The 69298-nt window shown below is 34.0% G+C and overlaps 1 protein-coding gene, 4 long non-coding RNA genes and 2 pseudogenes across 5 annotated transcripts in view; 3 read left to right on the plus strand and 4 right to left on the minus strand.

Moving 5' to 3' along the window:
- Positions 1–4451: 4451 nt before the first annotated feature.
- LOC124449362 lies at positions 4452–5987 on the plus strand (annotated as a pseudogene).
- A 754-nt stretch (positions 5988–6741) lies between these two features.
- LOC124449363 lies at positions 6742–12239 on the plus strand. Its single transcript, XR_006949364.1, has 3 exons — positions 6742–6830; positions 6912–6995; positions 11970–12239. It is a non-coding gene; the product is annotated as an uncharacterized LOC124449363 (long non-coding RNA).
- A 6247-nt stretch (positions 12240–18486) lies between these two features.
- LOC124449604 lies at positions 18487–19246 on the plus strand. Its single transcript, XR_006949456.1, has 2 exons — positions 18487–18613; positions 19060–19246. It is a non-coding gene; the product is annotated as an uncharacterized LOC124449604 (long non-coding RNA).
- An 8863-nt stretch (positions 19247–28109) lies between these two features.
- On the minus strand, positions 28110–31275 carry LOC124449133 (annotated as a pseudogene).
- A 1880-nt stretch (positions 31276–33155) lies between these two features.
- Positions 33156–34901, minus strand: LOC124449359. The gene is made up of 3 exons (XR_006949362.1): positions 34814–34901; positions 33974–34452; positions 33156–33650 (listed from the first exon to the last, which is right to left on the minus strand). It is a non-coding gene; the product is annotated as an uncharacterized LOC124449359 (long non-coding RNA).
- Positions 34902–37329: 2428 nt separating this feature from the next.
- LOC124448750 lies at positions 37330–41584 on the minus strand. Its single transcript, XR_006949236.1, has 2 exons — positions 41485–41584; positions 37330–37901 (listed from the first exon to the last, which is right to left on the minus strand). It is a non-coding gene; the product is annotated as an uncharacterized LOC124448750 (long non-coding RNA).
- A 25835-nt stretch (positions 41585–67419) lies between these two features.
- The window catches only part of LOC124449567, a 3519-nt gene continuing 1640 nt past the window's right edge, over positions 67420–69298 (minus strand). The window contains exon 2 of the mRNA XM_047000508.1: positions 67420–67808. Within this exon, the coding sequence (XP_046856464.1) occupies positions 67570–67808 (239 nt within the window). The 3' untranslated portion in view covers positions 67420–67569. The remainder of the gene's footprint in view (positions 67809–69298) is intronic.

Here is a 69298-nt window from a genome sequence, read left to right on the forward strand (position 1 = left end):
CTGGAGCATATTTTAGTTTCCTCATTTCCTTTGAAGTTATTTGTCGTTTCCTGGATCTGACCTCCTCTTCCTTGTGCATTGATATTATGAACTGATTTTTTTTACAGTTCTTTGGTCTCATTTTAATCTTTTTGCAATGTCCACAGTTTCAACTTTTGCAGCTAACATTTTCACAATTTCTGCATTCTCCTTTTCACTTACAGAAAGACTTTGACCCATTTTGTTCAGTTTTTCTTCTCAAATTGATTTTAAACTTCTAGTTTACCTCTATATGCAAATTTAAATTTGCAATATGTAAATTTTCAATTACACAACAGGGAAAAACTTTACTTTTTAAAACGTTGCATCTATTTCACGATTGACTCATAGTCCTTTGTTACATGCGTCGCATTGCCACAAGTTTTTTTTCTTAAACAACGTTATGCAAACCACCTTGCATAATATCGTTACACGCACTGTACGACGAGAGGACACTCAGGACAAGGTCAAAGTATTTCACACTCAGGACATTGCTTTTTGTTAAGATAATGTTTAGTCAGTGTATGATGTGTTTGCGTTTCAATATTGCATCTCCCTCTCTCTCTCTTGGAATTCCACTTTCTCTTTAATGTCTTTAGTTACTTTGCAATTTATTACGAAAAGAAAAACAATTTAAAGCATGAATTTACTGTTCTTTGTAAAAACTTAGTGTTTTTGACATGATAAAAAAAATTCTCCCATTTTTTGTGTAATTAATACCCCAAAACACCAAAACCGGGCAAATATTTTAGTCTTTTCATTACTCTATTAAATGGGGTGAATAATTATTCCTCAATTTAGAATTTCTCTATAAATTGCGGTAATTATCACCCCACATACATTTACCCCATTGGAATTTACTGTGTAACGTTTTTCTCCTATTTGCATTAATATTTGACAATACAAATGTTTTAACAGCAGCAGGAAAAGATACGTAGATATAACAAAGAAATGTCTACGATGTTATTATGGTACTAAAGGCAGCAACTTGCAGCATGCTCTATATAAGCTGTTACCATCACCTCCAGTTCTTCACAAGCAATAAAAATTAGAAAGTTTATTGAATAAAATCACTATTGACCTATTACTCAATTTTGATAAAGAAAGTCCTTTTAGGGGAACATTCATAAAGAAAGTGTATTATTTTGGAGTGCCTTTAACGATACTTTAACGATCCATAGTTTCTATTATGCTAAATCATCATAGAAACAACAATCAGAGACACCTCTGGAATTTAGGGATATTTTTTTCCAAAATTCATATATTGACATGAATGCTGCTGTCCAGACTGCGATTTTTTAAAATGAGCAAAAAATTCATGGATAAATTATAAATGCTTGGGCAAAGACAATCTCGCGAGAGACAATTCAGTCAATAATGTTGAAAAGCAAGCCATCATTGTTTAGAGTTTTCTCAGCAGAAATTTACGTCCAAAACCGTAAGTAAAGCACAACTGAAGTGTATGCATGACTGTAAAATATCAAAGTCAATTTATGGGAGTTTGTGATGCGATTTATGTCAATGTGGCGTATGGTAAGCAGATTGATGCTTCTAGATGCTTCAAAATGACTTTCCGCTATGACTTTTTTGGTGATTGGGGGAATCTTTACCGTAATATTGTAGCAAAATCTTAAATTCCTTTAAATGCATTTCAATGGCAAAAAATCAGTAGCCATAAGGTGGCACACTATTATTTACGTTATTATTCTTGAATTTCAATGCCGCCATGTTGGAGGCAAAAAATATTGAATTCTTGGGTTTCAATCAACTGCAGGGCCATGAAAAACAATAAGGTCCGCCCATGTCGTCTGGAGCTCACAATAGCAGTCTTTGCCCTCCAACATGGCAGCATCGAAATGGAAATTCTTGGATTGCAACCAACCTCCATGGAATTATCGAACAATGTGGCTAGCCCACTACGGCTGGTGCTGACAATAGCATTAATAAAGTTTTCTTTTGTATTTGACTACCAAAATGGCGATCATGACGTAAAGTGCAGTCAATTATAAACAAATATTTGGGGAATTTCAATTTATGATCATTGATCACTCAATCATTCGACAGTTATACCATACATTGCTTAACAATTTGAGAAAACTAATATTGATTTTATAAGAAGCTGTTCATTATGTGAAATAAATGAAAATTTTAAGATCTACCGATATTTATAATGCTAAGAGAGAGTGTACATCATCTCCAAAAGGGCTTCAAAACAATGATTTTTTGAAAACATAATCTTTTTATCAGCAAAGGATGGGATTGGTTAACTTAATTAAACAGCCTTCGTGAGCGTTACTGAAAGAATGAATGGCACTTCTTAATGATTCTAAAATTGTCGTCTGAATAAGAATCAGCACATGGGTTACGCAAGAGATGTTAGAATATTGCGGAGTCACATGAAACTAAATTATTTTTCTTACGTTTTGGTTGTTGTCGTGAGGGACCGTTCTATTTCTGATTGATGTTGGTACATTCAGCTTGATCCTATCACTTAACCTTTGAGACGTTCTACCTACATAGCAAGCATCACACTCATAAACTACATTTATATTCATAAACCACATTTATATTCATAAACTACATTGCTTAAAAGTTCCGCCGTTAGGGGCTCTTGTCACATGAAACTAAATTATTTTTCTTACGTTTTGGTTGTTGTCGTGAGGGACCGTTCTATTTCTGATTGAAGTTGGTATATGCCGTTTCATCCTATCACCCAACCTTTGAGACGTTCTACCTACATAGCAAGCATCACACTCACATTTATATTCATAAACTACATTCCTTAAAAGTTCCGCCGTTAGGGGTTCTTTGGGGATGGGTGGTCATTTCTTTTCAAAAATATAAAAATAAATTTACTAGCAAAAATCAAATTGTTCGTAATATTCTCAGTTTCCCTCTCAATATTATTGGAAGCCTTACCCATCCATGCATGAAGTTCAATAAACACAGGGCACTTAGCTGATCCAAAAGGCCTATCCCACGTATTTTTTGTGGATGAGAAAATTTATCAAGCATTTGTCCAGATATTTATTTGAGAGAAATGTCTTTTTCAATGAGTTGTGACCACTCTGAATGAACTCCGGCCAAATCGTTACAGTAACATAACATTTTTATGATTGTTTTCTTAATAGTAAAAATTGACCGATAGCGTTTGATCAGTATTGTCCGGAAGTACTACATTTTTCATTTAGTTGTACTTACTGCTAACTGTCAAACCAAAATAATCAATGTTGAATGTTTGGCAAACAACCGAAAGGCCGCAAACATCACAATTCAAAATCAACTGTCAACAGTCCTGGTTGATAAAATTTCAATAAAAAAGGCGTACTTTAGAAGTTTTTTGCCCATTGTTAATCTGATAGTTTCCTTTTTAATACTTTTGTAAAAATTTGTGGATTGTAACCCATTTTCGGCTTGGAATTTAATAAAAAGATCACCGGTCCTACAATTTGCATATAATTATAAAATCATATTACACAAGAGAGACGTGTACAATGTACAACATTACAGATTACGACTTCAAGGCTAATTACTAAAATTTCGCATCTGGTGCAGATTTAGCGTAGGATTTAGATAGGCTATACTTCAAAGAAATTGCCCAAAGAAACACTAAAAAGTTCCTTTTAATGTGTATTTTGTACTTGGCAAAAAAGATGAGGTCAAATTTCGCCGGAGTTGCACTTCCTAACACGTACAAATCACACGTACAAACAACGTACATGATCAACACTGAAAAAAAAACTAACGTTTTTAAAATGCTCAAACCTAGATCTAATGCATTGATGACAATTATTAAATACATCGAAAAATTAATGATTATATAAATTATAGATCAATTTGCCAACTAAAGGCTAATTTCCGTGCAGCTGCATTTTGCGTTATATCGCAAATTGCTCGCACTCTTTTCGAATAACGCGTGTACCACAAGTTCAAAAGGTCAGTAGCACTTGTGTGCTCTCGAGCAGCTCTAGATCAATGCGACAAAGTTAAATTCATTCTACTTCTAAGTGCGTTGTTTAGCTCTTAAATTCGAGATATAAAGACCACTGAAATAAAGCGGTGATTTCCTAGCTTATTCAAAATCACCGTTTTATAGGAATCCTATCCCTTCTTCTTCGACAAAGTAAATAGATAGAATTTACGGTGTTTTTTAAGCATTGCAGAAGTAAATATCTTATGTCGACAGCAGCCATGTTTCTTTTCTCAACAAACAGCGCACCAGTGACCAGTCCAATGTCCGCCAAGTGGTAAATCCTTCACAATTGAGAGCAACATGCGCCCGAGCATTTTCCTCTATGCATAAAATGCAACTGTATAGAAATTAGCATTAAAACAACAATAAACAATGCAAATCGTAAGTGTGCGTGCTTCACATAACAAAGACTCTTGAAATAATTTATTCACAACCTCCTATAGAGTCCTTAAGTGTGACGTCACGTTACCATGGCGCTAAAAAATGCAGTTCTAAACAAAATATCTTATGCGAGCGCTTTGGACACGCTTCCTTTGTTTTGAATGTCTAAAGCTTTAATTATCCAGTTTAATCCCACAAAAGACAGTAAAAAAAAAGGAAAGGTTAAAGGGTCATCCAAGGGATCAACTTTTGTTGAAGAAGTGTAAAGGACGCGGGTCAAACGGGCAAAATGGTTTACTGTTTTGCTCCTACATGTGGCCATTCGTCGGAGGGCAACACTTGCAAAGTTCTTCGCTTTTCCAAGCGCTACAAAGCAGAACGACGAGTACAAGAGAAGGATTCGACTCATAAGGATAAACTGATATTCAAAAAGAATTCCTTAATCGATGAAAATTTGATGAATTACGTGATTTTAAGTGAGATTTACGGACTCTATTCAGGTGAAGAGTTGACATCAGGACATGTGGGAGAATCATCGAATACTGAATTATAGAAGGTTCAGCTAGTTGTCTTTTTAACGGTCGCTTTGTATTTTCCGTAGCCAAAACCTTAAATCTGAGTGCTTCATCGTGTTTTGGAAGGTAGAATCCATCAATTTTGAGGATCAAATTTTTATCACTTTAATTTTCATTAAGTACGACATTAAGTACGACAGAACTACGCACAGCTTCACCTAGCCCAATTTTTTCATTGTAGTGTGGCCACAATTTCTAACATTGTTATAACATTCACTCATGTTTTGCATGAAATTTTGTTTGACGATATAATGACGTCGATTCCATCCCGAAAAAAAAACAAGATCTCTGCACCCTCCTCTTTCAGGTAATTTGAATCCTGTCGGATTGTTATAGATTGCATATATATTGAGGTAGCTGCACCGGCATTGATCAGTCAGCAAAATGCGACCTATTCATCATACAGAGGAATGAATTCCTTTAAGGTAATAGTTGGTGTTGCACCAAATGGAGTCATTACTAATGTCAGTCGGCTGTATCCAGGTTCTATTTCAGACAAGGCCATTGTGCAACAGTCTGGACTCCTTAATCACTTGACAGCTGGAGATATGATTCTGGCGGACAAGGGTTTCCTTATCCAGGATGTTGTACCACATGCTGTCTGTATCAATATCCCACCTTTTCTAAATAATGAAACTTTCACAGAGAGTGAGGTCATAAAAACAAAAGCCATAGCTAAAGCACGGATTCATGTTGAAAGAGCCAATGCTAGTCTGAAAGACTTCAAAATTATAGGCTTCATTCCTTTGTATTTGCGCTGCTATGCTGACATTTTGTTTCAGTTATGTGCAGCACTTGTAAATTTGCAATTTCCTTTCATCAAAGAGGGATGGGAAGATATGGTTTTTGAGTAGTTTAATGCTTGAAGACTACATTGGACAGTTTTTTAATAATTATTGTTGTTCAAATAGAAATAAAATAATTTGTAGACTGAGGCTTACTTAGAAGAAAATACAGCCAGAGGGGTGGGGGGAGCATTCTAATATAACAGTAAAGGGATGATTTTACCTCCTAGGGATTACAATATTTATCATCTGGTACAGCCTGGGTGTACATAGGGTGTCAAATTAGATCACTGCAAGAATTCTTTTATCATGTTTAAGAGAACAGAAGTTAAAAGAAGTTTTGACATATGTTTTACAATGGATGTCTTTTGGGGGATAAAAATAAAAGCACGTACTGCCCACAGTTACCCTTGAGGGGTCTTTCTGAACATTTCCCATGAGCATCCCATCACTTTTATATGGGAATTTCCCTTCCCCTCAGGAAAACAACATTAAATGATGTACCATTTTTCCATGTCTTTTAAATAATACCAGTTATCCTTGTGTTTATTAATAAAGATGCAAATATATGTATAGCCTGTTACCACAACTCCCTCACACCAAACTAGTAGTGGTAGGACAATTTGAGGACTGTAAACCGACGAGTATCATTATTTTTTAAAACAAATCTTTCATTAACAAGCCTCTTTTTATTTCACTACCAGAAAAAATCACGCCCTCGTGTTCATTTGAGCAACAAAAACAGTGTCAAACTTAATCTTGACATTTGGCATTCACCGTCACTTTATAAACCTTTTGTTTCATTCTTGCGTGTACTTCTCCTCGTAAAACACTCTGCTGGTAAGTAAATGCTTCAATGTGATCTGACTTAAAGTGGTTTTCGCCCTTTTTTATAGATTTCTTTTCTTCTGAGAAGAAAGAAAAAAGCGTAGCTATGGATGATGTCGCCATTTTGAATCGAATGGACGCTTGTTTAGAACTGAGATTTTTAGCACCATGGAAACGTGACGTCACCACTTAAGGACTCTATACACAAGCTAATTTGTAACATATCGACTTGACGAAGACAAATATTATCAGGTTTACTTTACAAGTTCGGTAAGTGGGTAACACCCTGGTATTTTAACAAAGCGAGCTAACACTATGCTGAAATAACACTCTTATTGCATTTTCCTAAAGCAATTAACGGTTCAAATCTTCAAAAGAGTCTTAAGAGTTGAAGTGTGCTTGGTGACGACAAGCAATTCTAAATCATCATAAAAGGTAAGCTGTCTATAAATCTGGCCATATTCACTGGAAATCGTTACATGTTAAACGTTTATTAATGTATAGATCGTAATTAACCGACATTTATACATAGTTACTAAACGGTATAAACAGATTTTTGAGCGTTTAGAGGTAGCTGAAGTCTAACGCACACTAAAGCTTTCTTGTCAGAAAAATGTCATTTTTGACCGCGTGCTATAAGCTGGAAGCTCTAATGAGTGGTCGATTTTTGCAAGTTTTTTGTTATTTGTGACTTATAGAACAATTGAAATATTCAAAATGTTTACTCGAACTGCACATTGGTTGCCTAAGGCCATATTACCTAGGGGTTAGAATGTGATGAGAAACACAAAACGCACAAGGAAATTTAATTCAAGACCTTTTACTTTTGTTTAAAAAACAACTGTACTCGGGTCATATGTTCGCAGCCTTCCTGAGCACCAAAACTAAATTTATACCATTCACTTTGACTCATCATTTTGTTTTCGTTTTTTGAGTTAATTGGACAGTTATACTACGCATTGTTTAAGATTTGAGATTACTAACATTGATTACATGAGAAGCTGTTTACTATAACCTGTGATTTTGAGTCTTTTCTGATCAATGAAGCTTTTTATTTTGACAATTTGACTGGAATGTATTTCACATACACGAAATGCTGTCCCATGTCACATATTGTCCCCTTTTCTAACTGAACACCTCATGTAGAGATGTCAAGGTGTGTTGATCTACGGCTCATATAATATTGCCTGCCAGAATTTCCAAAGGGCTGTTGATGTATGAAAAGCATTTTCTATAAAGTAAAAATGTCTTCCTATGTATGCAGATAATCCTTGAAATTTGGCAAAACAGCAAAGTATTTTTCATGATCACTAGGTAATTTTTCTGATGATCATTATAATTTCTAAACTAAATTATTTCAGATTTTCATTTAAACTAGTTTTGATCATATGAAAAGATATTTATCATGACCAGTAAGCATGACAGGTGAACCAATTTTAACATTCATGTAATTATATGATTAAAGGCATGTTGGTTACATTCTGCTTGTATTGGCAAATACAATGCTACTGGTAATTGCTATATAGCACACCTTGCATATACTTACTGAAGTTAATAGGCTAGTGTAATGCCTAATAAACATAAATGATATTAAGCTGTCCTTAATTGCAAATTTTCACGCTGATAATTTTTGCTTATTATTTGGTAGAAAAAAATTTTGAGTTTTTTCTCAAAAGATGAATTTGCTGGCACTGTATGTGGAGATGGGTTAGGGTTACAATAAACTTTATGGTTTGAAGTCTGAGCTTTTCTACACCTATGAACTTTCCTAAGTAGTACCTCATTTCTAACTTAACTCATTACATAGAGGTGTGAATACAGGTCTCTAGGGGGTCTATGCCTGACAACTTGGTAGAAATTTTTAAAGACAATATCTTTTTTGGAATAGGATTATTGTAAATTAAATTTTATGTTCCTAGACATGATAATGAGCCATACATTTGGCATGATAATGAGCCTAAATATTTGGCAAAATGTCCATTATTGTTCACTTCAGTTTTGTTTTGAAAAAAAACGTAAGCAAAATGTGTTGTTTTTACGCCAAAACGACGCCCACAAAATACATGCATTTCTCTAAAACGCTAAAAATGGCATTTCAATGCCTCTGAAATTCAAAATTTACCAGGGAAGAATGCCCTTCCAGGATCGGAGCGCCTCCGACCTTTTATGACTGATGTTTGAAAAATCCTAGATCCGCCCCTGCTTTATCTGTACTTAAAAATGATTGACATCAGACGAAATGTAACCAATAAAGAAAGAAATCAAGTGTCATACAGAATAAAATATTGATAATTTAAACTCGGGAATGTCGATAAATATATTTTGTGGCATAATGGAAAATGCTGAGTGCGGAAGTGTTAGAATATAATGTATATGCGGATTGCGGATAAGCCTCTGGATACGGATGATGGATGAGGGGATAAAACGCAATTTGTACGGTGTGTTGAGTGTGGTTTGAGTCTCAAACACAGCTGTTGAGCCTCGAGTAAAAAACTTTTTTGACTCCATTTTCAAACATAATTTTTGGTATGTGCTAAAACCTGGACTGGACTAGACTATGGACTTACCATAAACCGAGGGAGTAGATCCTTGTTTATTACGCAAAGCTTGGACTTTTAGTACCTTCCATGTATGAAGAACGTATCAGAAGACGTTTTTGATCAAAAATCGGACAAATTTTACCATTACTCAGGCACCGCAGAGGGTCGATAATTGGGTGTTATATTCATGTATTCATGTTATAATCTTTAGAAAATAATGGATTTTAAAAGAGCTTAAGTCTGCATATCATGAACATATTAATACTACCCCTCCCTCAATTGCTAAGCGATGATCAAATGTCAAGTAAAAGCAATACTAAGATATGCTCTCTCATTTTCCAGTCATTAGTAAATAAATAACTCGAGTGTAAATAATTAGTGATTATTTTTGAAAGATGCTTAAGTGTAATCATGACAATGTTTTTTATAGTTCCTACTTCCCAGCAGTTTTCTGTTATTGTAAATCGACCGTATTTTGTAAAGAAACATATGTAACATTTTAACATTACGTATAAAACCTTGTAAAATTGGTAAAAATGTAAAAATGGTGTATGTCAAATTAAACTAAGGGACATAGATGGCTAGATAACATCGACCAAGGTCTGAATAACTTTTGATATCATGCGAAAAAGAATTCAATAATTGTTTTATTATTCATCTTAACAGTTGAAATGATATTACAAACTGATGAATGTAAACCATTTTCAAACCTTCGCTAATTTGTCGCTAAAACAGAACGTTTATTTTCAAGTCTTTCGCGTTGAGATATGCTGTAAATATGCTCAAAACCAGCTTCTTCGCTTTTTAGTGTTTTCCCTATCTTTCTAAAAAAGATTTCGCTTATCGTGTTTAGAAACTGTGTTAAACATCGCTATTGTTTGATTTTTTCAAAACCGGTTTTAATGGCGTCAATAACTGTAGAAACTATTATCTGTAGATATGTCGTAACAATTGTAGATATTGAGAATTATATGCAAGTATTTGACCAATCACGCCCGAGATTGCTCACATAGGGAATAATAGTCAATAGTCTACAGTCAACATAGTCCACAGTCTAGTCCAGGTTTTAGCACATGCCAAAATTTTTGAATGATTCGTTGCTAAGATTATGGGAATAACTTACTTGTATGTTTGTATTTTCGTGTGAACTGGAAGCCATGACAACAGATTACAACATGCATGTTTTCTTTTGTCACTACTATAAAATACAGTATCTCTCTTAAGTTGTCAAACTTTATGATTTTGTAGTAATGTGTGCATGCTATGTATTCAAAAATATGCATTAGGAAGTACTCGGATACAACACGTAGGAGTTTCTGCATTGTAGATTTAACCCTTCATCAGTGTTTTATCTCCTCATCTGCATTTTATCCCCTCATCCGCATTTTATCCCTTATCCACATTTTATCCCCTCATCTGCGTTTTGTCCCTTCATCCGCTTTTTGCCCCTCGTCTGCGTTTTATCCCCTCATCCGTCATCCGTATGCGCATTTTATTCGAATCAGAGGGTGGAATACGGAGTACGTAGGAAAATTGCGGTCTCTCCTGATCCAAAGATCGATACTTCTCACACAGACTCTGCGTTTTCAATTTTATGCCCCCAAAGAGTGAAAATAGCTGAGCTCCGCTATAAAGAATCGGCTCCGCTAATCACACGCATACAACACATACTTTGCATTTTTCACTTTATGACCCATAGACCATAGAGTGAAAAATGTTGAGTTCCAGTAAAAAAGTTCTCCTCGAATCACACGCTTACAACATGAACTCTGAATCTTCAACTTCATGTCCTAATAGAGTCTGTGTTAAAAGTATCTATCTTTGGATTAGGAAAGATTCCACACTCCGAGTCCACATACCGTACTCGCTATTTTCCAACACACAAATGTTTGTTGATTAGTGGATGTAGATCGTCTAGGTTATTGCTGCTATGAAAAAAAATAAACTACGTTAGACAAACATCTCTACTTTGTATTCAAATGCCCTCTTAGGTTGTTGCGCGTGTAGTAAGAACAGAGCTTTATTTATTTTGTTTTTATTTAATGCATACAGCGCTTTATGAGAGCAATATGTAGTTTTTTGTCGCTGAAATACTTCGACGTGAATTACAAACGATGGTAGAAAATAAAATTCGAAGCTCAAAAAATGTATCAGTATGAGGTTCGCTTGCTGGAAGCTTGATGCTTATGAGGGAGTTAATTAGGAATTACCCCAATAATACACTCATTGTAACTCAATAAAACTCCCTCAAGTTTTTATCGAGACCATCAGAAATTTCCTCTTCTGCCTCAAAATGTTCCTCAATTTATTCAGAAAGTATTGTAACCGTTACTTAACTTTAGCCAATCAAATTCCCATTCCACTTCGTGTACTTTAGTAGCCGCTGACTTGTAACTGTAAAAATCGATATGTGACAAAATCCGTGAAAACATAGAGTTTAATAAATAAAATACTGAATGCTGACCGCAAAATTTAGAATAACTGGACTGCAAATTAAAACCTTAATTATTACGCAATGATTGAATCAAGATTAAAGTGTGGAAAATATTAAATAGCTTACACTATCATCTGCATTCATATATATTCTGGTATGATTTTTCAATAAATTAGAAAAATAGGGGAATCAGTATTAAAAATTTCAATGTAAAACATTTCTAAAACCTAAGCTAATATGCCCTTGGCAATTGTTTTTTTAAATTATATATTCCCTTTAACATGTCTCTGTGACCTTTTTTGTGTAAATGTTCCGGCACATCGTTTTTAAAAACCGAGGCAAAATTTTTCAATTATATTCTTTTTAAATTATCATAAAGCTTTTTTAATCATTAGTAACATTCAATAAAACAATGGGGAATTTTCATTTCTTTAGATCTTGTAATATTCAGCATTCATAATGGTCAATCCAGCCAAAAGTAACTGGCTGTTAGTATATGCTGCTGTTTTAGTTGCTGTTCCAATTGTTGCTGTGGTTGTTGCTGGAATTGTTGCTCTTAAAGTTGTTTTGTGGAGTTATTCGTACTTGACCGACTAAGTAAATAAGGAGTTGAAAATATTTAGCTCTATTTAGTTTAAGCATACTTAAATCTTTCAAATTTGTAAGTTTTGTCGATTCTCCAAAAATATGGATTGTACTCCTTTATTTTGTGTGTGTTTGGCTAAAATATCGGCAGGAATCAAGGGGGACGTTTTATTGACTATTTATTGACTTAACGAAAGAACATATGGTTGCGCTTTCTAATTTAAAGAAGAATAAGGATATAGTAATTTGCCAACCAGACAAAGGCTCTGGTGTAGTGATTTTAGATAGGGAGACTATAATAGCAAAATGCCAAACGTTTTAAACGACGAGAAAAAACTTTGCAAGCTTGGTAAATTGCCTGTTTGCGACAAAACCTCTTCAATAGAAAGGAGACTACAAACCCTTCTCTTAGAATTAAGAAAGTCAAATCAAATCAGTGAGAATTTTTACAATTTACTTCGCCTAACCGGTGCAGAAAGACCACGTATGTATGGATTGCTCAAAATCCACAAAGAGGGCGCTCCACTTCGGCCAATTCTTGCCATGATTAACTCTGCTCATCATGAGTTAGCTAAACAACTGCCAGTTGAATTTTCACCTGTTTTAAAGAAGTTCTCAATACAGTTCTCAAAGACTCGTTTACTTTTACTAATCAACTGAAACAACTAGTTCTTTCTGCTCATCATAATCTGACAATGTGCTCTTTTGATGTAGCCAGTCTTTTTACAAATGTGGCCTTTGAAGAAACTGTCGAAATCTGTGTTGATAATCTTTTTCACTCTGACATGGCTGTACCACACATGTCCGAGGGGGGTTTTAAAGAATTAATGTTAGCGGCCACTAGAGGAGTTGAGTTTATTTTTAATTATATCATATAGAAGCAAATTGATGGGGTGGCTTTGGGTTCTACTTATGGACCAGTACTTGCTAATATTTTCGTAGGCTATTATGAGTGTAAGATGTTTGCCTCTTCTGGGCCTCCAAAAAATGTTGTGGTACAAACGTTGCGTTGAAAACACCTTTTCCCTTTTTCGTAACAACAAAAATTGCCAATTATTTTTGCATAGACTCTGTTTTCTTCACTCTTCTTTAAGTCATACGTTTGAGCATGAATCAATTGTCAGTTAGCGATTTTGGATGTTCTTGTCCATAAACGCAATGGTTAATTCCTTACTAGCATTCATCGCAAGGAAACTTTTACGGGTTCGTACACACGCTTTGACTCTTTTTCTTCACACACAGAAAAGATTTCTTTAGTAAAGTGTTTAATAAAGTGAACGCTTAGACTTCCATCAGAGGAGTTCATTGAGGGTGATCTCAACTCATTGAGAAAGATATTTCTCTCAAATGGATATCCTTAAAAAATGCTTGATAAACTTTTCTCATCCACAAAAAATGAGCGGAACAGGCCTTTTGTACCAGCTAAGCTCCTTGTATTTATCAAACTTCCATGGATGGGTGAGAATATTACGGTGAATTTGTTTTTTTGCAGCAATGTATCTTATATTTTTGAAAAGAACCATTCTACCATCCACCCCAAAAGAATCTCTACCGGCACAACTTTTAAGCAATGTAATTTATAAATATAAATGTGAGTGTGATGTTTTATTCTAATCCCATATATATAATTAGTTTTGTGATAGCTTTATTTCTCTAGCAATGGCTTTTGGGATGAAAAGGTGACGTTTCTGTTGAGTCATGCTCATAAACCGCAGAGTTACGTAAAGGGAAGCAGTAAATACGTAGTTTGGTCAACCATTGTATCCGTTCCCATGCGGTTAACACCCAAGGAACAGTTATTGACGTTAGTAGAATTTCCTTATATACCTTATATAGTTAGATTAGATGAATTATTTTGACCAATAATATTATTTGCTAATTGTAGAGAATATTATAAATACTGCCTTGTAAAATAATAAAGATCAGTTCATTCACTAAGTTTACTCGTTGTTGTTACTGAAGAGAAAAGTATAATACGAAATTGAGATATGGCGAGTAACACGAACTCAACAGGTTATGGGCCCAGAGAGGTTTGCTTTTCGATGGAAGCGAAAGCAAATACGAGTTATGGGAAGTTAAATTCTTGGGCTATATGCGTCTCCAAAAGTTGTACGACGTATTTATTGAATCTGGAGATGAGAGAGAAGAACCAGCAGCTTCAAAACTGGCTGACGCTTTTGCAGAATTGGTCCAATGCCTGGACGATAGAAGTTTGTCCCTTGTGATTCGGGAGGCGAAAGATAACGGACGGCGAGCGTTAGAAATCCTCCGACGTCATTATCAAGGCAAAGGAAAACCGCGCATCATCTCTCTTTACACAGAACTCACCTCGCTGAAGAAAAGTGACGACGAAACTGTCACAGATTATATATTGCGAGTGGAACGAGCGGCAACAGCCCTAAGAGAAGCTGAGGAGACAATTAGTGATGCGCTACTCATCACGATGGTTTTGAAAGGTTTACCAAGCGTGTACGACGTTTTCACAACCGTAACAGTTCAAAGAGAGGGAGAAATGACATTTGCAGAATTTAAGAACTCATTACGAAGTCAAGAGGAAAATTTAAAATCATTGTCGCCGAAAACTGAGGGAGGAGACAATGTTATGTTTTTGAAACCAAAATTTGAAGGAAATTGCTTCAAATGTGGGCGAAAGGACATAAAAGTGCACAATGTCGAGTGAAGGGAAACAAGTGGTGCTCTATATGCAAGACCAAGACCCACGACACGAAAGACTGCCGAAAGACTAAAGAAACGTCAAAATCAGCGAAAGACGAACAGCGTAGTGACGGTGCACAGCAACACTCCTTTGTATTCGTGTCAAAGGACGAAGAAGAGACCGCTGAAGCAGACACAAAGGATACGGAGCAGGCCAACTTTACTCTACTGGTGGACACAGGAGCTACGAGCCACATCATCAACGATAAGTCAAAATTTATAGACTTTGATAGTAACTTTAATAGTAAGGCGCATGTAATTGAATTAGCAGATGGCAGTAAAGCCAACGTAGTAGTCGGTAAGGGTACTGCGGAAGTCAAATTAGTTGACTTGCATGGGAATACGCAGGATGTATTATTAAGTAATGCGTTATATGTCCCATCTTACGACCAAAATATCTTCTCAGTAAATGCTGCTGTAGAAAAGGGGGCTAAAGTCAAACTAAATAAGCACGATAAGCATGTACAGTGCCCTGATCGCACAACATTTAGAATAAGACAAAAAGGCAAACTGTACTATTTAAATAGCATATCCTCATCAAATAAAACTGCATGTTCTCTTTATGAGTGGCACAAGGTTCTAGGTCACTGCAACTACAAGGATGTTAGGAAGCTAGAGAAGGTGGTTAAGGGGATGAAAATCACAGACTTGAGGGAAGTTGAGTGTGAAGTTTGTACGCAAGGTAAAATGTGTCAGACAAAAAGTAAGCAGGAAGATAAGAAGGCGGGAGGTCCTCTTGAGTTTGTTCACACAGATCTTGCAGGTCCTATAGACCCGGAAGGAAGAGAAGGGTTTAGGTATGCGTTGTCGTTTGTTGATGATTATTCAGGATTGAATATGGTTTATTTCCTTAAACATAAAAGTGACACACCACAAGCATTAAAACAATTTTTAGCAGACGTTGCGCCATACGGAAATGTGAAGCGCATAAGAAGCGATAACGGTACTGAATTTACAAGCGAGAAATTCGAGTCGATTCTTAGAGAAAACAAAATTAGGCACGAAACCAGTGCACCTTATTCGCCACACCAGAACGGCACGGTTGAGAGATCGTGGCTAACTTTATTTAACATGGCTAGGTGTCTTTTACTAGAAGCGGAGCTACCAAAATCCATGTGGACATATGCTGTCATGGCCTCTGCTTATATTAGGAATCGCTGTTTTAATTCGAGATTAAACAAAACTCCGTTTGAAGCGTTTACTGGCTCAAAACCAGACTTAAGTAAAATGCACGTTTTTGGTTGTGTTTGCTATGGATATTCACAGAACTCTAGAAAGCTAGACCCTAGAAGTAAACAAGGTATCTTTGTAGGGTATGATAAAAATAGTCCAGCGTATCTAGTATATTATCCTGAGATTAATAAGGTAGAACGTGTAAGATGTGTTAAGTTCTTCAGGGAGGGTAGCAGGGAAATGCCAGAATTAGATGACGAAGAACTTACACCCCAAATAACAAAACTGCATGAAAGAAATCCCCAAACAGCCCAAGAAGACATTGGTACTCCAGAGACAGCTGGAGAATCTAGATACCCCACTAGGACAAGAAGTAAACCCAAATACCTTAATGAGTATGTTACCGGGGAGATTTTAGGGGAGGATACAGTCTCATATACCGTTGATTATTGTTATAGAGTATCCAATATCCCAACGACATATTCCCAAGCAATAAGCTCTGACAAAAAGGTAAAATGGCAAAAAGCCATGAGTGACGAAATGGAAGCGTTAGTCGAGAACGATACATTTGAACTTGTCCCACCCCCAACAGACAGGGACATAGTTGGGGGGAAATGGGTATACACAGTAAAAATAGGGCAAAATGAGGAAGAAACCCATAAAGCCCGTTATGTAGCGAAGGGTTACTCGCAGACACCCGGTATTGATTATAACGAAACTTTTTCACCAACTGCCCGCATGAGTTCAATTCGCGTATTGCTTCAACACGCTGTTCAAAATAACATGTTGTTGCATCAAATGGATGTAAAAACAGCTTATCTAAACGCCCCAATAGATTGCGAGATTTATATGCATCAACCCGAAGGGTATGAGCAAGTAGACAAAAACGGTAGAAAGTTAGTGTACAGATTGAAGAAGTCTTTGTATGGACTGAAACAAAGTGGTAGAAATTGGAATAACGTATTGCATGAACACTTAATCGGGAAAAATTTTAAACAATCATTAGTCGACCCATGTGTCTACACGAGATTCGACAGAAAGGATGTTACCATTATAATTGTATGGGTAGACGACCTTATCATTGCTGCGAACAATGAAACATTAATGCAGAGTGTTAAGAGAATTTTATGTGAACGCTTCAGAATGAAAGATTTAGGAGTATTGTCATGGTTCTTAGGAACTGAATTCAAATGTTCTGAAAATGAAATTACAATGAGCCAGCGGCAATATATTATTAAGTTACTAACAAAATTTGGCATCTCGGAATGTAAACCCAAACCTACCCCATCATCTTCCGATACAAATAAAATGTTGCAAGATCAATCGCCTGAGTTAGAAGATCCGAGTCTTTACAGACAAATTGTCGGTAGCCTTATTTATGTTATGACAGGTACTAGACCTGATTTGTGTTTTATCGTAACAAAGCTATCCCAAAAGATGTCAAAACCGACGGAAGCGAACTTAGTGGAAGCAAAGCATGTCCTTAGATACTTACAGAATACAAGCGATCAAACAATTACTTTTAGAAAATGTGAAAATGCTTTAAAATTGGTTGGTTTTCTGATTCTGATTGGGCTGGCGATGTAGATGACAGGCGTAGTATTTCAGGTTACGGTTTCAGATTGAGTGAGAACAGTGGTTTGGTTTCTTGGAGGTAAAAGCAGTCCACAGTTGCTTTGTCAACTTGTGAGGCTGAGTATATGGCATTGACGGAGGCTATTCAGGAAGCAAAATTTCTGAAACAATTGTGTGTTGATTTGCGTATTTGTAAGAGTGGTGAACGTGTAGTGTTGAATGTTGACAATCAGGGTGCAATTAACTTAGCTAAGAACCCAATGTACCACAAAAGATCAAAACACATAGATATTAAATATCACTTCATAAGGAGTGAAATAAGGGCTGGTAATGTAGAGATTGTATATGTAGCGACACATGAAAATGTGGCTGATATATTTACGAAAGCTGTAAGTAAGATTAAATTAAGTAGATTCAAAACATTTATAACTGGTAAATAGATATTAATTTGTAATTTAGTTAATGAGCAAGTGGGGGTGTTGAGTCATGCTCATAAACCGCAGAGTTACGTAAAGGGAAGCAGTAAATACGTAGTTTGGTCAACCATTGTATCCGTTCCCATGCGGTTAACACCCAAGGAACAGTTATTGACGTTAGTAGAATTTCCTTATATACCTTATATAGTTAGATTAGATGAATTATTTTGACCAATAATATTATTTGCTAATTCTAGAGAATATTATAAATACTGCCTTGTAAAATAATAAAGATCAGTTCATTCACTAAGTTTACTCGTTGTTGTTACTGAAAGAGAAAAGTATAATACGAAATTGAGATATGGCGAGTAACACGAACTCAACAGTTTCCATTTTCTATTTATTGTTGTTCTTTTTTTCGGATTAAACATGCTTTCAAATTGTATCGTGAAATTTTGCTTTTTTAAAAATTTTGGTTGTTTATGTGAGACACCTTCCCTCCACAAGACATGAGATTCAACTTGCGATTGTCCCATTTACCTCCTATATTCTCCACCCTGGTTTCATGAATATCATTGATAATAATGACTGAAAAAGAACGTTCTGCAGCCTTTGGTAGGTTTATTTTATTAGACATTGAACTATATATAGCCAGTTCGGAACAAATATACTTTATTCTAGTTTCATGTATAGAACTTGGATTGTGGTTTCAGGATTTCTCTGACAAAGGCTGTTAGATTATCAAGGTGAAGTTCCACTTTCCATTATATTGATGTTTCAAAGCACTAAGACCTTTTTTATGCTAAAGCATAGGCCTTTATTCTTTGTGATTTTTTATACTTATATACTCGTAAAAATTATATGATCATTACACAGTGATATATTAAAGTTAGCCTTTAATGATCTTCAAGTTTTGACATTTGCAATTGTTTTCAAATAATAGAATATATGACAGCCAGGGTTTTAGGCCAAATTTTAGATACTTCTTGAATGTCAAGCAACCAATTTTACAACAATTGAATGACTTCATGTTATATTTCTAGTATTTTCCATATTTGTAGAAACACAACTGCTTACAGTCAAATGGACAAGTCTAAAGATAAAAGAAAGAGCAAGCATGGTTAGCGTTTTATTTTATCGAAAATTGTTAATCTGGCTTAGGATTTAACATTTTTGACCAAATGAGTTTAAACTTAATGTGGACTATAATAACTTCTGCATGCTTTATAAATTACAAATATCAGTCTTGGAATCATGATTGAAGCGTATTTCATTTTTTAGTCTTAAGACATACACCTAAAAACAATTGAAGGCAACGGAAAAAAGCCTTTTCAATTTTGAATACCTATTTCATCAACTTTATGTTCTTCTTTCTTGACATTACCACTATCCTTTTCTCAAAAAAATCCAGACTTGACTGGATCTGCTGCTTTCTCAACGCCTGAGTCAATGAATTGTCTAGAAGATACGCACCAGATCACATTGATGAAGATCAACAGATTGATGGTGTCAGAAACCATTATCATTTATTTGTCTTCAATAAAACAAAACCTCTCACAGAATCGACATCAGTTTCGTAGAAACCAGAGCGTAATAGTTGGAAATAAAACTATTCTAATATCTATGCTTGAATCAGGTTATGGAAGCGTCAGCAGTTACAGAACTTTAAACATTGAAGCATGTTCTAAAACAACCACTTAAGATGTTGGCTACTGGTACAATTTTGACAATGCAAAACATGAATGCACATTAACACTGCGTTGGGTTATCGTACCGTGGACACTCTATTTTAAGTTCACTTCTCTTTAGTGTATCTTCTTTCCTGTAATAAAGCAAAATGTGTATTAAGAAGAGAATGTCAATAAAATTTCTATCCTCATCTTTGCATATTTCAGAAAGTTTTAAACCCTGAAGAAAGGATTATTAGTTGTGTAGCTGGGCAGGAAGTGTTGAAAAAAGTTATTAATCTCAATCTCTATGGCTAATAATAAAATAAATCCACTAATTGTTATCAACATTGCCGACAACCATTTGCGTCATTCTTGCAAGTATTAAAATATACATTAATGCCTATTGAAATGAAAAGACATAGATCATATGAAATAAAAGTTTTGAACATTTTCTTTGGTGGAAAAAATTATTTGTCAAATGGGTGCAATTAACAAGAATTATCTGTATACTTGTTGTATATAATTTTACACATCGTCAACGTTGTTTCAACTGAATTAATTTACTTATAATCATTTCATGAGCTAAATTATTTCTGTGATTATCAGACTTTTTTTGCATTTTTTGGATGTTAAATTTTCTTGTTTTTAAACATCAACTTAAATGCGTATGTAGAATGCTGTAGCGTCTGCAGATTCTGGTGAAATTGTAGCCAAATAAGTAGTACAAAATGCATCTTTGTTCAGTTTTTATGTTTGACTGAAAAAATAGTATGGACTCCAATAAACTGAAGTTATGTGATAATATTTACATGCTATTGAGACAAAAAGTCTGCTTTATGTTTTACACGAATAACACAACATCGAATGAATATATTGAGATTTTTGTTCTTGTTAATAGAGAATATGTTTAATTTATTAAGTTTTTGTTAAGGATGATATAAGTTAAGAGGTCTCAGCAAATACATACAACTTTGACTCAATGGAACGCCTTATCAAGGGAAAGGAATGTCTGTGTTATAAAGAAATAGACGAATGTTTTGCTTGTCTAGAAGATGAACGTGTTCTTCAATACACTTGAACTGCTCAAGCATGCATTACCAAACATCTAGTATTTGATACCATTTGCCTAGATAAAGGATTCTTAAGATTAACATCTTCTAACTATAGAAAATTGGAGAAAACATGATACAAGCAAACAGGATCAGAAGACATGTGAGTATTAAGTGTGCATGTTACAGTTCAGGAATGCAAGAAATCTGCAAAAAGATGCATACTGTATACCAATGTATAATTATATGTATAATGCCATAATTCTAGAATCACGCAGTAAGTGTGGCTTAAAGAGAATTTATTCATCTTGTCTATGGTCTTGTTGCGCAAAAAAGAATTTCACTACGGGCATGTGCATACAGTGTCATCAGGAAAACATTCAACAAGCTGATCCTAATGAATATTTTGTTAGCTCTGCATTATGATTCACATAAACTAGCTTGCAATATGCATAAATTTGTTAAAACAAGTAGTATTATAAATTTATAAATTAATTCATCAGATTTAGCTTTACATTTCAAAACATATCCTCAGCTGTTCTTGCAAACTCTTCTACAACCATTGCCTGAAGAATGCAACAAAACAGGGAATTCTTTGCACTAGTTAGCATGCATGGTATTCAGAGGGCAGGGTTCATTTGATGTAACTTATAAGATGCTTTCTTAAAGGTTTCCTTGTCAGCCTCCAACAATGTGCTGAATATTTCATTCATATAATCTTTAATAGTGTTCATCCATTCATTATAATGGCATTTATTTTTCATATTAAAATTATGGAAGCAATTGACTAGACTATAAAAAATTGTCGTACAATACTTTGGATGAACTTTGACATTTCGGACGGTTGCTTCCCATTATAAATTTAGGATAAAAAACTTTCATTTGGTCACTCTATCCTCATTTTTTTATTTTCCTGACATAGATTAAGATTAAAATGGAGAGCAGCAATAATATGTCAATGAAAAAGTAAGGTGCAACTTGATTTCATCCTGACTGTTTAGAAATGGCAGAACATCCAATTCTTTGCATGCAGTACATTCCCTAATAAAAGTAGGCAGTCATCTTTGGAAAAAAATGGCTAAGTACTAACTAGAAGCCCTCAAGGCAACTTGTTTGGGCAGTTGGTGTAGCCTGCTTTAGGATAAAATAGCTATAACGTTAAATAAAGAGACTCACACCAATATTAACTGTACACGTGTAATGAATGTAATCGTATATCGGAAGTAAATAAGTCAGGTCATAATTACGTAATCGTAATGTTATTCTAACACTCCCATGTAGGGATTTTGTAATACAGTAACAATTTTTCAACATATTTTAACGTTGAAAAGGTTTGTAAGCTTTTCAAATAGATCTTTGCACAGTCCTTTGGTCATGATATCTGCTATCATGTCCTTTGATGCCCAATATTTGATATGAATTTCTTTCGCATTTCTTCGTTCAAGAATAAAATGGTATGTTATATGAATATGTTTGGTTCTATTATGTAATCTAGGGTTCCGTGCGATTTCAATTGATTATTCTCGTGGATTTTTGTTGGTGATTATGGTTTGCATCCCAAGTCAATCGTATCCAGATTACTTCCTAAGAAGCTTGACTTAGCAAATATATTCAGCTTTAGTACTTGATCTTGCGACAGTAGAATGTTTCCTGCTGGTACAACTGATGTTTGAGTTGTTTATTTAAAAAACATATCCAGACGTTGAACGTGGAGTATCTAGGTCTCCAACGTGATAAACATCTGAATAACCATGTAAATTGCAACCTCCATCGTTGCTGAACTTCAGACAATATTTCAACGTTCCTTTTACACACCTAAAGATTCGCTTTACTCCTTGACGATGAGTCTTACTTGGGACTGACATAAACTTTGACAATATTCTGATTGACACTGAAATATCAGACCTTGTGTCTTTTGTGTTCCAGTGTTTAGTTCCTCAAAGTTCCCACTGAAGGGACATTCTCTACAGGACCTTCTGGAGCAGGAAAAATTTCGTGATCAATTACATTCTCTGGAGGCTTTTTATTATCTTTCATGTTGCAGAAAACGGAATAAGAATCATTGCAATATTTATTATCTTCAAATGAATGAAACCTGTCTTCATGAAATAGGACATCTCTACTTTTAATGAAGAGTTTTGTTTCATAAAACTAGTATCCTTTGATGTCCTTAGGGTAACCTTCAAATATTGCTTTTTAGCTTAGGCTTCTAGTTTGGTTCGGAGGCTGTCTGGAGTATGCACAAAACATAATCATCCAAAGACTTTTAAAATTGATACGTCATGCTGATTTCTAAACCATCTATCAAATGGTGTTTGATTCTTCAGGGTTTATGTTGCACTACGGTTATGTAGATAGACGGCCGTATTAATGGCTTCTGCCCAGAATGGAGGTGGTAGTTTGGCATTAAAAAGCATTGATCGTCCTATTTTAAACATTATTCGATTTAGCCTTTCTCATACTCTATTCTGTTCAGGGGTATACGGATAACTGATGTTTGATTCCCTTCTCAACGCAGAATTTACGAAATGATTGAGAAACGTATTCCCCACATTTGTCAGTTCTTATTTTTCCAACTTTGGTACTCAATTCCTTCTCAACCATGCACACATATTCTCTAAAATTTAAAAATACTTCTGCTTTACGTTTGATTAAATACACTTTCACATACCTGGTAAAATTATCCTTAAAGATTAGCAGATACTTGCTTTTACCCATAGAGGCAACATTCATAGGACCACATGGATCACTGTGTATCCAATGAAATGGTGAACTTGTTTTATTGACACTCTTCTTGGGGAATGGTTAACTATGCATTTTTCCTTAAGCGCAAGCTTCACATTCTTTGTCTAATTTTTCATCATAGTACTTCAGACCATTGACTACTTTTTCTCTAACCATCTTATTAAAATATGAGTAAATTATGTTACCAAATCTACAGTGCCATTTTTTAAAGACGGCGCATTAGTTTTCAGCTATTTTGGCATATTCTGGTGTATTCACCAAACACAGTTTTTCATCTATGATATGTCCTATGGTTTTACTTCTTCCATCTTTTACTATAATAGCACATCCTCCTTGGTCAAATGATACTTCAACTCCAAGATTAGTAATTTTAGGTACTGACAATCATTTCGTATAATGATAATCATACAACCAATGTACTTGTATTAAAAGATAGAACAATTGTAATCTCCATCAATTTAAACAAACGGGAGTTCGACTTTAAAAACAGCAGATATGAGCATGCGCGAAATCCCTTGGCCAACCAGAATCCAAAACTTCTTATATATGATTATACTGTGTGGTCCGCCCTCTGAAGACAGGCGGAATACGTGGACGAATCGCCTGAGTATGTATTGAAATGTTTAAGAAAAGGCATTTGCTAGGTTACATGACAAATATTGAGATTCTGAGACATTACAATTACGAACCATCGAATAAAAGCATGAAAATGAAAGAATAAAAGATAATAGTACAAATTTTTTTTTGAAATAATGAATATCTCATATTAAAATAGAGTATTTATTATTTTTTTGGATTTTTTGGTCCCGCTAGGCGGGAGTAGCGTGACCGTCAGCTATGCCACTGATCTTGACTCATTTCTACTTCAATCATTTGTTCATCTTCAACTGATTTTAAAACCTTCCTGACAACTCCAACCAAGAAGTATAAGGTACACCTTCAAACGTAAAAGTATTATTGAGGTACTGATGAATGTGCGCAAAGCAACTAGATATTAGATAGCATTCGAAATGAATATATTATGACTTACTTAATGACGGGATCGGGCTTTTGCCACTGGTGAGTATGTTCTTACCTTGGATCATCTACTGCAGCATGTATAGTCGGAAATGGATCTCTTTTCAAAGTAGCACGACTAACAAAAAACGTGCCAGGGATGGTTAAGAATGGGCTTTCATAAGGTTAAATCATGCATAATCTTCATCTTCTAGATATGGAGTGCTTATGGCAACAACAACAATATCATTTCTAATTTATGAGATGATGAGATTTTTAAAAAGTCCCTATTATTTTCAAGATGCCTAATAGCACTACAACTCGATCGTAGTGTTTTTTAAAGAATTAGAGATCACAAATCCACTCGGTAGCAAGACTGGTAAACAACAGTTAGGGGAGTCAAGAGCAGGGTCGGATCCAGATTTTTTAAACGTCAGTCATAGAAAGGCGGACGCCGTACAACTTGTGATTTCCAGCGTCTTGGAACATTTACGTTTTCTGATATTTCTAGAGTAACGTATCAATAAAAAATAAAGCAAATTTTAAACAGGTGTTATCTTCAGCAAACTTATCAATTTCTTGTTCAATGTAAGGAAATATTTTTCAATGAATTCGAAAAAAAGCCAAGCCACCTTAACCTTCTTCCACAATAGTGTTGCTCTTTTGGTATGTTTTTAGATTCTTCATCACTGAAATTGATCTCTTACATTCACATGGGCTGATTGGCAGTATACCAAAAATGCAAAGAATAACTTAAGTTTTAACTGTGGTTGAAACTTCTTCAGAACGTCTAAGATACTAATGAGTGGAATGTACCTAAAGTTATTCTTTTCATTGTGCATACACTCTAAAATAAAAAATTGTTTGGGTGAAAACATTGTCCTGATTTCACAAGTCTCTTCGTATATTTCAAAACAAAATATGAAGATCAACTGTTGGCTCATTCAAATTTGTTTGCAAATGAACCAGGGAAGTCATTAAAGATTTCTCCACAATCAGGAGAACTGGTAGCAATACTTCTTCCAATTACTGAAGAAAGAGCTATAATACACATACTAGTTCTTCTCCAAGCAATTTAAAATTGCTTCATTTCAATCTTTCCCAGTCCAATCCTGAATCTAAACTCTCATGTGATACGAAGAGAGGCAAAATATACTTATAGCCGCTTTAAAAATATTCACTGTGCTGATTAGCAAGCCACACATGAAAATACCGGATGTTCATCATAACAGCCTGAATTCAAAACTAATTCAATAGAAGTTAGTTTTCTCAAAACATGGATCAAGCCACCAACATTTGCCAGCACCAATGAAACAGGTCGGTATACACAGTTTCATGTTGGATAAGATGTATAAACATAAATAACAACTCTGCATAACAAATGATATATTTATATTTCAGAATAGTTTTCATATACGTGAATTGAATTGTTGGAAGTAAATAAAAGTGCTCAACATCAGAGTAGAGCATATATATGATTAAACAAATAACAATTCTTTAAAAGTTGCTACTCAAAGTTTTATGCTAAAGCAATGAAACAAGCAATTTCAAACGTCATATGAGATTGCTTTGGCATAAAACTCCGATTAGCAACTTTCCAAGAATTATATATTATTTAATCTTTATGTTTCAGAGTGTGTAAACAAATTTCTATCACTTCGATAACCTAGATCCTTAATCCGCAACAAAACGTATGCATGTTAGAGGCTTAGAGCTATAGCACATATGAATTCCAGACTTATGGAAAATTGAGACAATACAAACTTCATAAAACTATCTTGTTCAGATGCCCAAGGGGAGCATCAACAACAGCATGCTTGACATTTACGTACATATAACAACATAAAAAATCACAAGAAATTTGGCAAAAGCAATGCTTCATGTGGAAATTGTAAATAAAATAATATGATTCGTACCTTAAAGTAAAGAATTATTACGAAAACAAGCAGGAATATAATTTTTAACTGTCATATCTAGGATGACATAGTTCGTTCATTGTCATCATTTCCACCGAGAAACAAGGATATAAATTTTGGATTTCTGAGAAGAATCAGAATATTTCTTGATCAAAAATAAATGAAGAATTCTTACATTCTCCAAACCATCGTTTTTCATTGCATTCCGAACGTTTACATTCATATGCTCAATCCAAATAGGTCTCCTGTTTAAAATGTATTTGTTGTGTTTCATGAGAATTTCCACGCTTAAAGTCACGTAAGACTAACCAATTACAAAGAAGCATTAGGTAAGTCAAAGCCGTTGAAGTAGTCCGACCATATCAAGCAAGTAAGTCCAAAGTAAGTCCTGACCAGTCAAAATGCCTGAATAGATCACCCAAATCTGCGAATTTTAATATTTAGTGTGGTTATGCAACCAAATTTTTCACTTTGCTTGTTATGAGTACATTTTATAAAAGTCTCTTTTCTGATTTGAATTCTGAAGACAGAATTAAAATTGGCCTTTTCAAACTGTTTCTACTGTCCTCTAAATTTTCAACTTTTGTCAATCTTTGTGCAAATTTTTGACATTGGCGATGACGTAGAAATAAGTGCCGCCTTTTGAAAGAAAGATCTGAGTGTCTCTTGTATGTGATATGTAATTCAGCTAACTTATCATTCCAAATATTTACATAACTCTGACGTTATTTCCAGACAATTGAAACAAATGAACGCCATAAATTAAGAAATTTACTGCCAAACAAAAATAACTGTAAATATAGCCTGAGAAGTAAACATAAATATATAGTTCCGCTTGCTCGCACCAACAGAGCGAAGAACTCGTTCATCCTGTCCTTGTGTACATAAAGTTACACAAAAGTGGCCAGGTATGGAGTTTTCTTTGTCTCTGTTGGTGTTAGCTAGTACCATTTTTAGATACTTATTTTTAGATTTTTAGATACTTGTTTTTGGATACTTATTTGTTATTATAATTTTACTAATTTAGATATTTGCAATTCAGCCGCAAGGCTGCAATTAATATTTTAATAAACTACCTACCCCCCCACCCCATTTTTTACACATTTGTATTTAAGATATTTCCAAACTTGTTATATTGACCCAGTTGAGGAATGTGATCTTTTATTTAGCTATTGAAGGTTTTTATCGTCCCATCTAGGTAGTTTGCTCAATAAAGCTCTCACATGGGGCATCCAAACTGCAAAATATAACAAATATATTGCACGGTGAATAGCAAACATTTTACAGCTTAGAAACAATCTTTTTGGCTTAATGACTGCTACTCACAAGAACAGTATGATGTGTTCTTCTATTTGCCCAAAATCGCTGTACTAGGTGTTGCTGGTTATGCATTTTATGTATTCATTACTCACAAGATATGTTCTCCATTATACCTTCCATCAAATATGTTTGGCAATATAGAAATTGCACTTCTGTATAAGTAAAACAAACTAACAATAGGAAGTGGTGCTTTCCATACATAAACAGTAGGCATTTTGGTTGATGAGTTTCTGCTGTTCTTAACTAATGTTTAAAAATCATGTTGTGTCAACTGAGAAATATTTCAGTGCAATGGAATGTCTATGTGCTCCTATGGCACATTCAAACTTGTGTAGCATTCAATATTTCTTTCTAAGGAAATGTAATGCTAGTCCATGTATTAAATGTTAGTGCTTCATGGACTGGACAATTGCTCCTAGTAATGTGTCTTCAAAAATATATATGCAGTGACAGCGTTAATTGGCTCAATATTGTCTATTTGAGGTATTATCCTTTCACATTCTGCTGTCACGGCTGGAGTTAAGTAGTCATCTCCAACAGTAATTACTTCAGAAAGAATAGCTACATGATCAAGGCCTTCCTTGCTTACTTTGAAACCTGTTCATTGTCAGTATAAAAAAAATTCAGTAGCCATAAAATTGTGAATTTAATAAAAAGCGTTTCTTTACCAAATAGCTCAGCCTATATTGCTCAGGAAATGCATAAAAATGCTTTGGTATTCCTTTAGAGGCCTGTGCTTCCTTCTGGCATCTTACCTTATGTTAGTTCCATGTAGTCTCTCTAAACACTTCCACCTCTTTTCCAATGACAGGAATGTAATCAAAGGCAAATAAATCTCTGCTAAAAGGAAAAAGAGTTTCTTCAATTCATTTGTAAGTTTATTATTTCCAGTTTGCACTTTTTCACAATTACCCTACGGTTCTTAGACAAATATATAACTTTTTCATATTAGTGATCATTTTTGTTAGTGTTATAGTGAACTAGCTCCAGTACCATCAGGAACTGTCTCTTGAAATATTTTTCGAGACGATTGTGCAACTCGCGCCACCATCATTTGATCTGAAAATGCAATAACGTAGTGCGTATATAAAAACGAACAGATTGCAGAACAATCAGTGGTTTAGCGCAACCGCTAAGGGCCCTTCGTGAATTAACCAATGGTGGCCTCCTTTGCTCCAAAAAGAGGCAGAACAATCGTATCTATTAGTTTCTACATTATCCGTTTACTGCTTGTGTTTGCTTAAGGCAATTTTCATAATCTCACCTACAAATTAGATTAGAGAATCTGGGTGTATAAGAAAAACGTAGCCAATTTTTAATTGTTCAGTAGACTACCGATTATGCCAAAATGTCATATGTGTGCTTTTTATCATCCACTTGACGATTAACATAAAAAAAACTAAAAAGAAGAGGAAAGTGGTAGACCCAAGCCTTTTACAGTAAAAACATGTATTTTTAATAGCTTGTGCAAGCGTGAATGAGATATTAAAAAACAATTTTGATTCAGTGGAATGAAAGCGTGGGTTATTTTTTACAATGTATGGAGATTTCAGAAAACTTGTAAAAATATTTTCTCCGAGCAGATACATAAGTCAGTTAATTTTCTGTTTCAGCTCACAGCTTATTCGTAACCTTTTTTCGTGTATACTTAAAGAGGTTCCTCTTTAAAAATATACTTCTACTTCATTAAAACTACACTAAAATTGCAAAGTTGTGAATAATCTCTGAATAATCAGATAATAAATGAGTGATTCAAAATTGGAAATATTGATAATGACCACAATTATCGCAGACTATGAGAACATTAAGGCGATTTTCCATTATGGTCGCTTCGCCCACGCGTGTGAAATCTGTTTTGAGAGCGTTGGCCGCCCGCTGGATTCTATTTCCATTATTTCCGCCAGAGATTGCGGGAAATTTAACCATAACATGGCGGCTCTGAATAATCGACGACGACTTTTTCTGCTAATTCTTTTAAGACGAAGATTAAGAAAACAAAAATACAAGAAAAGATTTTGGGTAAGGAATATATTACAAAAAAGGAAAGAAAAAGGAGAATACAATACTCTAGTTCAAGAAGCTATGTTATATGACAAAGAATTTTTTTTCGTTTGTTTCGTATGACTCCTTTCAAGTTTGAAGAATTACTGATCTTAGTTGCACCAAAAATAACACGCTGGCATGCAAGAAGAGAAGCTATTGGATCTGAAGAAAGGCTTTGCATCACTTTAAGATATTTGGTCACTGGAGACGCCTTTAGAACTATTGCAGCAAGTTACGGTTTAAGTGATACTGTTGTGGGATGAATTATAAGGGCGACTTGCAAAGCTTTGTGGAATGTTATGGCAGAAAATGGTTTTTTATCTGTTCCGAGTTCGTCTAAAGAATGGCTGGATGTGAGTCAAGACTTTGAGAGAAGGTAGAATTTCCCGAACTGCGTCGGAGCGATTAACGGTAAGCATATCATTATCCAGTGTCCTTCACGAGCAGGATGTATGTTTTTTAACTACAAGAAGTTTCACAGTGATGTTTTGATGGCAGTTGTGAATGTAAAATATCAATTTATGATAGTTGATGCAGGCGACTATAGACGTCTAAGTGACGGTAGCGTTTTTTCAAGTAGCCAACTTGCTATTGCTATGGAACAGAACAAATTAAACCTTCCACAGTCAAGACTGCTTCCTGAGACCAATATTAGTGTACCATATGTGTTTGTTGGAGACGATTCTTTCCCTCTTTAAAATTATTTAATGAAACCTTATCCTAGGGGATCCAGATCCCCGAGAGAATTGCAAATTACAGGTTCTCCGTGCAAGAAGAATTGTAGAAAATGCCTTTGGCATTGCCACTTCACGATTCAGACTTTTCAGACGAGCAATTACGGCAGATGTTGACGTTGCAGTGCAAGCTACAAAAGCAATTGTGGCTCTTCATAACTACCTTATGGCTGACAGGTGTATTCCAAGTAATCCATATTGTCCATCTGACTTTATTGACCGTGACTGCAATGGTTCACTTAGACTAGGTGGGTGGAGAAGGGAGAATGTCAATAATTCAGGATGTAACAAATCTTGGATCCATTAACTATTTAATATAATCAAAAATATCAGAGACAGTTTTAGAGATTATTTCAACTGAACAATAGGTTCTGTGCCATGGCAAGACATGATTGTAACATCACGCCTGTCAAACGCACAGGGTCGTGTAGTCACAAATTCATACTTTATAAGAATGTTTTGAATTTCAACCCTTGCCATTCGGTTGCTCTTAGGAAGCAATTTGTCTAATATATCCACAATGCTGTCACAAAACAATTGGTTTGAACTGCGGACTTCAGTCTTTTGTGTTGACACATCTTCTGACTTTGTTAAAGCATCAACCAACAACAAGTCAATCTTTTCTTGCCGATCAAAATGTTTCTTTGATCGCTCATAAGGCTGCTTTTTGTCACACTGATCTACATCCAGTTTCCGTTTACCAAATTCTTTTGGGCTGTCATATTTGTATGTTGTGAACCTTACTGATTTCTGTGCAGCAGATTCAGTTTTTTGTTCGTGCATCTGATTGTTTGGAATATTCATTGGGGTAACGTTTATGTTGCTTTCTGTTTCACGATTGGAAACAAAATCACGTAAAAAAATAATTGCTCGAAGAATTTGCATGTGGGTGTCTTTGTAGCACCCGCCTCACTTTTTCTTATATAAGTCCATCACTTATCTTACATAAGCAACGCATCATGCCATCGCGTAAGTTTTTCCACCTTCGTTTGAGCATTCCATCTAAAATAGATAGAAAATACAAGAAACTTAGACAACATTTTTTGCTCTGTAAATTCAAAGATGATGCCTTTTGTTTTAATATTTCAAGTCATACCCATCTCAAAACTACATACAAAAATTCAATTCTAGATTTTTTCCTCAACAACACTATAATTTCATCTGATTAAACTGTAAACACAGTACTGAGTACACTTAGTACAACAGTATACACAACATGCCTGCAAAATAATTTCTTTTCTCAGAAGAAAATAATAAAATAATTCACAATTCCTGACCCTGAGAACATTTTAAGAAAAAATATCTATTGAAAACAAATGTTTACTAGTCTCACTTAGCAGATAAAATCTGACATAGCATATGGTACAGTGACAGTACTTGATAGTAATAAAGTAAATGGTTTGAACTCTGGACTTTCGTAACATGTTTGTAGATGAAAATCGTCCAGGTTAGGAGAGACCTGAGAAGGACTGTTGCTATTGATGTTGACTGATGTTTGGACAACTTTAGCAGGAGTCATTTTTAGAGTCAAGTGAAGTCGTAGGTGATAGTGTTCACTGTTCAGCGTTTATAAACAATTTTTTCGTCTACTTCAAGTATAACAACAATCTGGGCAAAAGGTGGTACAAACCTAGTGACACAATAAACAGAACCAATCAACAAAACTTACTACTTCGGTTTCAAACGCGAAGTAATTTCAACCCAGCCTGCGACTTTTTCGCAATATCTTTGTAATTACGTAGTGATGTATTCCAGAGAATTCCGTTGTTTCTGACCCCTTCTATCAAAAGTTCATCGATACAATCGTGATCTTCAACTTTTTCTGGTAATACAACATGAAAGTGACTCAAGTTTTCGTCTTGATTCACTTGCTGCATAATCCCTTCCTCCATAGCCGCCATTTTGTTTTTGCTGTTCGCCGCATGGTTCGCGATGAAAGTCGATGTGACTTTGACTCGTCAGCTTATCCGTCAGCGTTCAGGCAAACGCTGGGCAAACGATGCAAATATGGAGAGAGAACTTTAATACGCATGCGCTTACTTAAAAAACCGCCCGCGCGGGCGAAGCGACCGTAAAGGCGGTTTTCCATGGTTCGCCTGAACGCTGACGGATAAGCTGACGAGTCGAAGTCACATGGACTTTCATCGCGAGCCATGAGAACAATCGGCCACCATACATTAACAATGAAACTTTACCAACAGCAATAACATACTACTAATTCAATTAAATATATTCTGCATATACTGGTTTTGTATTTCTTTACATTCGTCAAAGTGCTTCAGGTTGCATTTTGCGTTTTATAGAATCTGGAAAGTATCAGGTTTTGACTACAACAACTTTAACTTATTTTTTACTTTAAAACTATTCACAGAAATAAAATAGCTCAAACATAGATCAAATGCACCTAAATCCCCGTATCTATAGAATAAAATTTTGACAGCAGTATAAACTTACACTGTAAACTCAAGAATGAAGTCATATATGCCATTAAAACAACTTCACGTTGCCTGATGAGCAACTGCGCAAAAAAAGAAAAATTTTCATTCTCCGTTGCCGTTGAGAACACTTTTGTTAGGTGAAAACCTTTTCTTTCATATTTCACTCATTGTCAAACTTATGACATTCACAAATTTCTGTTTTTTTCCACTTCTAGTTATTATGTTTCAAAACTTTCATAAATTTTCAAAATAAGGCTATAAATTATTTTTTAACATTTATACGAGCACTCTATTACGTAGGCTAATAAGCTATTTCAAATAGAAGGATATTTTTGTATAGTTGTGGTAAGTGATTTCAAAATAACGCAATTATTTTTACTTTATGAAATCTGCTATAGAAAAATGAACAAAAAAAGATTGAAGAACTATGATTTATATTACAACCATATTTTACATATGTTAAACATGCTGGCATTCTTTGCAAAGTTAACACTTAAATTTAATAATGTATTCCGACTACTTGATGCTATGTTAAAGTTAACCTTAAATTATTTGCATACTTCGACATTTGCAAATTTTCTCAAACGTAAGGACATAAGAAAGCCACGGTTTTAGGCCTAATTTTACATATTTATTGTATGTCAAACACCCAATGTGACAGCATATATATAGCTTCTTGTTGCATTTATAGTATTTTCCATACTTCTTAATACACAGCTGATTGCAATCGAATGGACAAGTCTAAAGATAAAAAAAGAACCACGCATGTTTAGTCTTTTTCTTCGTTAACAATTGTTAATAATGCCCTTGTTTTTTTAAGGGAGTATATGCCTTAACAAAATTTTTGTAGTAGGAAGAAAGCTTAATTGATAAATGATAAAAGGCCTTTCTTTAAATGCATGCAGGGTATTTAACTGTTAATGATGAATCTTTCTAATATGAGGATTATTGACGTTGATTTGAATTAAGAGGGCAATTGCTAATCATTTCCAAAATCACGTTGAATTTATTCCCCAAACACGTTTAATTTATAGTGCATGATACTTTCTTTTATGTATACTTACTTTAAAAGGTCTAATTAGTTCCAGAGCTTCGGTAGATTTAATAGTATTAGTAGACTGTGTTACAGCGTGAGATGATGTCACATAGGCGGATAAGGGCGCTAAAGTATTGGTTGCTGTAGAAACATTTGTTTGAAGCACAATATTATTTAGTAGCATTGTACTGCTTGTCACAACAGTATTGATTGGGGGCAAAATATTAGTTGTTGCCATAACTTTGTTTGATGACTCAATGCTGCTTGGTGCAACAATACTTGTTGGTGTAATTGAATTGACGTTTAAGTCATTTTCATTCCGTTTCTGCATTTTATTTTCATCTACGATAACTTCCTCTATGTCTTTGCCTGAATTATTTACATGCTCGACTGCCCTCATTGCCCTGTGTCCTCTTGATTCCAAATCAGGTCTTGCCAATGAGGAGTAGGTTATAGCGACGAGGATCAACATTTTGATCGCTTTAGAAATCATTTCGTTGAATGATCCTAAAGTAAACAGCAAGTCAGACATATTTCTATGGTACTATGTTTAGACACAGAAAAGTTATTCGATTCTTGCGAAAGGTTAATTGAGGTCTTCCCTTTAAGCTTCGTCATTAAATATTTTAATCGAAAGATTTTTCGGTTTATTATTCAGTAGTTCTTTTTTCGATGCTCAAATCAAGTTATTCAACATTAGTAAATGATTTAAAGATACTTACACCTTAATGCATGTTATATGACTGCACAAATTACTTTAAGGACAAATTTTAAGACACATGTTAAAAATTCTTTGGAAAAATATCTGTGTTTGATGACTGACAACATTTGAAACGAGACACAATTACATGAAGTCATTTTATAATACCTTTGCTGTTGCTTTTTGTTGTGCTCTCTTTCTATTCCAATGTATATTCCTTCGTAAAATGAGCAATGTGTTTGCTCTGCAAGAATGAAATTCAATTTATATCATCCATCTAATCAAGAAAATTTGGTTAACAAATTTTTTAATCCCTAAAGAATGATTTTCGATTTGCATTGCTGGTTAAGTTGGGCGTGTTTGGAGTGAATAACGAAACCTTTGTCTTATTATTTTTTCTTTGTCATAAATGCCTTTTATTGGGAATTTGCCACGTAATTTTAGCTAGGTTACAAATATTTGACAAAAGCATAGTTTTTGCATCCCAGAAGTATGGGAAGCAATATAAAGAGATAAAGCTTACAAACTTTTGTTTTAAATATGGTGATCCCTTCTTTGACAAAGATTTTTAAATAGAAAAACTATCAAGTAATTTTCAATTTATATACACATGGTTTAAAAGGAAATAGATTCACAGTTCATAGCTAATATGCAAATGATTACACAATGCTACATTTAAGTATGTTAGTTTTGTATAAAGTTTTATTTTGGAATTTAGAGGCCGCACAAGCTAGATAATTGGGGTGGGGCAAATATTCATGTATTCGTATGCTTTAACTTTGTTAATTCATAACCACAATTGATTTAAGTACAAGCTACTAAGGTGGAACATGCATATATGAATATTTGCCCTCCCCCAATTATCGAATTCGCGCAGCCTCTAAAATTGCTCTAAAAATATTTCTTATTTTTTATTCCATAAACCAAATAGAAGATGTGGAGCTTGGATTAAAATATTTAATTCATTCCCTGTTTAAAGGCGGAAGCATAAATATATTGTAAAATGTATGTATATAATCGCTGTCTATATTTTTCAAAAGTTTTCCTGATTTCAAAATTTGTGTGCAGTCTTGCCTTCAAACGCCCATTAGTAATTATAACTTTGACAAAACAAATGCAAAACAATTGCAATGTTCGTCATTCTTTAACACTAAAGTTGACGTAGGTTTTAAAAAAGAATAGCATTTTCACAATGGGTGTGTTGTAAAAAGTCATTAGGTTTTAGCAAATGAAAGTAAAGAAAATCGCTAATCTTTTTTAACCATCGATCGCAAGAAACGATGTAACACGAACGTCATTTTACACATTTTACATTTTAAATTGTCCGTAGAGATGAGGAAGGATATTTAAATAAAGTTGGTATACGTGTTGCAGCAACATATCACTGCCGAAATGAATTGAGAAATGAACATCTTACTGATTTAAAAGCACTAGTAGTACAGCATTTCTGAAAACGCATCACACTCGATAATGACATCCAGTATTATAAAGCATTGCTCCAGCCCGTCATACTGCCACTAATTTATACTTACAAGTTGGCGTATGTCATCAGGAGAAAAAGAGATCATTCTGTGCTTGACATCTGTACTTTTTCTATTGTTTAATTATTTCCTCTTCAAACATTGTTAGAATACTCTTTCAATTAATTAAAATGAACACATGATTTGCCCATTTTTTCTGAAAGAAATAATTATCTAAATTAAAAATAATTTTATATTTCACCCGAGTACTTTGTATTGTTCCTCAAACGGGTATTTTTTGATTAAAATTTTCCACCGTGAATTTACTTTTTTTTAAACTTTACTTTTTATATTTTGGATTACTAAGTCACGCTATTAGTTTTTATTGTTAATTTCCTTTGTTCTTGGAAGAAAGTCAAGAAAGTCAAGACTTTTGATTATAATATACAAATTTATTTACGGCATAAATATGCCTCTTCCTTTTTTCTTCCTTCCCCATAGTGTTCAAAACAAAAGTAAAACTATAATTTGCTGCTTAAAGCACTATGGAAACCTAAATGTACAAACCCTGTAAGCTATCGTTCTAGAATATCAGTACATCACAGTACAAAAAAGTCTTCATCAAAAGACAGAACCGAAAAATTGGGCGGGGTTCCGTTGATTTGCCCTAATAACATTGTTAACATGTTTGTAAATGTAGTTCGTCCAGGTTGGTATAGTCCTGAGAAGGAGTGTTTTTGTTGTTGTTGACTGACATTTCGACGTCAGACTCAATTTTGATAGTAGATGACTACCGCTAAGGTTGTCGAAACGTCTTTTGTATCAGGCCAATTTTTTTTTACAAGATAAACATCCTCAGTTTTTTGTTGACCTCCAAGCAATCTTCACGACTTAACGACATTGATATTCTTCCACGTTTGACTCAATTCTTCTCGAAACCTAATTTTCAACAACTTTTGCATTATTCATGCTACCAACAATAACGCCTTCCTACACAGTCTCATATACACGTAAAAAGTCGTGAGAATAGTAAATGTACGGCATGATAACCACGAGGACATCTAAAGTATTTGAATTTTGTAAAATACTCTTCCTACTAAAAGTGTCGACGACAATTGTAAACAACACTCGTTCTTTTGGGAATGCAATCAACAAAGTTGATGCAAGGCAGTTCAAGTATAGATTCTTGTGTTTATATGCGTTAACAAATTTGTAACATCTTTCTTTTATATATTAAATATCGTATTCACCAAGATAACAGCCAAACTTTCAACGCCACATAATTTTTTTATTAGATTAAACGCTTAAAAAATATAGTTTCCTAATAATTATTTGTTGATTGCATCCACCATTTGTCTCACCCCCCTTATCTACGCCACTGGATGAGATAAACAGAAAACAACATAATTCTTTCTTTCCATGTACACATTGGCCTTTTTTAATATGCATCACAAAATTAGAAATCGTTACGGTACAAATTGTACTAACCATGAATTTTTCAATATGTAAATATCATTAAACGATACATTTTTTGTTACTTCAAAACACACACCATTATCATTGCTTAACGATCTCTTTAGTATTTTTTAGTTCCATTCCTTTTTCTATTTCCACTCGTTCGTAATGATGAGCCTCTTGACTTTTTAAAGTATAAACTACAAGGACTATACACCATACAAGAGAGACGACTGAATATCCGTACAATGTAATTCGGATGCCACAATTTTTGAAGAAGTATCCAGTTAACAATGAGCCGACGTCCTTACCGATACCATTTATAGTAAGAGTTAGCATACCTGAAATTTTTTTAATAAAATTCTTTTTGAATAATGTAAAATGTCCGATGAAATCCTTCTAGCCTTATTATTACCTTCTACTGGGATAAATTTTACTAGCAATGTCAACCTTTTACGTAATTAAATCAAAATAGAAATAAAATATAGTTCCTCGTGAAGTTTGTGCTCATTCATTTTGTTTATTAAAACGGTGTCGTTTTAATGTTATTTAAAATGCGAGTTAATTAGCTAGGGAAATATATCTAAGACGTCCCTTGAGTTTTTGCAAGTAATTTAGCATCTTATCTTAAACAAAACATACCAAGTTTAAAGCTTGTGAAGCACTGACATAGTTGAAGTAGATTAACTTATTGATAGCTGTAATAGGACATAATGTAATAGGCCGTTAGATGAGCATCCTAAAGAGGCGCAGCAAACCGATTCCGTTGCACCCCTCATGAGGCTAAACAATTTTTACATGAATAGATAGATAATAACGTCCTTAAACAGAATCCGTCGCTTTTCAAGCAAAACAGATTCACAATTGAGCGAATTCTTCCCTTAAACGTTCGTCATTTTTTCGTTCGATAAATTTTAGATGCCAATATTTTGTGCTACGTACGCAAAAGCAAACTTGCCAAATCTGTTCTACGCATGCGCACTTCACGCATTTATCTTCTAAGTGAAAACATTTATTTTTGTATTTTAGTTCAATGTTATAAACAAAACAATCATGGAGAAAGTTATACTCGAATACCATTATGATTTTGGCATTTTAACGTTGTTATGAAGGAATTTGGTAAAGTTACACGCCAACGGGTAAAGAAATTTCATGAATGCATATCTAAACAAGCTAAACTTAAATGTCAACTGGCTGAAATAGATGAGAAATCGTATGATAGATAATTCATCAATAAATAAATTCATACAAATGAACACTTTGACCATACTTTCGGCCATCATGTAAATTTAGATCTAATTCGAAAAACTTGCCATCAATTATTCACTAATAATATAAAGATCATATCTAAGACAAACAAATATGAAATATATCCTCCCAAAGATTTGTAGTATTTGTCGAAGAGGCGTATCTTGGTTCACAATGGACAAGCTATGCCGTGATAACTGTAACTGCTACATATTAAATTGCACTACATTGTAGAGTTTGGGTTTAAAGTATCTGAAAATGTTTGTTTACTTCCATATAAATTTTTATCTATAAAATGGGTGCAAGGACAATGCCAGACGAACGTTATTACTTGTTCAAGACTTTTTAGATCTGCATTAAAAGCATTGTGAATCTATACAGCAATTTTTATCTAATGTGAATCTGCATTAAAAGCATAATATTTGCTATTACCTATACACAAATGACAGATTTAGATTCAGTACTTTCTCTAGTTAATTGTTTTGGACATTTATGTCACATTCATTTGTATATAAAGTTATAAGACAGCTAGAGATGTTCCAAGTATTATTTCTTTAATAACTATGATAATTTTTGAATAAAAAAGGCACTGACTTGAACTTGACTGCAAGAGGAACAACTCTTATAACTGAAATAATACTTTTCCATTGGAACAAACTACAGTAACTGAGTTGTCAAAATGAGAAAACATAGCAAGATCAAGCACCATCAAAAGATATCAGTCTTCATTTTCTGTGGAAAAGTAAAACTGTAGGTTGTACAATGCTATGTAGAATAGGGAAATTAGAAAAGAACTTCATTTACTAGCACAGGTCGATACTAAAATAAAGACCTTGCATTTCGCTATTACAGATATATATGCAGAATTAACATGATTCCAATTTGTTCAGGATTCAGGATTCAGGTAAGTATTAAAAAAAGCATTCCTACAAAGACAAAAATTCGTAATTTACCTAAAATTAATGCTTCCCAACAGCAATACCAACAGTGAATAAAATGTGGAATAGGATTGAGGAAATTTTCAAAAAATTGGAATTAGAGTATTCTTTGTCAAAAACCATTATTAGTATCATAATAAAAATATTTTCATTACACTTATTTAGAAAAGCATTAACTATTCAAGTAGAGGTGTTCACAAGATTTGATATAAGTAGTATTGAGCAGCATGTAAGCATTTTTGCACTGTTTTTCCTTTTATATCTTAAATATAAATTTCAAAGTGTATATAATTACCATAAAATGTAACGTAACAAATGTATTTATCAAATGTTGCTCATTTGATAAGTAATGGCACTTAAAAGGAAAAGTCTTAGTACTTGGCAAAACTAAATGCTGTCTAATGCTTAAGACAAAATATTTTAAAAAACACACGGGATTATAAATGTTAGCGTAACAATGTCATTATCTCACTTTGTGAGCCTATGTTTGATAAACATGGACTTTTAGCCTTGAAAACTTGTACTGTATTGCTTGAAAATTAGCTGTTAGTAAGACAGTGTTTTAAACCAACAATTAACAGTCTTTTATAACGAATTTTAAATTGTTTCTCTTTGTTCAACGTAAAGATGTGATTCCATAGGTGACACTACTCTGCAAAGTACGAAATTTTCAGCGCGAAATAAATGTACGCTTGCGTGAACATAACAAATGTTATTTGGCCAGAAAAAGTAAAAACGTCGGTCAAGTGATAGCAAACAGGAAAACAAGGAAACTAATCAAATCGCTGCGTTATTAGTATGTAGTTATTTTAATCAATACAGGTAATTGACTTGTGTCGTCTTCAACAATATTTTTCCATGAAACATTCACTTGCTGATCATTGATTTTTAATCAGCAAATCCTGCTGAACAATAAGAATTTTTTCATATTGAACCATGCAGAACATTTATAAAAACAGCTGGTTGTCAAAAGGCGCAAGTTCTTTCATCAAGCAATAAAATTCTCCATAAACTTCCCGTATGCAAAAAACTTGACCAACTCAAAATTGTTTACGATACTTCATCATACCCTTCTTTTTTCTATTATTGTGAAGTATCAGAAGCATTACTAGTTGCTCTTTGTTAAGAGCCAATTTGAAGAAATTGTCAGCAAATTATTTTCCGTTTTTTTTTGATTTCGTCAATTTCATCGCAAAGTTTTCGACAATCAAACCAAACTGAAATTACTTTAACAAAAAAGAGAGAAAACCTTCGAGGAAACTTATCATCCTAATTGTGCGTTCGTAGAACAGGCTTTTCAAGTGTGCGCATGCGTAGATGGCACAAAATAATGGAAATCTTTATTTATCAAAACTCTTACAGCGCAAACTTTGAGAAAATATTTCTTTTAATTGTGCACTGTTTTTGCTTTAAGAGCAACAGATTCTGGTTAAAAATATTGTTATCTACTTTTTAGTGTAAAAATTATGTGGCCTCGCTAGGGGTGCAACGGAATAGCATCTTTTAAAGATTCACCACGGTCTATAAGTATTATCATCTTAAAGACAAATAACTGGAGAATAGTCATGATCCATGTTGCATGGCGTAATTTAGTGCTGCTTAATTATGTCTTTTCTGAAAAAAAAAACTAGCATAAATCTACAAAGTGTTCCGTACAGTTTTTAAAAATAATATCGAATGGCTTTTAACTATATAGTGATGAATTTAAGTCTGCTTCTATAAGCATGTTTACACTAACCTTGAATGTGTGCAAACAGTGATTCCGACTCCGAATTTGAGAAATGAAAAACTGCAGCTGTATAAAATAAGGTATAGCCTGGCATCGCAAAGTTGTCAACAAAAACTACAAGCCATGGATTTTCCATCAATGCAAGAAAAGCAAATGAAACAGCAAACAAAAGAAGAGAAAGTGTCATTGTAATGTGCTTCCCCAAATGGTTAAGTACCTGACTAGTAGCAAGATACCAAAATGGTGCCAATATCAGCCGCTCTAGAAGTCTTTCTACACCCATAAATGTTGTACTTGCACCAATTTTCAACAAATACCAATACTGCCAACGACTAAAAAATCCGTCACAAGCACCCACATGTAAACCAATGCACAGAATAAAAATATGTTCCCGTTTCATTAAAGTCCTAATTGCTTCACTTAAGTGAATCTTTTCCATCTTTTCTTCGTAATCAAACTTCAACCATAATACCCCAAATAAAATGAAACAATGCAGAGCTGCTGCCACTGGAAATGCAATAGAAAAACTTGGTGTTTCTACAGCACATCTCGTGTATTTAAAATATCCTGCAGCAATTGACACAGTGCAAATTGTTAATCCTGCTCCTATATTACCGCATCCAAAGCAGCAAGTAAACTTGAATTTGTTATTATTAGCATAATTTACAGCAGCAACAGTTACCAATCCAACTGCCAGTCTTCGACATAGTTCAAAAATTCCACTCAAAAAGCATAAAAACACAAAATACCAAAGTCGCAGACCACTACCATCGCTCCACGCGTCTTTGTAGTCTGTCAAGTTATTTAAAGTCATATAATTACTTGCATTTGTGTACTCCTTTAAATTTAAGGACCGATTTATGAACTCTGCTTGTGTCTCGTTGTAAAATAACTTGCTTTCTTCTTTACGACTCGTTGTTTTGCATGGTAAATTTATCTCTCTGGGAACTACATACATCAAGACTGTTGGTATGTTTATCAAAACTGCCAAAATTAAAATAAACTTACGCATTTGATATTTATCTGCCAAATAACCACAAATAGGAACGCCAGTCAACTGTGTCACCAGACCAAACAAAGGTATTAAACCAATATAAAATTCATCGTAGCCTAACTCTTTCAAATAAAGTGAAGTAAAATCTTCCACTGTTTCTGCGCCTGCACGGAACACAAAGAAAACTGCGTACAACAAGCAACTATCCTTTGAAATCATATCATCAAATTGTGTTTAAACTACTTAATTTAGAATTTGCTTCTTCTTTAATCATAAATAATAATTGCAGGAAATGTGAAGTCTTCTCTGACAAATCAAGCATTAAGTACTAACAAAAATGAATTGCTTTTCCAATTGAATGAATAAGCGATGAACCTTATACTTAGCCGATTCTTAGATCTAAATAATTCTGTAGTATACTGTATACTTTGTTGTATTCTGGTCGAATATTGTGGTAAGACTAAACTCATATTTTGATATACTTGGTTAGCTTCTATACCATGGGTCTTAAATCTTGTGTTATTACTTGAAATTGTTAAAGTTTTCATTAAGGCATGTGTTAAAACCTGGACTGGACTGTGGACTGTAGACTGTTGACGTTGGGATGTGAAATAAGGACTGTTTACTGTTAGCTAATGACTAGTGACTGTGGAATAGATACGTGGGAGTAGATCCTTCTATATTAAGAGTGAACTCGGGAGTAAAACTTGTATCAGTTTCAATCGCAAAGCGCTGTGCCTTTCAGGATTTTCTAAAATATTTTGCAAATACATTGCATATAAATTTTACCGATAAAATTTCACTTCAAGCAATCTAACTTATACTGCTACATAAACTTCTCAACTTCCTTTTCGAATGAAAGGAAATGATTAAAATTCAACACTTTGGTATTCAGTCCAGAGAGAATGGCGTTGGGGTAGAACTGACGTTTTTCTTTGGTGTTACATTTTAGGTTTTGTGGTGTAGCTATCATCCGTTAGTATAATTTGACATAAACCAACAAAATAGAGTGTCACACATAACTGTATAATCACAGTTACTCTCTGTCCACACTGATGCATTTTGATGCGTTTTGGCCTCCGTCAGCACTGACACGCTCAAAAACGTATACACTACAAAATGAAAACGTGTCTGTTACAACTAAAAACATCACACCTAAATCACACATCACAACTAAAAACAACTCGCTTCACATTAATTCACAATGACAATAAACAATTGACACCCACACATTTCCTGTACACGCAATAAAATGACGTAAGAATCAGATAACAAGACGGTCAAATTTGCACCAAAAGAACAAAATATTTGGGTAAGACCAACACGAACAAATGCTTAATCGAATAACTTTGATGAGGAAATAGTTGTCCCTCGGGAATGGAAAAAAAATTCCGGTTGAGCAGACTATCATTAAGTTTATTTGAAGAGGAATTGAGATACTACATCTAAGTCCAATATACTGTAATGACACCCGTGTTGCATGTTCTAAATGTCTGAAGCAAGACTTCTTAACTTGAGAACGTCGCATGTATGTGATGTAGGAGATCCTCTAAGCATTCTTATTGACGCCATTTTGATTTATATATGCTATCTATATATCACCAACACACGACATGAACACGACACACGTGTACCTTATGAACATGGCGGCAACTAGTACTGGAATGCAGTATGAAGTATTAAATGACTTGCAAAAAGCTATCTTGAAGTCTTATTACAATCAGGGAAAAAATACAACGGCAAAGGAGAAACATGACGTTCATCCTGTAGGAGTCAAAACTACACCTCTTGAGGAGGTCAACTGTGCAGAGGATTGAGATGAGTCTTTTAATCTAGAAATCTAAGAATGATAATATAATGTTAAAAAAATATCTTGAACGAAAACAGCAGCAAATATTACACCTAAAATCTACAACAGCATTGAAATTTTTTAGTTAAAGGACGAAACATCAGATTAGGTTTAGGCGTTTACGTTTCATGGGTATTTTCCAAAATGCTTTCCCAGTGGGCAATCGACTGCGGATCGACGTCTAAATCGAGTCGAAATGACATTGCGACGTAGATCGACGTAATTTCGACGTTCTTTCCACGTCGAAATACCGACGCTCAATCGACGTCGTTGTTTCGACTCTATTTCGACGCTCTTTCAACGTTGAAATACAGACGATCAATCGGCGTGGTTGCTTCGACTCTATTTCGACCTTTTTTCAACGTTTAAATACTAACGCTCACTCGAAGTCGTTGTTTAGACTCTATTTCGACGTTCTTTCGACTTCGAAATACTGACGCTCAATTACACTAGTAACCGATTTCCATCAGACCGGGTCGAGTGATAACAGAGTTGGATAAGCATTATCTTTATAGTTAATATTATCCATCTTTAGTCACCACACAACTGATATTTCTTGTCTGTGATTTCATGACAATGCTTTAAAAAATCTTAACATTTTTGAATTTTTGATATTGAAAACAAACAATTATCTTCTCTAATATTGTTTATTTTTCAACTTGAACTGACAAGTTGTTAATTATCCTGTGGCTGGTTGTGCGAAAGACGTTTAAACTAAATGACGTTTAGCCAATACAAACCGTATAAATTCCCTATTCGTTGGCTAGTTAAACGATGAGTAAAATTGCGTTGCACGAACACCGTTTAGCTAAGCATTTAATCACAAAATAGATGTTATAACAGAAGGTCAACTCGTGTCAGTGCCTTTGATGTTCTTGTCTCCCACTTTCCTGAAGCAAATTCTAAGGAGACACGCAAGATAACTCTGCTATATCAACATAGAAGATACACAAGTTTTTACAAATACATCGCTTTTCACTACAAAAGCTTGCAACCTTATCGTCTTTGCAAGATGATAACATTTTGTAAAAATTTCGGCAAACTTTTGCTTTAAACGTGAACTATTAGTTAAATAACATCCTCGTGCAATACTATTACATATTGATTTTGTGAAAGTATCTTGCTGGGATTCACGCATCAGTAGTAAAAAAATACGCCTGAATTTTAGCCGAGTGAGCCTTCTGTTACATGTTTATACTGTGCTTAACCACAGTATAGAATTATAGAGTAGGGCCACATTGTTGTGCAACTGGCTGCTGTATATTTAAGTAGTTTACTGACTGCCGTTAGCCATATCGTTAGTCCTATTGGACAAAAAAGCAATTTACTGGCAGGCAATATGGTAATCACATACGTATTACGATATTAGTTGTTCTCTATACTATTTAACTATCGACAGGTAAAGCTTTTGGTGTATTTAATACAATCAAGTAAATTCATTTACTTGCTTAAAGCCTTAGGATCTAAAAAATTTTGGAGGTATGAAGTCTTATTTTATCCCAGACGCTTGCTGACTGTGCGATTTAGTGAACTTAATTTGTTTTTGATACGACATGGTGTAAAGAGACTCCGAAAAACATGATATCTTGATCATATCTTCATATTAATTACAGAAAAACGATTGAAAATTTCATACAAAGCTTACAAGACGCCGATAAATTGTTTTTTTACTCGGTTGGACATGGTTTTGGACAAGACATGTTATGTTTAGCCAGTAGTTTATGACTAAAGTGACAGCGTTCGTGCAACTTGTTGCTCGTTGTCAGTGTAGTACGTTAAAACTCCTGTCGTCTATTTCACATGGTATTTCACGTCTATAAATTCTATCAGCCGCTTTATCCCCCGTTTAGTGATTTACACGGTCTCACGAGACCGTTTAAATTTACTCAGTGGACATTGGCTGAGACTCAGCCCGGTCTGAAAAATTTGTCACGTAATCGTGTAACCGGGCTGATGCTAGAAAGTTGTATTGTGATAATAAGTGAGATTAAGAGCCTGATTATATGAAGACGAGTTGGCCCGGATAGCAAGGGATTCAAAGGAGGCATAACTTCTAGGGTAAAAATCACAATTGTTTGCAAAGCACCATACGTCATTCCGGTTGTAAATCTCAATTTAGGCAAATTGGTTGTTTTAATTTTAAATGGTTTGCGCGGTTATTAAATCAAAATATTGTGAAATTGATTGTGAAGATTTATCTGATGATAAGTATTGAATCGTTTCCGTTTGCCAAAATCATTTAAGGCTAAGTTGAATCCAGGTTACCCGACACAGGTAATCAGCCCCTAAGTTAAAATAAAAAATTATTTTGACAAGTGGCTGTAAAGATGAACGAGCTTTCTAATTAAAAATGGCGTGAGTCGGAATTCTCGCAATTAATTAAGTCTCTTATAAAAGGCAATGTATGATTAAGGCATTAATTCGATTACAGAAATATATCAGAGGAGCAAGCAAAGTTTTTTTTTGATGTCAACCATACGTTACAAGTGTGAAAAAATTTGTACGCCCTATTAAACTTATTATTACAATTTAATCTTGTATTTATTATGTTTTTACATGAGGATGTTGTAGCTCCCTTTTGTACGGTGGCCGGTACGGGTCACCTGAAAGATAATTTCAAAAACATAACAAACAATAAGAAAACATCACTCAAAATCATACTACACATTTCAAAACACTCACTACACATCCGTCCCAGTCTTACCCTTCTCTGGCCTGCCCACGGTCGTTATTAGTTTCCATATACGAAATTGACGTGATGGCAGAAAGCTAATATAAATATACGCTTCCGATATTACTAATAGTTCAGTACGCGTATCGCATATTTTGATGCTATTGTGGCGATAAGTTGTCTATGTGGAATTTGGCACATAGACAAACATATCGCCACAATACCATCAAAATATGCGATACGCGTACATGAACAATTAGTAATATTTCTTCCAGGGATTTCTTGGTCTTAGTTAGAAAACACGACATGAGTGGTAAATCTACAGATTGCATGTAATTGTATTTGTATTGGTGATATTCAACAATCATTAGTTCAACTAATGCACTTATTGACGTGACTGGTATTGAAGTTCTAAATTTATTGCTTTTACTCGAAATTACCGAACTTTTCATTTTCTTTGGCGTTTCTTGTGCAACAAATTATAGCACTTTGTGTAATTTCCTCTTTGGTTTCCTTGTTATTTTTCTAACGCATCACACAAGTACCAGACCTCTCAAGTCTCACAATTTTGTCGTGAGACTCACGGTTTTCAGTTCAATCTCACGGTCTCACGACAAGACAGAAAAATCTCACGATAAACAGTGGCGCAAGCTGACAGAACAAATTTTTTGTTGTATTATTTCATTTTTGGCGTTTCTTGCGCCAATTCTGTGCTAATCCGTAGTTAAATTTAACAAACCGTTACCCAGCTATTTAGTTCATGACGGACTATCGACTATGGCCATATATAGAGTACTTGTTCCAAATTAGGTCATCATTACCAGTCTCTCACATTTTATCACGTTTCTAAAATGGCGGAAGTTGCGGACGAGAGATTGTTTAGTATCGTGAGGAAAAACAAGACCGAGAGCAGAGCGTCAATGAGGCTGGAGGTTACACTGTCAAGTTTGCTGGCCACGAAGCTGCAGTATCCAGAGCAGACTGTACCGTGCCACAAGTGGAGTCCTACAAAAGAACTGTTGGATAGTTCCAAAAAGGCAGCTACTGCATATAATGCTGAGCATTGAAGCTGTCAAAACAAAGTTTATTTCTGTGTTGTTAAGGTCCACGCATGTTTTAAGTAAATTATAAGCAGGAAAAAAGACTTTCTCTAAATCAGAACTTGTGTTTACTTGGTTTTGTCTGCCGGTAGATCAATCTCCAGATTTTTACTGAAATCTCCCGATTTTTTTGCATCATTCTCCAGATTTTATGTGTTTTGAGGTTGAGAGGTCTGAAGTACGTACGCGACATAGCGAATGCAAATTCATATACTCAAATTTTTGCTATTAAAGTACGGACATGTGTCGAAAGCCACTGCAAATACATTCGATGGCGATATGTAGATCGTCTACTAATGTTGTTGCCCGACCAAGTCCAGCATAACCCTGGAGGAATTTCTGATTAGAGTTCAGCCAATATGTTCATGCTATTATCCCAAAGTCCCATTTTGTTTGTCTTGTGAAATGCGGAATTATATATTTAATAAGCTTACTTTATGATGTCATGTCAATTTCGTAGATGGAAACTAATGATGACCGTGGGCAGGCCAGACCAGGGTAAGACTGGGACGAATGTGTAGTGAGTATTTTGAAATGTGTAGTGAGTATTTTGAAATGTGTAGTGAGTATTTTGAAATGTGTAGTGAGTATTTTGAAATGTGTGAGTATTATTTTGAAATGTGTAGCGAGTATTTTGAAATGTGTATGAGTATTTTGAAATGTGTAGTATTTTTGAAATGTGTAGCGAGTATTTTGAAATGTGTATCGAGTATTTTGAAATGTGTATCGAGTATTTTGAAATGTGTATCGAGTATTTTGAAATGTGTAGTGAGTATTTTGAAATGTGTAGTATGATTTTGAGTGATGTTTTCTTATTGTTTGTTATGCTTTCTAAATTACTTTTATGGTGACCCGTACCGGCCACCGTACTTTTGCCTATCAATGAGTTTCGACATTTGCAAGTGTTGTCAAATGTCTGAGAATAACAGAGGAACGATGGTTTACCAACTTTAATACATTTCCAAAACTTTGAGCATTCTTTATGGCAGCATTTTTGAACAGACTTATCACATAAGTAGCGACTTCCCATTTTAATAAAACACAAGTGATTACAAACGAATGGACAAATCTGAAAAGGAAAGAGCATGGTCATTAGATGCTTGAATGAATCCACGTATAACTCCCAAATGATGAAATCATGTACTAGTTGATGCGTGCTGTGCTGTACAACTGCAAAATCAATTCATGAAAATTTTTTAAATTTTCATCAACCAATAGGAATTTATATGCCCTGTTTTGGCAAAAAATTTAACGGGTAGTTTTTGATAATTTTAGCAAGTGCACGTGCAGACGGTTGATTTCAAAATCTCGTCTCTAAAAACAGTTAGAAATTCAAAGAAGGAAAATGCATGCATGAAATCGGGAATAGCTGTTTGGATTATCTTTTTCTGATACACTTACAACTTTATAAATTCCGTATGATACATGTTTCGGAGCAAACTTTAATTTAGGATCATTTTCGGCATTGATTAGTTTCTGAGCGTTGTCATTTATTTCCTTTGCTTCAGCTTCTTTTAAATAATCTGGTCTGGCTGACACGGAGCAGATCACAACAACAAACATCAAGAGTTTAATGGCGCGTAATTGCATTTTAAAAGTTTCTCTACAAAAACAACAAAAGAATTCAAGTGTTTAAAATAAATGTAAAGTAAAGAAACTACTTTATTAAGGTATTGCGTTTATTAAACATGCAATTTCAAACTCTGCGTACGTGGTATCCATTTTTCTTTAAAATTTTAAACTTGTTCAAATAATCTATTCAATTACATTTTGAACTTTATCACGCATAGCTTTATACTACATGCTAAAAAAAATATTCTATTTTGTCTCATGTCCCTAAAACGTCTAAATACAAAACAAATGCTCGGTGTTTAATTGAGAGCCACAAAAAATTATCCATGTGTACAAGTCAAATGCTCTATTTATTTGGAAGAATGATGGAGTACCCCTTTATCTAACTAAAAAATAACACTATAAAAATCCGTGATATTATATAATCACACAGTAATAATGTAAGTTATCATTAATCGTTTTATCGTACCTTTACTGCTGTTCTTTATAATGGTTCCTTTTTCTCAAATACCTTCTTGCTTTGGATTAAAGTGTGGTACGATGGCAATGTCAACGGTATTTATACCATTTACTTCTTGCATTTACGGACATTATGCGCATACATAATGCGCATAATGAATGACGTTAATATAGTTTCATTGATGGTACAATAGACAAGTTAATAGTGCTGTTCTGCAACCGCATAGGCTAAAAAATATAAAAATTTACATCTATAACAATTAGCATTCTTCATAAAATTTCTACGTCACATTTGCCAGGATTTGAGTTCTATGGAATTATTAATCTTTTAAAGAAAAACTACTTACTTGACGTTTGAAAAACAAAAGCAAACAATTCCTTTTGTAAGGAGTAAAAAATAATTTACAATTACAAACATGCTAAGATCATACTTTGTAATCAAGCATGTGCTAAGACTTTTAAACTTTGCGTCTTTCAACTTTTTATTAAGTTCAATAATATAAATTTAAGTGTGATATGGCACTTCTTACACCTGGTTAGATTTAGTCATACGCTTGTCATTGTTAATAGCAACTTAATGGAAATATGATTACGTTTTTGTGGTTTTTATAACTCAATTAATGTCGCTTTGACTTTGCACATCCTTTGCGCAAAAAAGTTAAAATAAAAATCAATGTATAACAATATCTTTAAATTTTAAGTTTTTAACTTTTTTTGCTTCAACTAATACTAAACAAGGTGTAATAAATCCCAGAGGCGCAGAACTGTCAATTCACTGAGCAGTTTTTAATGCATTAGTGTATAATTGCTTATAGAATACATAATTGTTTTGCTTGTTTTGTTTTCTAGAGAACACTCTGTAACTCGGCAGATTTGGTCAAGTAGTTTTGTAAGGGTAACACCAGAAACATGACAAAGCTTCTCTTGGTATTAATCTGTCTTTCAGCAGAACGTAAAAAGGGCAAATCACTTATACTAAGAAAGTTATATTTTATTCTAACAGAAAACAGCTTATTTCTTAAATCACGATGATATTGTTATTGCATTTAAAAAGTAAACGTACAAAAGATCAACATTTTAGTGAAATAGTTATCGTGAAAGTCCTCTCTGGATGTTAACAAATTAATGCAGCGTCGGATCCAGTGTAAGTCGAAATAAATTATAGCTCCAAAAGTTTAAATTAAAATTGCTTTCAGGAAGGCACTATTGGTTTTTAATTTCTAAAGAATATAATATTACCAATGGATTACACATTAATGTGTTTAGAAATGTAAATATACGCCAAAATCTGCTGCAGTTTGTTTTTTCACTTAGTCTGGATCAGTCTTAATATTTTGTTGCTTATTCTTGGCTTTGCAAGCACGTCAAAGTCGCCGTGTTTGATGATTTTAATAAAGATTTTTTTATTTACAATGCAAATTTTAACTAATATGGTGGGCATTGCACTACTCTCTTACAACCAGGGTCCAGGGGGAGGCTTGCTACCCACAAATAAATACTTACTTAGGTTTTAGTGTTTTAGCGTTTTCTTGATATTCAAGATGATACAAAAGTTTCAACAACAGATTGTGTAATATTTTATTTTTGTTCCAAAGATATCGTAAGACTAATAGTTTACTAAGTATGCTGAAAATTTTTTATATATTATTTACAAGCGGAAAAAACAGTTACGTAATCGAGAGAACTATAAGACTCAACAACTTTGGAGTTTATTTACATTTAAAATAGAGCTAATTCCTTACAGGCTTTGAGACCACTTATATAATTTTCAAACTTATATAATTTAATATGAGTTGATATGATTTGTTTATTGAATAGAATTCCATTCCAAATTTCATTTCAAAAATTTTCAAAGCCATCCCCTTTATTCCAAAGCCCAATCGCCACTGAGACTAACTGTACTTAATTTCGGCTATTGAAAGTAAGCATTATTAGAAACGTGATACCTCCAAAAGTATTATCATTGCAGACTAAATTTTTTCCATGGAGTAAGACCAATAGGAGATCTATGCAATGAACAACTTTCAAGCTTGTGAGGTAAGCATGTTCTGAGAAATTCCTTTAAAATTTATAACATTTTTTTCCGCTCAAAGCACTTTGACAAAAAAACCATATGTTATGCACAAGTTTTCCAATACATCTTATAATGGTTTATTGCACAGCTAATAGGTTCAAAAATGTACTATATAAATTTTAGAGTGATATCTGAAATAGTTTTTGAGATATTGTGTTTCTTATATGAAACAATTCCCTAAAATTAACATTTCGAGAAATTAAAGTATAATAATTCATATATAAATGTTTTTCTCAGCTTGGAAAGCCTCATAAACTGTCGTTTCTCTCTCTTCTAAATCATTACAGCATCCTTTCTTGAGATGTCTCAGCTTTCCTCCATGTTTTAGCTTTCTCTGTTGGCTTTCTTTTTTAATACCGCATCTTTTTCATGTCCAACTTTCCGAAATCCCAGATTGTATTCAACCCATGGCTTATGTGAGTGTTTTCCAGAATCTTCATAAGAGATTCTTCACCATCATTGAAGTGACAAATTGCTAAAGTGTTTGCCAATTTAACTATAAGAAGTGCTAAATAAAAAATTCAATTCTTCCTTGCTTTCCTTTCAAATATCCACATTTCTTGCATTATTTTGACATAATTTCTACATCAATAACCTTGCCAGTTGCAAACGACATTCCAGTAACCATACATAATCGGAATAGTACATCCTCTTTCCCCATGTACCATCTGCAGATATGCCAAAATAATAATTATTGTCTTCCTAAGGTTCATAATACTTTTTGATTTTTTCAACAGCAGTGTCCATGCTTTCCTTAGCAGCAATTTTTCAAGCCTTGATATTGTTTTAATATGAGCTGTCATTTATGGGTATGTTTATAACACCGGCATATTTTACCAGAAACTTATGGCCAACACGAATATTCCTGGTAGCAGCAACAACCCTTCTATTTACTTCAAATGCCTGCTTTTCTCTGCTTTTGGCGATGTGTAAAAACTGCTGATGTACTTGCAATTTCTATACATGCATTTAAGATTTAGTGATGAAGCAAATCCCATCTTGTTTTGTTTTTCTTCCTCCATCATGACATATCTTGACTTACATGTTGGGCTCCAAAAACATTAAGAAATGGAGGCCAAGATATAGAGGTGCATCAAACAAAATCCTGTCTCTTCTTCTGTGTTATCGCTCGCTAGATCGCTGTTCTTGTGCTATTTCCATTTCATCTTGGAAAGAGATGATAAATCTCGTGGGAGGGCTTTATCGCTTTCACAACGCGATTCTTCATCATACTCTGGAACCGTTTCAGAAGCAATAACTTGTTGTGAACTCACACTACCAGGATATTGATTTCTTGGGAATATTCTCCTTTTGCTTCTCGAAACTCCAAACTTCTTTTTTAAAGGCATATTTTTAGAGGCCTTTTTTGTGTAGAGTGGTTTAGATTATATGAGAAGACGATGATTTTTTACAAAAAAAGCATTTAGCTTTTATGCGAGTTGTGTAAGTTGTGACAAAATATTAATTATTCTTACATGGTAATTAAGTATTATGAGTGTGATAGAAACAAGTTAGAATATTTACAAATTGAAAATGTTGTTAAAATGTTGAAATTGTTTGTTGAAATTTGGCTTGTGTTTACAAGAGTGCAAGTCTTCTTAAATTTCAGAGTAAATTGATTGTTGGCGGTTAAACTTGAGCGAGTATATTTGGATTTACAGTTAGGATTTTTTTATAGGTGTTTGTAGATGTGTGAGTTTTGTCAGAAGCTATGTGTTCTTTAATCCTGTTGGCTAGATGTCTGGTGGTTTCACCAATGTAACATGAATTAAATCCTGAGCAATTAAAATTGTAAACTACCATGGATTAAAGATAGCCGAAACTGGGGTGTTTAAAACTAAATAGGTTTTTCATTTTATATGAGGTGAAGAATAATTTTATATTGATGTCAGAACAGAGCCATTTAAGATTTGTGATTTTTATTTGTCGTTATTAGTTAAGGTGCAGGTATGGTCTCAGAAGTGACCGGAGCTCTTACCCGTATCAATTTGTTTCCAGTCCTAGGAAGTAAGCCGGGCGTGCGCGTGTCAAACGAAAAAGTGATTCTTATATTATGACACCATAATCTATTAGGCTTGTTCCAAAAGTCCATTTTTACATTTTCTCTTATTTTTTCTAGTCGTTTATGCTTTCGGTGCATGTAAATTTTTACGTTTGGAGCAAGTCTTAAGCCTGCAGCACACGAGAGCTATCAACTAAGCCAAAAGTTACATGTGCCCGTTAGCTCAGGCGATAGCTCGCTGTGTGCGTATGAATTTTATTGAGTTTTATGGCTCATGCAATCTTTCCCACTTATCAAACATGTTTAGTATTTTTGGCCACGCGAGGCATAAAAATCACCGTTTGCGCTGAATGTGAGCTGCTCACATGTAACCAATGAAGATTCAATTGTGTTGCGTCCTTATCTTTCGTGAACAAACAGCAAATTATGGGCTAGTGCTATAAACGAATTGATGAGCGAGTACATGTTAGAAAAATTTAAGTCATTCACAAATTTGTTTTACGCATGCCCAAACTACCACTGAGTGTTCAATGTGAGTTTGCCAGACTTTAAAATGTCAAAGGCTAAATTAGGTATGAGTTAAGAAATTGCAAAAGAATTAAAGCAGACAAGTGACAAAATCTTTGGAATATAACTATTTCCATGTTGAAACATACGTTATTCTTAGTATATAACAACTGTACTATCTTAGTATAAAGTTCCTAGAGAAATAGCATGAAGAGCCGTATCTTGCATTCTTTTACAACCTGGTCATTCTTTCCAGGCTTTTTTAATCACGATCCTTACTTTAATAAAACAAAAACTTTTCCTTTATGACCGCCAAAATCAATCTAACACCATCATCAATGATGCCCTATGCACTTTTCCCACTACTTTAGGTTTAAAGAGCACGTCCATGGGTAGGTATATTGGGGAGCTTTATTATAACTTGTAGTTAACAAGCATTGCCATTTTCAAATTGTTGAGGTGGTAAGAAGACGACTGTTCCCAGTAGAGAATTTCAACTCAAACTAAGTTCAACTTAACCCTAACTAGCATTTTCAAAGTAATGAATCAACAATCATTTTCCAATTCTTAACCTGTATTCGAGAATTCCTTCATCGCTTTTTTTACGTTAAGTTCTTCGAAATGTTAATCCGTAATTGGCGTTGTTGCACTTTCATATTATAGATTTTTATCATTTTTAACCAGTTCAGATGTAAAAGAAATGTTAGGATTTTGGTTGTTGAGACAGTTAAGGAAAAGAGGTATGTGATCCAATGATCGGAAGAGTACATATCTTCCATATAAGAAATACATCTCACTTTGCTGATTTTAATAACTTCTCAATTCTCTCTTCCTCCTCCGACAATTATGACCTTACGATTCATGAAAGCTTTCTTATATCAAAACTTAAACCCTCTCTTAACACCAAAGGCAACTCAATCCCCCTTCACCTTCTTTAATATACCGCCATCCTCATTTAATTTCGTTATCTAAACTTCCTACTCCCCTCACATGTAATTTAACACCCTGTAATATATGCTTGTATTTAAAACCTCATGTATATAATTTATCTCAAATAATCCGAAGATGTCTTTAGTTAAAAATTACACGTTATTAATAAAAAAACCTATTACTTTCATATTGAAAATTTGCTTTCCGCCTGGCAATTCTCTGGCCAGGACTGTTTTCTTTGCTGTTGACTGACGTTTCGACGTCAGAGTCAATTTCGACTCTGAAGATGACCATCGCTAAGGTTGTCGAAACGTCAGTCAACAACAAGAAAAACAGTCTTTCTCAGGACTATACCAACCTGGATGATCTATATTTACAAACATGTAACGATACTCCCGGGTTTAAATCATTACATTAATATTGTTGACACAGAAATAATGAAGTTAATTGAAGTGTGACTCGGATAATGTAGCTTATCTCGAGAAGTCATATTTCTATTTCTACCTATTTTTGGTACTAATTTCGTTTCACGAAATTCAATTGTAATAAACTACGTGTTTAGTAATAAAGTCACTGCAATTAGCTATTCTTATAACCTTTTGTAATTCTTTTATATGATAGAAAAATGAATTATAATTATTTCATTAATTGGAGGAACAGTTCCTGTAAATTAAAATGCTGTTGACGTGTGCAGTTCAATATCAAAATAAAACATCTCACTTATGGGCTGTTCTCTGACTACAGCACTATTATGTTTTATAACTCCAAATAAAATATTCTCCCATTTGCCAAATATTACTTGTTCAATCATGCCATAAAATTTATTTACTCCTGTCACTTTTCAAGATGATGATCTGACAACTATTGCAACAATATTAACATTGACCATTACTCTAATTTCATTAATTTGGCACCTTTTTATTACTTCAATATGTCTTTTTGTCATGTTCCAAAAACATGCTCCTAGTAAAGCGTAAAATTGGTTGGTCAATACAACCTACACAGGTTTCTTTTGATGCAAACAGGAGGACAAATTGAAAATGGTTTGTAGAAAGCTATTTTTAAAAGCTAACTGATTAATACAAAGGCTTATACGATTGTTCATGTGATTATTATTTTGTTGAAAAAGCCTTTTGTGTCAGGCCAAATTTATTTTAAGATAATATGCTCAGTTTTTCGTTGACCTCCAAGCAATCTTCACGACTTAACGACATTGATATTATTCCAAGTTTGACTCAATTCATCTCGAAACCTAATTTTCAACAACTTTTGCATTATTCATGCTACCAACAATAACGCCTTCCTACACAGTCTCATATACACGTAAAAAATCTTGATAATAGTAAATGTATGCCATGATCCCCACGAGGACATCTGAAGTATTTGAATTTTTTATAATACTCTTCCTACTAAAAGTGTGAAGGACAATTGTAAACAACACTCGTTCTTTTTGGAATGCAATCAACAAAGTTCAAGCAAGGCAGTTCAAGTATAGATTCTTGTGCATATATGCGTTAACAAATTTGTAATATCTTTCTTTTATATTTAAAATATCGTATTCACCAAGATAATAGCCCAACTTTCAACACCACATAATTTTTTAATAAGATTAAACGCTGAAAAAATATGGTTTCTCAATAATTATTTGTTGATTATATCCACCATTTATCCCCCCCTCTGTCTACGCCACTGGATGAGATAAAGAGAAAACAAGATAATTCTTTCTTTTATTGGACACTTTGGCCTTTTTTAATTTGCATCACGCAATTAGAAATCGTTACGGTACAAATTGCACTAACCATGAATTTTTAAATATGTAAATATCATAAAACGATAGATTTTTTGTTACTTCAAAGCACACACCATTATTATTGCTTTGCGATCTCTTTAGTATTTTTTAGTTCCTTTCCTTTTTTTATTTCCACTCGTTCGTAATGATGAGCCTTTTGACTTTTTAAAGAATAAACTACAAGGACTGTACACCATACAAGAGAGATGACTGAATATCCGTACAATGTAGTTCGGGTGCCACATTCTTTGAAGAAGTATTTAGTTAACATTGAACCGACGTCCTTACCGATACCATTTATAGTAAGAGTTAGCATACCTGAAATGTTTTAATTTTTTTTTTTTGATTGATGTAATGTCCATTGAAATCCGTCTAGCCATATTATCATCTTCTACTGTGGTAAATTTTACTAGCAATATCAGCTTCTACGTAATTCAATCAAAATAGAAATAAAATTTAGTTTCTCGTGAAGTTTGTGCTCATTCATTTTGTTTATTAAAACGGGTGTCGTTTTAATGTTATTTAAAATGCGAACTTTTGCTGCAAATATCTCAGCAAGAAATTATTTTCGAGAAAAATTTTTGCTTTTTTAGTTGTTAGACATCACAAAGGTTCAAAAATATGCCATAAAAATTTTCGTTGCCAATGTCCTTTAAAATGCGAGTTAGTTAGCTAGGGAAATATGTCTAAGACGTCCATTGAGATTTTGTATGTATTTTAGCATGTTATCTTAAACAAAACATACCAAGATTAGAGCTTGTGAAGCACTGACATAGTTGAAGTAGATTAAGTTAATGATAGCGGTAATAGGAAATAATGTAATAGGCCGTAAGATGAGCAGCCTAAAGAGGCGCAGCAAACCAATTCCGTTGCACCCCTCACGAGGCTAAACAATTTTTACATGAATAGATATATAATAACGTCCTTAAACAGAATCCGTCCCTTTCCAAGCAAAACAAGTGCACAATGGAGCGAATTCTTCCCTTGAATGTTTGTCATTTTGCGTTCGATAAATTTTAGATGCCAATATTTTGTGCTACGTACGCAAAAGCAAACTTGCCAAATCTGTTCTACGCATGCGCACTTCACGCATTTATCTTCTAAGTGGAAACATTCTTGTCATAAACACTATAAATTATTTTTTGACATTTATACGACCACTCTATTGCGTAGCCTAATAAGCTATTTCAAATAGAAGGATATTTTTGTATAGTTGTGGTAAGTGATTTCAATATAACGCAATTATTTTTAATTTATGAAATCTGCTATAGAAAAATGAATGGAAGAAGATTGAAGAACTATGATTTATATTACAAACCATATTTTACATGTGTTAAACATGCTGGGATTCTTTGCAAAGTTAACACTCAAATTTATTAATGTATCCCGACTACTTGATGCTATGTTAAAGTTAACCTTTAATTATTTGCATACTTCGACATTTGCAAATTTTCTCAAACGTAAGGACATAAGAAAGCCACAGTTTTAGACCTAATTTTACATATTTATTGTATGTCAAACACCCAATATGACAGCATATGTATAACTTTGTGTTGCATTTATAGTATTTTCCATATTTCTTAATACACAGCTGATTGCAATCGAATGGACAAGTCTAAAGATAAAAAAAGAACCACGCGTGGTTAGTCTTTTTCTTTGTTAACAATTGTTAATAATGCCCTTGTTTTTTTAAGGGAGCATATGCCTTAACAAAATTATAAGTAGTAAGAAGAAAGCTTAATTGATAAATGATAAAAGGCCTTTCTTTAAATGCATGCAGGGTATTTAACTGTTAATGATGAATCTTCTAATATGAGGATTATTGACGTTGATTTGAATTAAGAGGGCAATTGCTAATGATTTCCAAAATCACGTTTAATTTATTCCCAAAATCGCGTTTAATTTATAGTGCATACTTTCTTTTATGTATACTTACTTTAAAAGGTATAATTAGTTGCAGAGCTTCGGTAGGTTTAATAGTATTAGTAGACTGTGTTACAGCGTGAGATGATGTCACATAGGCAGATAAGGGCGCTAAAGTATTGGTTGATGTAGCAACATTTGTTTGAAGCACAATATTTTTTAGTAGCATTGTACTGCTTGTCACAACAGTATTGATTGGGGGCAAAATATTAGTTGTTGCTATAACTTTGTTTGATGCCACAATGCTGCTTGGTACAACAATACTTGTTGGTGTAATTGAATTGACGTTTAAGTCATTTTCATCCCGTTTCTGCATTTTATTTTCATCTACGATAACTTCCTCTATGTCTTTGTCTGATTTATATACATGCTCGACTGCCCTCATTGCCCTGTGTCCTGTTGATTCCAAATCTGATCTTGCAAATGAGGAGGAGGTTACAGCAACGAGGATCAACATTTTGATCGTTTTAGAAATCATTTCGTTGAATTCTCCTAAAGTAAACAGCAAGTCAGACATATTTCTATTGTACTATGTTTAGACTCAGAAAAGGTATTCAATTTTTTGCGAAAGGCTAATTGAGGTCTTCCCTATAAGCTTCGCCATTAAATATTTTAATCGAAAGATTTTTCGGTTTATTATTGAATAGTTCATTTTTTTGATGCTCAAATCAAGTTATTCAACATTAGTAAATCATTTAAAGAGACTTACACCTTAATGCATGTTATATGACTGCACAACTTACTTTAAGGACAAATTTTGGGACTCAAGTTAAAACTTCCCTGGCAAAATATCTGCGATTAACGACTGACAACATTTGAAGCGAGACACAATTACATGAAGTCATTTTATCATACCTTTGCTGTTGCTTATTGTTGTGCTCCCTTTCTATTCCAATGTATATTCCTTCGTAAAATGAGCAATGTGTTTGCTCTGCAAGAATGAAATTCAATTTATATCATCCATCTAATCAAGTGAATTTGGTTTTTTAATCCCTAAAGAATGATTTTCGATTTGCATTGCTGGTTTAATTGAGCGTGTGTGGAGCGAATAACGAAACCTTTGTCTTGTTATTTTTCTTTGACATAAATGCCTTTTATTGGGAATTTGCCACGTAATTTTAGCTAGGTTATAAATATTTGACAAAAGCATAGTTTTTGCATCCCAGAAGTATTAGCAACAATATAAAGAGATAAAGTTTACAAACTTTTATTTTAAAATCGGTGAGCCCTTCTTTGACAAAGATTTTTAAATAGAAACACTGTCAAGTTATTTTCAATTTATATACACATGGTTTAAAAGAAAATAGAAAAAATTCACAGTTCATAGCTAATATGCAAATGTTTACACAATGCTACATTTAAGTATATTAGTTTTGTATAAAGTTTTATATCGAAATTCAGAGGCCGCGCAAGCTGGATAATTGGGGTGGGGCAAATATTCATATATTCGTATGTTTTAATCTTTGTTAATTCATAACCACATTTGATTTAAATATAAGCTACTAAGGTAGAACATGCATATATGAATATTTGCCCTCCCCCCAATTATCGAACACGCGCGGCCTTTAAAATTGCTCTAAAAATATGTCTTATTTTTTATTCCATAAAACAAATAGAAGATGGGGAGCTTGGATTAAAAATATTTAATTCTTTCCTTGTTTAAAAGGCGGAAAAGCATAAATATATTGTAAAATGTATGTATATAATCGCTGTCTACATTTTTCAAAAGTTTTCCTGATTTCAAAATGTGTGTGCAGTCTTGCCTTCAAACGCCCATTTGCAATTATAATTTTTACAAAACAAATGCAAAACAATTCCAATATTCGTCATTCTTTAACACTAAAGTTGACGTAGGATTAAAAAAAGAGTGGCATTTTGAAAATGGGCGTGTTGTAAAATGTTATTAAGTTTTAGCCAATGAAAGTAAAGAAAATCGCTAATCTTTTTTAACCATCGATTGCAAGAAACGATGTAACACGAACGTCATTTTACACATTTTACATTTTAAATTGTCCGTTGAGATGAGGAAGGATATCCTTAAAGTGCACATACAGCCTTTCCAAATTCGTTGAAATTTTAAAAGTTTAGACTGTGGAAAATATGATTTCGAAAAAAATTACGTAAAAAAAGAAAAAACAAAGTTTTTTTTTCGGTTTGAATTAGCTTGCTTTTGAGAAATTTCCGCGCCGCTGAGGGGACTTAAAACGAGAGGTTTGTGACGTCATTTAAGGAACGTATGAATGCGCTGCATACAAAACAACATAGTGGGAAATAACAATTCTTTATATATTGCTTTGAAATTAATATAAAAATTTTACGAAACATGTCGACATCTGATTCTGAGTCGAGTACAGCAACTACAGCGGAAAATATTGAATTGAACAGTCGGGAATTCGATTTAGAAGACGAAGATCAATCGTCATCAAATGCGCTCCGAAACACCGATGGCGATTTTGAGTACGGCCAAGCTGCAGCGTATGAAAACGAACCACTTGCAGATGAAGAGTGGTTAGAAAACTATATTAGAGAGACAGAAGAAGAAAGACGCCAAACAGAAGAGCTCGAACGCAGAATGCAAAATGAGGTTCCTCTTGATTCTTGGTAAGAAAAGTTGGAAAATTTGTTTATTTATTGTTGCCGAAGCTTTTGACAGATAACTTTCGTAGGTGCAATTGTGGTAACTGCCGTGTTCCTCTCTTGGTTAATCCAAAAGAATGTAGATTCTGCCACGAAATTGCCAATTGCATGATTGAAATGCAAGATCATATGGTGGTATCCGAATTAGGAAGGCAGCCAAAATGCATAACAGAGCATCCAGGATTGATGCCATTTGCCTCAATCGATGGGCATTAAATTTAGCTGCCAATCTTTACCAAAGACTAGATGGAGTTAGATATCATAAAGGATTCTTGGAGCGAAGGTTTGTTAGAATTAATAGTTAAATGTTTCTTTCTGGGTTATCTATGAATGCACACTTGCAAAATTTGTATTTTATGGACTCCTACCTGTTTTAATGGACCTTGTGTATTATGCATTTTCAGATTTTTTCGAGTTGTTGCATATAGACAATTTACAAAAATGGTACATGGCATTCTTCGAGACAAAAGAATTCCACTTCCAGCTTGTGCTTACCATGTTATTCGAAAAACTTTTAATTAAAAAAAAAATGAATACTTTGCAGGGTATGAAGAGGACAATCTGTAAAATAACATAACATTATATATAATTTTAGGTGTTGTTTGCATGAGCCCAGCTAGTAGGGATTCAGTAAAGTGTGGAATGATTTAAGCCACTCTTGATATATTGCATCTTCGATTCACACTTATACTTGTTATACAAAACATACAAAATTACAATTCCTTTCTCTTTATTCTTTCCATGCAGTCAATTCACACTTCACTGAATCCCAACTAACTGGGCTCATACCACCAGGTCCTACAAAACTGGTTACTTTCGGTTTTTTGGACAGTTCATTATATTTTTATGGCCTTTCATTTTTATGTCATTTCCTGCTGTAGAACTCTGATCACCTTTGTGGCAGAGGTTCCAGCAGTCAAAATACCAAATGACAATAGCAAATTTCCAGCAGGAATGGAAGTCCCAGTCATGACTGGTTGACTATTCCATGTTGTGGCTGCTACACATTTTTGATTGGAACAACTAACTTTCACTTTTGCCATTGAACCATTTTGCAATATCTCAACAAGAACATCATCTGATTTGCAAATTGGGCAGAATTTAAAAAGTTCAAACAGTTGGGTGAAGAACACAATGAATTTTTTCTCTGTTCTTAGGTTGGTGTCTTTGCTGAGCACTCTACAAAAGAAAAAAACTCAATTTATGAAATGCAATAGTAGCTATCAATAAATACAATTACATTACATACTGGCACACATTATTTGTGTCATCAAGATAGTGACTGATTAAATAAGCTGTTTAACTTTGATTTATTTAACAATCACCACTATTTTAACATTGTCATGGTGATTGATACATTACAGTTCTCATCCAAAAATTGCTACCTTTTAAATGTTCTTGGCTGCTCTGATTCAGAGTCAACTTCCATGTCACTAGATGTGATTATCTCTTCTGTCTCAGTCTCTTAACTTTGTTCAGCACCAAGATCACTCTCTGTGTCTGAGTCACCACTAAGATCATTTGGGTCCAAAACCTCCTCAGCAGGACAACTATCAAGATCAACCACTTTGCAACTAGTTGATGATTCTTCATTGCTGCTGTTGTCATACTCATCTATGAAATAAGATACTTCAGTAATGCGCAGCTACACAAGGTTGATTAAGTCCATATTTCTTAGTAATTAACTTCAATAATTTTCCAGGGGTGCATGCAAGCTTAGTTGGTAGTATTGTAGAAATTGAGGTTATTAAACATGGCTGAGCCTATTACGTTGGCAAATCTTCTCTTGACCTAGAATCATATACGAAATAAAATTAACAGGCGTATTATCTTAAAAAATACTTACCCACGGCAAGCATATCCATATTAGAACTGCTTGCATAAGTTCTGCTACACTGAAGCTTAAGCTTTGCCCCAAGCCATAAGTTCCTGTAACGACGTTTCTCTTTTTCAAGTTTTAAACAATTTTGGCATTGTAATTCACATTGCACAGCTACTTCCTAAATTAGAAACAACAGCAATACATATACAAAACAATAATTTACGTTAACCTTTACAGCAGTGGCGTAATAATCATATAAGTTTACCTTCTCTAATACAGGCTCATCACAAGTTGTTTCTTCTATTTGCTCTTGAGGTTCGCTACTAGTACTGGGAATATTTTCTGATTCAACCTCTCTTTTATAATCAGACATCCACTTTCTTTTCATGTAAAATGACATATATTTATGAAATATACTCTCACACAAATTCCAGGTAAAATGTAGATATGCATATGTATAATTTTTAACGTACTCACCATTCTGCGATCTCTTGTTGTAAGTTCATTGTCATCTTTTCGAGAATAAATGCTCGGGTAAGAAAGCGAGCCGAATTGCCGAGAAAACGAATCTTTTGTGAGGTGTTCCGAGCAAACTGCGGAATTCTTTGTGGGGATTTACTTATCGAGAGTAGCTTTCTCAAAGTTGACCCATCGCTTTCTCCTACGCTTAGCTTCGCTTCTTTCGTCGTTAAAAATGGTATGCGATGAAGTGAAATGCCTTTCTCCGAACTGGCTACGTTAGAACAACCAAAAACTACACATCGATCTGGCATTTTTATGTTTGTTTACATGCATAAACAGTGTAAGTTGTTTTGGCAGTCAGTCTGTGTTCCTTAAATGACGTCACAAGTAAGTCCCATACCACGGATTAGAGCTCTCGACATTTTTTACAAAACGTTGAAATTCAGGTGTTATTCGCATCTTTGCCGAAAGATAACTCAAAAACGAAAAAAGTTATTCAAATTCTGTAAACGGCGTCCGTATTATTTATCCAAAATCTATTTGAGAATAAAAAACTAAAAATAGCTGTATGTGCACTTTAAATAAAGTTGGTATTCATGTTGCAGCAACATATCACTGCCGAAATGAATTGAGAAATGAACATCTTACTGATTTAAAAGCACTAGTAATACAGCATTTCTGGAAACGCATCACAGTCGTTCCCCATTGAGTTATTGATACACAAAACGTCATTTTGTGTTGGATAGACATTTTGAGTAGAAGCAGTAAGCAATGCTTAAAATAACTTTCTTGCAGACTTTTTCAAAAATATCATTGTTTCCAGCTTTAAGTATAATGTCTCAATGTGTCAAAAGGACTTCGATTCTGACATTTGTTTAAAAACAACATAATAAAGTGGCTGAGTTAAAAAACACTCGTAAGCTCAAAAAGAATTTTTTTACGCTGTGTAAATGCAATTTCAACTATTTAGATTATGAAAGTATTTACTTTTTGCCAAATCCAAGAAACAGGCTTGTTGCCTGACCATGTCTTTACTATCAATTCTCTAGTATTCATAGTTACAAATTGAGAAATAGCTCATTTAAATCTAATTGCTTGTTGGTTTATTAAAAAAATGAAACTATAAAATCACATAGCAAATCATATATTTTGATTTGGTTGAAAATTTTATTTATATTTGGATTTATATAATGTTTTTCTGACGATGGCTTTGGTTTTAGAGTAGATAAAGTAAGCGGATATTACTTCTTGTTAAAATAATTGTAAAAATTGTCTAAAAAAGTCCCGTTTTACTCTATGAAAGTCATTTTTAAACTCGATAATCCACATTTTTCTATATTGTTTATAATAAAATTCTTTAAAACTACTGCCAAAGAACATAGCAGCACTCACTACCAGCAATTGTCGGTGTGACCAAAAATTTGAAAGGAATATCTCTCTGCTTAATTACATATTCTGTGGCCAATCATTTATCTGTGTAAGCAGTCAAGTGTTTGTTTTTTGGAAAGAAACTTTTTTTCATCATTATATTTTTATTATAATATGATGTTAATGAAATCCGTTATTATTTTATCCTCTACCTTGTGTGCGAAGGAGTTGTTCCATTTTTTTTCTTAATTTGTTCACATTAATGCAGCAACAACCTGATTTAAACCTAGAAATGTCACCAGGAGAAAAAGAGTTCATTCTGTGCTTGATCATTCTGAAGATGACTACCGCAAAGGTTGTCGGAACGTCAGTCAACAACAACAAAAACAGTTTTTTCTCAGGACTATACCAACCTGGACGATCTACATTTACAAACATGTAACGATACTCCCGGGTTCAAACCATTTACTTTAATATTGTTAACACAAAAAGAATGAAGTTCATTGAAGTGTGACTCGGTTAATGTAGCTTATCTCGAGAAGTCATATTTCACTTTCTACCTATTTTTGGTACTAATTTCGTTTCATGAAGTTCAATTGTAATAAACTACGTGTTTGGTAATAAAGTCACTGCAATTAGTTATTCTTATACTCTTTTCTTATTCTTTTATATGTAAGAAAAATGAATTATAATTATTTCATTAAATGGAGCAACAGTTCCTGTAAATTAAAATGCTGTTGATGTGCGCAGTTTAATATCAAAATCACATCTCACTTATGTGCTGTTCTCTGATTACAGCACTATTATGTTTTATAATTCTAAATAAAAAACTCTCTCATTTTAAAGTCCTTGCCAAATATTACTTGTTCAATCCTGCCATAAAATTTATTTACTCCTGTCACTTTTCAAGATGATGATCTGACACTATTGCAACACTAGTAACATTGACTATTACTCCATTTCATTAGTTTGGCACTTTTTTATTACTTCAATATGTCTTTTGGTCATGCTCCAAAAACATGCTCCTAGTAAAGCGTAAAATTGATTGGTCGATACAACCTACACAGGTTTTTTTAGATGCAAACAGGAGGGCAAATTGAAATTGTGTTGTAGAAAGCTATTATTAAAAGCTAACTGATTAATACAAAGGCTTATACCATTGTTTATAGTTATGTGATTCTTATTTTGTTGAAATAGCCTTTTGTGTCATGCCAAATTTATTTTAAGATAATATACTCAGTTTTTCGTTGACCTCCAAGCAATCTTCACGACTTAACAACATTAATATTATTCCAAGTTTGACTCAATTCTTCTCGAAACCCAATTTTCAACAACTTTTGCATTATTCATGCTACCAACAATAACGCCTTCCTACACAGTCTCATATACACGTAAAAAGTCCTGAGAATAGTAAATGTATGCCATGATCACCACGAGGACATCTGAAGTATTTGAATTTTGTAAAATACTCTTCCTACTAAAAGTGTCGACGACAATTGTAAACAACACTCGTTCTTTTGGGAATGCAATCAACAAAGTTGATTCAAGGCAGTTCAAGTATAGATTCTTGTGTATATGTACGTTAACAAATTTGTAACATCTTTCTTTTATATTTAAATATCGTATTCACCAAGATAATAGCCTAACATTCAACACCACATAATTTTATAATTAGATTAAACGCTGAAAAAATATGGTTTCTCAATAATTATTTGTTGATTACATCCACCATTTGTCCCCCCTTCTGTCTACGCCACTGGATAAGATAAAGAGAAAACAAGATAATTCTTTCTTTTACTTTAAACATTGGCCTTTTTTAATATGCATCACACAATTAAAAATCGTTACGGTACAAATTGTACTAACCATGAATTTTTAAATATGTAAATATCATTAAACGATACTTTTTTTGTTACTTCAAAGCACACACCATGATTATTGCTTAGCGATCTCTTTAGTATTTTTTAGTTCCATTCCTTTTTCTATTTCCACTCGTTCGTAATGATGAGCCTCTTGACTTTTTAATGTATAAACTACAAGGACTATACACCATACAAGAGAGACGACTGAATATCCGTACAATGTAATTCGGATGCCACATTCTTTGAATAAGTATCCAGTTAACATTGAACCAACATCCTTACCGATACCATTTATAATAAGACTTAGCATACCTAAAATATTTTAATAAAAATTTTTTGATTAATCTAATGTCCGTTGAAATCCGTCAAGCCATATTATCACTTGTACGGAAGATAAATCTTACTAGCAATGTCAGCCTGTATGTAATTCAATTAAAATAGAAATTAAATTTAGTTCCTTGTGAAGTTTGTACTCATTTATTTTGTTTATTAAAACGGATGTCGTTTTAATGTTATTTAAGATGAGAGTTAATTAGCGAGGGGAATATATCTAAGACGTCCCTTGAGTTGTTTGCACGTATTTTAGCATCTTATCTTAGGCAAAACATACCAACATTAAAGCTTGAGAAGCACTGACATAGTTGAAGTAGATTAAGTTAATGATAGCTGTAATAGGAAATAATGTAATAGGCCGTAAGATGAGCATCCTAAAGAGGCGCACCAAACCAATTTCGTTGCACCCCTCACGAGGCTACACAATTTTTACATGAATAGATAGATATTAGCCTCATTAACCAGAATCCGTCACTTTTCAAGCAAAACAGGTGCGCAATTGAGTGAATTCTTCCCTTAAACGTTCGTCATTTTTTCGTTCGATGAATTTTAGATGCCAATATTTTGTGCTACGTACGCAAAGGCACACTTGCAAAACCTGTTCTACGCATGCGCACTTCACGCATTTATCTTCTAAGTGAAAACATTCTTGTCATAAGCCATTAAACTAAAATACATGGAACGCTACCTGTAATACAAAACCCTAATAATTTTTTGAATCCGTGATTTTACCCCAGACCGTGTGTTTACTCAATCAATTATAACTCCACAAGAGAATCTCGAAACACTAAATACGCGTGTCTGGGGTAAAATCTAGCGTGTCTGGCGTAAGATATGGCTTAAATTATTTGCTTGAGGTAGCGTTCCATGTATTTTAGTTCAATGTTAAAAAAAAAACAGTCACAGAGAAAGTTATACTTAAATACCATTATGATTTGGGCATTTTAACGGTGTTATGTATTTATCGAAAAAAGCTAAACGTAAATGTCAACAGGCTGAAATAGATGAGAAATCGTATGATAACACCAATAAATTCATGCAAAAAAACACTTTCAACATACTTGTTTTCACATTGAACCATCCAGAACATTTATAAAAACAGCTGGTTGTCAAAAAGCGCGAGCTCTTTCACCAAGCATAAAATTCTCCACAAACATCACGTACGCAAAAAACTTGTCGAACCCAAAATCGTTTTCTATACTTCATCATACACTTCTTTTTTTTTGTCTGTGCAGTATCAGAAGCATTACTAGTTGCTCTTTGTTAAGAGCAAATTTGAAGAAATTATCTGCAAACTATTTTCCGTTTTTTTTCCATTTCGTCAATTTCACCGTAAATTTTTGATTGTTGAACCAAACTGAAATTACTTTAAAAATAATAGAGAAAACCCTCGGGGAAACCTATCATTCTAATTGTGCGTTCGTAGTACAGGTTTTTAAGCGCATGCGTAGATGGCACAAAGTAATCTA

Source organism: Xenia sp. Carnegie-2017, unplaced genomic scaffold (assembly GCF_021976095.1).
Source record: "Xenia sp. Carnegie-2017 unplaced genomic scaffold, XeniaSp_v1 HiC_scaffold_23, whole genome shotgun sequence".
NCBI lineage: Eukaryota > Metazoa > Cnidaria > Anthozoa > Malacalcyonacea > Xeniidae > Xenia > Xenia sp. Carnegie-2017.